Source organism: Numenius arquata, chromosome 14, assembly GCF_964106895.1.
Source record: "Numenius arquata chromosome 14, bNumArq3.hap1.1, whole genome shotgun sequence".
NCBI classification, from domain to species: domain Eukaryota; kingdom Metazoa; phylum Chordata; class Aves; order Charadriiformes; family Scolopacidae; genus Numenius; species Numenius arquata.
Window position 1 is genome coordinate 18,548,391 of NC_133589.1, and position 60,948 is coordinate 18,609,338.

At 49.7% G+C, this 60,948-nt stretch overlaps 3 protein-coding genes across 3 annotated transcripts; all 3 read left to right on the top strand.

The window, feature by feature from the left end:
- Positions 1-3,431: 3,431 nt before the first annotated feature.
- ATP6V0C (ATPase H+ transporting V0 subunit c) lies at positions 3,432-15,181 on the top strand. The gene is made up of 3 exons (XM_074158498.1): positions 3,432-3,798; positions 13,025-13,208; positions 14,350-15,181. Exons 1-3 carry the CDS (start codon positions 3,723-3,725, stop codon positions 14,552-14,554), a joined length of 465 nt encoding a protein of 154 aa, XP_074014599.1. The 5' UTR covers positions 3,432-3,722; the 3' UTR covers positions 14,555-15,181.
- Positions 15,182-22,005: 6,824 nt separating this feature from the next.
- AMDHD2 (amidohydrolase domain containing 2) lies at positions 22,006-28,517 on the top strand. Its single transcript, XM_074158583.1, has 11 exons — positions 22,006-22,088; positions 22,697-22,833; positions 23,499-23,638; positions 24,008-24,062; positions 24,471-24,683; positions 25,784-25,872; positions 26,212-26,356; positions 26,616-26,723; positions 27,442-27,510; positions 27,952-28,053; positions 28,429-28,517. Exons 1-11 carry the CDS (start codon positions 22,006-22,008, stop codon positions 28,515-28,517), a joined length of 1,230 nt encoding a protein of 409 aa, XP_074014684.1.
- A 2,093-nt stretch (positions 28,518-30,610) lies between these two features.
- C14H8orf33 (chromosome 14 C8orf33 homolog) lies at positions 30,611-38,185 on the top strand. The gene is made up of 7 exons (XM_074158765.1): positions 30,611-30,955; positions 31,773-31,860; positions 33,356-33,493; positions 33,663-34,369; positions 35,865-35,955; positions 36,059-36,205; positions 36,342-38,185. Exons 1-7 carry the CDS (start codon positions 30,611-30,613, stop codon positions 36,536-36,538), a joined length of 1,713 nt encoding a protein of 570 aa, XP_074014866.1. The 3' UTR covers positions 36,539-38,185.
- The last annotated feature ends 22,763 nt before the right edge of the window (positions 38,186-60,948 follow it).

A 60,948-nucleotide genomic window follows, 5' to 3' on the forward strand; every position in this document is an offset into this window, starting at 1 on the left:
CAGGAGAGCCTCGGGGAGACCCTTCTCAGTGGGGCTAGTGGCATCCCAGGGGGGCTGAATGGGGTGCAGCATCCATGGGGGCAGAGCTGGCCCCGCTCCAAGGAGACCCCCGCCAAGCGCTGCCCATCGGTCTGGGCTCTGCATGGGCCGGGAGACCCAGCTGCAGCAGCAGAGCGGTAGTGATGGTGGAAAACCATGTTTTTAAATAGCAATAGTGAAGAAAGGGTTTAATAGCGATAAATTACTCTTGGGTACCCCCTCCCGCTCACCTGGCACCCGGGCATGACAGGGAGCTCGACAAGGTTGCACGTGTTGTCACCAGCATCCACATAGTCCTTCCGCTACTCTGGCCCACGTGGGCTTCATGCATCCTCATGTCCTCACACTCCACCCATCACAGCCACACCTGGAGCCACAGCCTCCCAGGAGGATGATCATCCGTTGGCGTCCCTCCATCAGCTGTGGTCAGTCCAGGGCCGTGTAGGGCAAGAGGAGGAGGACTGGACAGTCCCAGGCGGATGGAAGGAGATGGATGCTCCCATCTCCAGCACCCAAACCTTCCCCACACACATACCCCAGAGAGAGGAGAGTGTTTTGTACTGGGATGTGTGGCAAGAACCACGCCAGCCCCACCACAGCCTCTCCTTACCTCTGCCTGGCTGGCTCCAGCAGCAGGAAGACAAGTGGGGGATAGGGAGGCTAAAGAAATAAGGGGAAAAATGTAAAATGAAATATTTTGGAACAAAGCATTATCAAAAGCATTTAAAAAAATCCTTTATATGAATCAGCAATTTCTGGTGAAAACCAAATCAATTTATGGGACCTTTAGTGCTACAGAATGGAGACCCAGAGACATTGAGTGTGTCCCAAACGAGGAGCATGGGAGGATGAGGAGGAGGAGAAGAAGGAAAAGGGAAGGACAAGAGGGCTTGGCTAAAGGAGCTTGTGCCCCAGGATTTTGGCTGCAACCACAGCACAGGGACAAGGAGGCTCCTGGCATCTTGCAGCTCCAAAGGGTGGAAGGAGGGAAGCTGGGTCCTGGGGGGTCCCACTGAGCTGGGGCTCAGCCCTTCTGGAGACACAGTGTCCCCAAAGTGCCGCCGCCGCTGCAACTCGTGAGCTCACTGCTACAAGGAGGCTCTTTGTTCAGCGGTGATGGCCATTGGCTGGGCAGACGGGAGCACTGGTGTGGGGATGGTGCTGGAGGATCTGTGGGCAGCGCTGGCCGGCGAGGGGCAGCGGGGCCAGGGAGCCGCTGACACGGAGCTGGGTACCAGGAGGAGAAGACAGTGTTATGGCACCTGGGGTAACCAGAGCTGCTGCACCAGGTGGCCGGAGGCTGCCCGGTGGGACCTGGGAGCAGCACGGGGACACCTCAGTGGCACGAGGGGAAGACCATTGTCTGAGGACACCTAAAATCCGCCTGCTGCCTGGGTCCCTCACCAGCCCAAACTTGGTGAACAAACTGCCAAGGCCGCCAGTTAATCAGGGGTGCTGGAAACGCTCATTAGTAATAACAGCCACCAGCTAATAGCAACAGTGGACTGTGCTGACAGCTACACATCCCAGCGTGCAACGCTGCAGGAAAAGCAGTGCAGTGGTGGTGGTGATGGTAGAGATGATGGTGGTGGTGGTGGAGATGGTGGTATTGATGGTGGAGATGGTGGTGATGGTGGTGGCGGCGACGGTGATGGTGGTGGCGGCGACAGTGATGGTGGTGATGGTGGTGGTGGAACACATGTGGGACCCACAGACCCCGTTCCCACCTCTGCCAGGGCTCAGGATGGGGTCCCCCTCTGGGGCTCGGACCCCCGGCAGTGCCCCACAGCCCCCTCCTCCCCTCCCGTCGGCTCTGTGCTTTCCAGCCAGTTCTGGCCACAGGCCCTGTAAAGACCTGGTGACAGAGCCTGCCACAAGCACATCTCCTCCACCGAGCCGACATGTCCTGGAGCCAGTCCCCACTGTGGGCTCTCTGGTCACTCCTGCAGGACAGGGCTGTTGGTGTCCAACCAGTAGGCAGGGAATTTGCTGAGCAGGTTTTGAATCCTGTTCTCACCTTCCCTGTGAGCTTTGACAAGGCTGAGGGATCCAGAAAAGTGGCGACAATGGGAAAAGGCAGGTGGCCCTCAATTAATTAGGAGATCTGGTATTTCAGGACATCAGAAGATCAGCAGGATTTGTGGCAGCAGCAAGAAGGGGCACAGGCAACTATTAATGAACACCCCAAACCCAGCATTAACGTGTTTTTTTTCTAGAGTGCCCTGGGCAGTAGATACGGCATCAGTCACCCTGTTGGGATGGGCTGTAGGAGCATCTCTCCGGGATTTTTTGGGAGGGGGTTAGTGCAGGGGGGGTCGCCTGCACCCTGCCTGCAGCAGGTGGTGGGTGGCAGCGCCCATGGTGGGGTGATACCATGGTTCAAACCCTGCCCAGCCATCTCCTCCAGACCCAGGGAGCCATCTCACACAGGAGCAGGGGACACAGCAGGGAGAGGAGCAGGGGAGATGGAGGATGCCAGTGGGACGCTGCTGGGGCCAAACCCCAGGAGGAGGTGGAGTGGGACCCTGGCAAGGCAAGCTATGTCCCCTGTGGGGACCCCACCGCAGGTCAGCCCAGCACAGGGGACAGGGCCCTGCACAGGGACAGGGTACACAGGCGCAACAGGACAGGGCACAGGGGATGTGGCACATGGCACACACCATGGTGGACCTGGCACCAAGGACATGGCGTGTGGGAGAGGGACCACAGGACAGGGCACATGGGATGCTCCATGGGACATATGGTGCTGTGGACATGGCACATGAGACAGGGGATGTGCCATGGGTGACATAGCACCAGGGACATGGGAAGTGGGACAGGGGACACAGGAGACGGCACATGGGAGGTGCCATAGGGGACAAGGGACTTGGGAGAGAGAACACGCCAAGGGGGACACGCCAGCGGGGACACAGCAGCTGGGCAAGGGGACACACGGCGAGGGGAGATGTCCCCGGAGGCAGGGGACACGGCGCGGGGGGTGACGGCGCAGAGGCGGCCCCAGCCCGGACCCACCGCCCTGTGGGCGTGGCCGCGCCATGGCCACGCCCTCTATGCTAATGAGCGCTGAATCACTCTCAGCGGGACGCGGCCTCCGGGCCGGACTGAACCACCCGGGCTGAGGGGAGGGGGGGATGCGCGGAGCGGAGCGTGGGGGGTGGCCCCCGCATCCGAGCGCCCCACTCACGACACGGGGCGCGGAGGGAAGAACCGGTTTTGCTCGTCGTCGAGGATAGGACCCGCCTGGGAGCGGGGAACTGGGCTGGGGGGGTGAAGGAAGGGGGGGCGAGGGCCGGGAGCCCCTCAGCTGCGGGTACGTGGTGGCGGCCGGGGGTGGGGCGGGGCGGCCGGGGGCGGCGGTCACGTGACGGGCGGGCCGCCGCCATTTTGTCCTGCGGAGGCAGTATTTAGGGCGCAGCGCCCGGGCCACCGCGCACTCCCGCCGGGACGGAGCTCTGCGTCGCTGTTTCCCCGCTCCCGCCCGGCCCCTTCCTTCTTTCCCTCCCTCCCTCCCTCCCGCAGCCGGCCTCCGCCCTATCTCCCCCTTCCCTCCTCGACTCCGCCATTTTGTGGCCGAGCACTGCCTGACAAGGACCGGCGTCGCGGCGGAGCCTCCCGCCTCTCCCCGCCGCACTCTCGTGCTCCCGCTCCCAGCGGCGCCTCGGCCCGGCCCGGCCCGCGCAGCCATGTCATCCAGCTCTACCCCCGAGTACGCTTCCTTCTTCGCCGTGATGGGCGCCTCGGCCGCCATGGTCTTCAGCGGTGAGCACCCGGGCGTGTCGGGGCCCGGAGGCGGGAGAGGGGAGCACGGTCCGGTTCGCTGCTGCAGCACGTGGGGTGGGGGGTACCCCTTTCCCCGTCCTCCCCATCCCTTGGCAGGGCGCGATCCCCGGTGGTGGGCCCGGCGGGACGGGGCGTCCTCCGGGGCTGGCTGCGGGGGCGGCCACGGGGATGCCGCCTTCCCCCCCCCCCCCCCCGGGCCCCTTTTTCGCCCCCGGGCCCCCTCCCCCAGCTCCATCCGGGCTACCGGGGCGCAGCGGAGGGGGTCTGCGCGGGTGACGTCACCGCGGCGCGTGCCGCCGCCGGCGGAGCCCCCGCTGCCACGTGACTGCGGCGGCGCCGCCGCCCGGTTCCCCCCTCCCTTCCCCGGGGGCGGACCCCGGTCAGCCGCGTCCGGGCCTGCCGGGACCGGGGGGGGGGGCTCTCAGCAGCCCGGGGAGGGCGGCAGACTCAGCTCCGCCGGCCTGTGCCTCGGGGGGCTGCCGGGCCGCGCCGCCCTCGGGGCTCGGCGGTGCCGGTGGCACCCCTGCCCCGGCCCTCCCGAGTCTGCGGGCAGCGCTTCTCCCCCTGAGTAGGGGCAAAGTCGTTGCTTAAAACGTTCCTCGGATAACGCAAGACCGGTTTTTAATGGGATTGAAACCCGAACATGCGGGTGGTGCGGAGCCAGCCGGCAGGGCACTAATGGCGTTAGAGGGAACCGCGGGCTCCCGGCCTTCCCTTGAAACGGGAGGTGCAGGAAACACTGGAAAAGGGAAGCTCCATCCACCTGCATCGGGAGGCACTGGGGCTCAGTGTGCACTAAACTGGGTCATTCTGCCCTGTCTCTCTCCCTGCTGACAGACACTCACGTAGAGACCTGTAAGTGCTGTTTTGCACTAGAAGGACCATCATACAATGCTGTGTCTCTCTCGGGGCCTGAGTAAACCTTCTGCAGAAACCGACTACTGTTCCTGACCATCATTTGCTATTTCCCGATAGGCGCAGACCCACTGTTCTCTTTGGGATGTGACATGGGGAAGGCTCCAGCTGGGTTTTTTCCAAATGCAAGTGTTACCAGTAACTAGGAACTAGGAATTGGTCTGGTTTTGTCTTCTGGAGACAACCAATGTCCCCAAATGCATGAGCACCCTGATGTGTCTTCATCTGCCAACTGATTTGCCTCCCAGTTGAGGAGTAAAACCAGTCGAGCATAGAATTGGCTGTAGCTCGAGTTGTGTATACCTGTTTTGCGCCTGAATCTCATTATATTAAAGTAGCCTCTGAGATGGTAGCTAGATCTGTAAGGCAAACTTGTGGAAGCTGCTCTTAATTGATTAGTGTGGTAGATTAAACTGTGTAAATAGGCAGTGGATTAAATCCAGTGTTGAAGAGGAAGCTGTCTGGCCATGCTGGTGTTGGCACCATGGACTGTTTTCACACCAGCCATGTCCATGGCTTTAATCTTTGCAAAAAAAAAAAAAAACCAAACCACAAAATACCCGAGTGGCTGAGTTTAGTCTTGCTCAGTTTGTACCCAGTGGTGGGACACAGGTGTTCTGTGCTGAGGGCAATTAGTGGCCTGCCACCTCAGAGTTAAAGCATTGTACTTGCACTTGACAGGTAAGGACTTTCCTGGAAGCAGTATGGCTGGAATGCTGTAGGAGCCAGCCTTGGCTCTGCTGGCCCGCCAGCCTCTTGGCCAATGAAGATGATGGAGGAATAGACACCTAGGTCTTGTTGGAAAAAGCAGTCAGCAGATCACTACCTGTTGCAAAACAGTGGTGATTAAGGTCCTAAATACTGAGCTTTGCTCCTGAGGAGTCACTGGATTCCTCTTGCAAAACTAAACTCGGAAGCAAAAGACTGTGGCTGTATAGCCTTTAGACAGGTTTTGTGATTTGCAAGCTTCCTTCAGTGGAAACATCAGTGAGGGATGCAAACTTGAGTCAGCATTTTAATAGTTTAATAGAATTCAAAGTGTTGCTTGGCATGTCTAAACTAGAAGTGAAGCATTTCCTAGAAGCTGTGGGTTTGATAATGTGGTACTGTCGGATTGCAAGTTAAAGGGTGAGTGCTGAGGCTGTATTGATGAAGGTTTGGTGACTGTCACATGGCTGCTGGTACACGATGGGTCCTTGGTGCAGTGTCTGTCAGACAGTCAAAATACCAGCAGGTCTGAGCCATGAAACTGTCTCTTGCTGGGGCCTAAGCACGTGATGGGTTCAGTCGCTGGAACAACAGGTTATAGATACTGCTGAAGCAAAATTTTCTTGGTTGTGAACATTACTGAACTGCTTGTGTAGTGAAGCAACTTGGATTTTTAAGGCAATATGGCAGAGGCATCAATATAGGATAAACTAAAACTTGCAGTGTCATGTAGCTTTCCTAACAGGGATGTGACATTACAGCATGTTCTGATGTTAATTGAACATTAGTTGTTAAAAATCCCACCCTGATTTAGAAGTAAGGAGCTAAATCTTTCTGGAAAAACATGTAAAACTATGTAAAATTGTCCTAGATCCAGTGTTAATTAGTGCAGTGATCATGTCTGACTCATGCTATCTAAAGATCACATTCTTGTGGAGCCTGTAGTTCTGAGACCTGTTTCTAGTAAACATGTTCGAGTTCTGTACTGTCCAGGCTAGCTTGATGTGAAAACAAGTGACTTCGTGCAGTACTGTTTCGTGTTTGAACATTAACTGCTGATGGTAAATAGATGGCAGAACTTGTTCTGGTCGGCTCATACGGATGGTGGCTGGGAAGACTCATGCTGCCTGCTGTGACCTTTGCTGTCTTCAAGCTGGCTGGTTCTTTTGCTGATTACAACTTGTTCTGGTTGCTGGAGTTCCTTTATTTCTGATTTGTAAAACATGTGGCTGGCTCAGTGTCAGGTGCTGTTGAGTGATCAAATTCTTGAGGCTTTTTCATGAGACTTCAGCATATCAGAATGGAAAAGCATGGTATTGGGCAAAGCTGGCTGATTCTGTGCTTGCTGATGCTCTGTGTAGAAAAATGTGAAGTCCCAGGCGCACCCCACTTCAGCCTCTGTAATGTGGTGAGGAGTTGTACCTAGACCTGCAAAGATCTTAGACTTTTACTTAGACCTCTGGATGCAAAGTCTTCAGTGCCTTTGATACTGCTTCACTCCCAAGCTTATGGAGGACTGCTAATGGAGAGAGCTCTGGCCAGCAGTGTTAAGGTTCTGTGTCTGCTCATTGTTGCTGCAGGGCTAATGATAGGGCTGTGGATATTGTAGCGGTTGGTTAGCTGTTAAGGGGCCTCCATGGTGAAATTGCTGACTCGGGACATCTAGCTTGATGAAGCTGGTAGCCCTGTGCAATCTGATTCTAGATGGCATTGTGACTATAAACAGCTTGAAGGCAAATTACACCTGTGCTTCCTGAAATACTGTCTCTGGAGAGGCAGGGAGGTGGTAGAGAGGAGAGTTGCTTGCTTCTTTTCTCAGTAAGGAGCTGTAGCCCTCATCCTAAGAGGAGCTCGCAGAGTACTTCAAAGGCATCATGGTATGGGCAGGAAAACTCAGTGGGTCAGGTGTTTGAGCTACCAAACTGTCTACCAGCAGAGAGACCAGTGAAAGCATTCATCCTAACAGCAGGTAAATCAGTGGACTATTAAGTGTTGTAAGAAAAGTGAACCAGACAGGCAGTATTTCTACAGTTCAGTTAAAGGTAGAAACCTCAGCAAGGGCATCATTTCCACTCAGGATTTTCTGAAAAATCAGACTGGGCATCAGGATTTACCAGTGACTCTACAAAACTTGGCTCAAGCAGATGTGCTGCTGCGTGTACCATGGCTTCCAAGTTTACCTGATGAGACTCCTGTGGCACCTTGAAGTCACTGTGGACTACAAGGTCTGCAGGTACTTCCTGTCTGATGGGAACATCCAGAGCAGCAGTGGAGATGAATGAATGCTGCCTTGAGACCTCTTAGTCTGCTTCCTTTTCTCCTTTCCTAAAACCAGCCTCTTCTATTGGTCCAGAACCTGACTGATTTCAAGCAGCAGTTGTGAGCTGAAGAACTCCAGCCCAGTCAGGCTGTTGGATGATGCTGGGAACAATGGTTTCACAAAAGTGTATGCTTCCACCTGCTCGCTGTCCTTGCCAAACAGTGAGGCATAACTCAACCTGCTTCCTTCAGATTGGGAATCTTGTGAGCACGAGGCTTCAGGTCAGGCTGGTCTGGCCACAGGAGTGTCTCCTGGGTGCAGGCAAGTGGCCTTGGCTTTCCCACAACTCAAGTGAGGCAGCTCAGCTGGGGCTGGGTGGCTGTTAGACTGACTAGATAAAGAGGCCTCCTGCTAACTGGTGTAACACACTGCTCTGCCAGTTGATACTTGGAGTACAGTGGTCCATCCAGGCTGTGAAATGGGTCATCTTTAAGGTTGCAGCAGAACTTGGGTGATGATAAAGATGAATAACAAGTGACTGGACCTTGCTGCTTGCAGAAGAGCAATCCTGTACTCCTTGGTGTAATGTGTCAGCCTTACCATACCCCCCAAAAAAAAAAAAAAGGATTGGGTGCATGTCAGACAATCCAGAGTACTAGTTGCGACAGCCCCAGCTGCTTGGACAGCTGACTGGTAAGTCCTTTTAAGTTCTCAGATTTACTGAACAAGAGCAAGGGGCCTGCTGGTTGGTTCTGATAATGCTGTAAACTGATGGTGCTGGGCTTGTTTGAAATCCCCACACCCTCTCATAACATTAGGGAAGAACAAAAAACATGCTGTCCCTAATCCTGTAACAGGTGACTCACTAAAGATTTTCAAAGTCTGCAGCTTCCTGTAGGGCAGCTTATCTGTTTACCCCTCCAGTTATCACTGGGAGCTGGCTGGAGCCAGTCTTCGGTCAGTGAGATCTGAATTTGCATGGGCTCCAGATACGGTTCCACTAAGGGGGCTGTCTCTTCTGTGGGGATGCAACTGGGTGTAGCAACAGGGTTTTTCCAGGGCAGCCATGAAGCATCTGTTACTGTAACCTGAGGTGGAGTGTGTCTGTTAAATGTGGTGGTGTGGGAGGAGCCTGGGAATACCAGTGGGAAGAAGCCTGTTCCTTTGAGAGTGCTGGGGTTTCTGGCATGGCAAAGCAAGGATATTGCCTCTGACAGTTCTCCAGCTGTTTAAGAACAACCTGCTCAAGGATAAACAGGTGTTGAGGTGAATTGATGCCTGCTGCCTGGTTCAAGGGAAGCCTCCCTACTGCAGAGAGCAACCTGTTTGATAATGGGTTAATTATAAGAGGCTCCAGATGTAAGTACTTGTCCAGAATGGTCTTTCAGACTTTTGATGATAGTAATGCATGGTAGCTTAACTGAAAGTTTGACTTGTGTTTCTAGCTCCTTTCCTAATGCAGAGAAATCCTACCTATTAGTGCTCTGGAAATCTTTCACACATTGCAGTGCAAAAACCTGGTTCTCCATGGTGGGATACGAGAGGAATCACTGGCTGTGAAAGGACCAAATGCTGCTGGAGAGTGTGTGGCTGGTTCTGAAGCTCTGTGTTGTTGGGCTGAGCATGTCTGACTGTATCGCAGCTGCTGAAACTGCATCTCTGCAAATGGTTCCCTGGCTGGAAGGCCCCTGATAACGCTCTCACTGCCCGTAGGTGCATGTCTGTCTGCAGAGCTTTGCAGAACCGCAGCAAGGCCTTTGGTAATAGCCTCCTGCATTGAGGGAGTGTCGTGTGAGGTGACTTGCTGCTAACTTAGCTGCAAGATTAACGTTCGCGGTGTGTGACCTCGCTGAGTGTGGTAACTATAGCTACAGAAGATTGGTCCTAATGCTTGGACTGGTGCTGGATCTGAACCTCAGGTTGCTGGACCACTGACAGCGAATATCGGAGGTAAAGCTCTACTGCAAGTCCTGGCAGTGGCATGACTACAACCAGTCTTCAGGCTTTATTGAAGCTATTGCCTGATGGCAAGCTACTTTCTAGTTCATGCACCATCTTGGAGCTGCACAGCTCACTACTGCTTGTGACTAATAGGCAGTAATGGCCCTGGCAAGGTGCTGGCAGCGTATCCACAGCCCTGCGGTGGTGCGTTTCGCCCCCAGGAGCAATAGGAAATCAACTCTGGCCTGGGAGTTCAAGGAGTTACTCTTCAGAAGTATTTCAAAATCAAGTTAACCTTTGAAACAGGCTTACTGGGAGTAGGTGGTCTTAAAAGATGTGTGAAGCAATTTCTCTGTATTATAACACCATTGAACTTATAAATGGCACAGTTCCTGGTGATAGGCTGGAATGGCTTCCTCCTGTGCTGAAGCTGGATGGCAAATTGCTGCTTCTCCGGCTGCCAGGTAAATGTTTTAGTAGCTCTGTGTTTGTATGCTTTAAAGGTAGTGTTGCAGCTTAATTGGTCTGCATGTTAGAGGTGATGTGAAGCAAATACATGGAGTCTTGGTGTGTAACAATGATACAGCTCTTGTTCCATTTTCACTGCCTTCCATGTAGATATCTTCAAACTGAAGGCACTAAGAAGATTTTGGAAAACATGTCCTTCCAATTTGCTGGAGTATTTAAATGTAGCATATGAAGCACATGTGCTTCAGACATTCCCAGCTGCTGAGAGGTATAAGTCAAGATGACCTATGTGCCAAATAGCCCATAAGAGAATAGCTGAGCTATCAGAAGGCTCTGTCATGGTGGGAAGGGGATATCATCTTTGGCCCCGGGCTGTAATACTGGGGTATGGCAAAAAGTGCAAGGAGAACGCCTCAGGCTAGTGAAGAGCAGTAAGAGCAGCTGCCTTGTTGGATATGGGAGATGCAGCTGCAGGGAATCCAGTGGTCTGTTGATCAGGATGTGGATGTGCCAATCTCTGAAGCTGTATTTGTAGCACCTGTGACTGTCCACCTAGTGGGAGTGTAACAGATCTTCAGTGCCATCTGAAACTGTTGTGTGAAACAGTGTATGTGGACTTTATTTGTTAGTGGGTCTAGACCAAGTTCAAGGCATAAGCTCTTGCCTATTACCTAAAATTGGGATTTAACAACTGGGAATTGACAACTACATGCTGATCAGCCCCTCTCCAAAAGCTTAAACTGGCTGGCTTTCTGTAAATGGGATTACAAAATCAGCTTCTGTAATCCATCACTGCATTAATTGCAACACCTTTAACTTCAGACTTGGAGGAAGTAATGACTGATCTAATTTTAAACAGTGAACTTCCCTTACGAGTCTCTCTTTCTAGAGAGGCTTAGAAAGGATTCCAGATCAGAGAAGTGGTTTCTGCTAAATGCTATAGCCAGTCTAGAAGTCTAGACAGGCTTAATCTTGATTCCACTTACTAGTCCTTCGAAGATGCTTCATCCAACAGAAGAGGTTCCTATTGAAGTTAGTGATTTCTTTCTAGACTTTTGGGGTCTAGACCCTTAAACAGCACCAGCACTGATGCTGCTGGCTCAGTCTGTGCACTAATTTCCAGGCTCAGCTTACATTTGCAGGTAAAACCTGTTGTATTTTCTTGGCCCAGGCCTCATCCTAAGATGGATTCTAGTTCTGAATCGTGCTGAGCAGCCCTTCGTGCCTGGCACAGTGACAGTTCAAGAGCTGTGCTAGTGCAGAACCAATTTGTAGTTGATAATCAGGCTTTCACTTTTCAAGTTTTTGCAACTAAAACTTCCTTGTGATAGTGAGTCTGTGATAGCACCACTGCATTACCTTTATTAATCTCCTGAAGTTTTTCATTGCAAAGCCAGGAGGATTACTGCCCAGTTCTTAACTGCTCAAAGATAGGCTTTATGTGAATGTTGGGTGAGAAGCAGGAAAGCTCATATCTTAAACTCTTTGGATACCTCCCAGCAGCTCTTGGATGCTGGTGCAAGGCAGCTACAGATCCTTGCGGAAGAAGCAGCTCTCCCTTGTAGAAACATTAGTTTTTAAGTTGGTGGCACAAACTCAAATAGTGAGTCTCTGAACAGTACAGAGCTTTGAAACCCTGTGGTTTTAATACTCTCCAGTAGCCTTTTACAGCAGACAAGAGCATTTTCATGTCAAATAGGACTGTTAGCTTTGAACATCAGGCTGATGATGTCTGAAAAGGAGAGTATCTACCCTTCCACATACCTTGCAGTGCTGCATCGAGGACTTAGTCCTGGATGGCTGCTGACCTGCATATTGGCTCTTAGGTGATGGTGAGTGCAGTCCAGAGTTAAGGAGTTTCTTACAGTACTCCAGAGCAAGATTGGAAGGAAAGGGGTCTTTCCAAGTACTTCAGAATCAAAGAATGAGGTATTCGTGGAAGCTTTTGTGAGACTTATACAAAGTTTTCAAGCAGAAGTTACTTTTTGGAGTACTGCTTTGGGACTCTTGTAGCAGTTCTCAGTTGGCGATGATAACCCCATGTTCTTCTTTGGAAGCTAGGCTTTGGATTCCTGTGTTGGTCTCATGATGCTCAAGTGTTGGCACAGGTGATCAGTGAACCTTAGGGGTAAGATGGTTTGGGGTCCTCTGTGGCCCACAAGCTGTAGTCTACTTTGTGGTTCCAGTGGTTGGATTAGCAAGTGCTTGGACCCAAGTCCTTCACAGGTGAAGCTATTGATAGATGAAGAGGGTGTCCTTTCTCCAAGAAATGAAGAGTGGCAATAATATGAGTTTGTTGCTATCTCGCTGTTTTTTCTGATGAAGCTGAAATAGCATGTTTAACCCTAGGACAAAGCATAGACAGACTCTGTGGAAGAAGAGGCCCCATGAAGGTGATTTGTTAAATGTTGGGTGCATTTGAGGACTCAGCCCGAGTGGCTCAAAGTTCAGTGGCTGTAAGAGCTGGCTTTCAGCTGGGTTACATCCTGCTGCAGGAGCAGGATATGCTTTGCTGTTTCCTCTGCAGTTCAGCTGAGTGGAGCCTCTGTGAGGGCACAGACTCTGAAGTAACAAGTTAAGATTTGGGACCTTGGGCTTTGGTTCCTAAAGAGGAGATGAATGTCTGCTGGGGAGTACACCCTGCTGTGAAGTAAGCTTAGGGAGGATATTCTGGTATCAGTTCTGTTTGAACAGCACCTTTTTATTGATGTAGCTTTGGTCCACGACTCTGGATAGGTCACTTCCTCATCCCTTAGGGGAATATTCCTGGCTGACAAGCCAAGTAGTCAAGTGACCATGTTTTGCACAATTCTTCCTTGTGCTGACTCAGCTGTTCTAATAGTACAGCCTAGTGAATGAGATGGTATTTGGGGATGTTTAACTTCTTTTTTTTTTTTTTTTTTTCTCTTCCAGCCTTGGGAGCTGCATATGGAACAGCAAAGAGTGGCACGGGTATTGCAGCCATGTCTGTCATGAGGCCTGAGCTCATCATGAAGTCAATCATCCCTGTTGTCATGGCGGGTATTATAGCTATCTATGGCCTCGTGGTGGCAGTCCTCATTGCCAATGCCCTCTCACCTTCCATCACGCTATTCAAGTAAGTTGCTGCATCTGTCAGTTTTGTTGAAGTTTGTCCTGAAGTTTAGAGCTACTGAATGGGTGGGTTTTCCTCAAGACCCCCAGGACTGTCAAACAGGTCAGACATGCCACTTCCAGAGATAAAGCCATCGTCTTGGCTTGAGAGAAACCGTGTACAGGCAGTAGTGGGGCAGGAGGCTCAGCTTGTTCCATGGTGCCAAATTCTAGACCTGGAATATACAGGTCTTTTGTCTAATCAGACTGTCTAAATAGTTCTCCTGTTGCCTGGGAGACACAAGTGAATAATTAATATTGCTTGCTGCTTTATGTGCTGGTAAGTCAATCCTCACGCTATACGTCAGGCCTCTACATCAGCTACGGTCTGAAACTTAATCTAATCTTGGCTTTTGAGAACAGTTGGAACTGGCTTGAGACCTCTCAGAAGAAAACAATGCTTCTGAGGTCTGACAGTAAATGTGTGTCACTCCACAAGCTGTAGTGGATGAGCAGTGTGGTTGGCTTAATGCGCCATGATCTAAGAAACAGCAGGTACTGCTGCTCATTTGCAGTTACCAGGTGGCCAGATACTGACAGGGATGGCTCCTCAGGTTCCCCTGCCTGGAAAACCAGACTGTTCTGTCCAACCCTTGCAGTGCAGGAGACCTAATAGTCACTGGGATGTGCTGTGGCTGTATAGTAAAGTTGCTAAAGGTGGGAGACAAAAGCTGCTGTTAACAGGCTACATGGGACTGCAGCACAGGCATTATGGCAAGTGCTAGTCCAGTGGGCTGGAGTACACACAGGTCTGGCAGCATGCGGAGCCGGCAGCTGACTGGAGTGGCTACAGACAAGCTGGGTGGCCATGTGAACTCACAGGGCCAGTAGCTTAGCTAAGTCTATGAGCTGTACCTGAATATCAGCTAAAGATCTTGCATAGCTGCCTGGTTTTTTTTAAGTATCATGACCAGGAGTCTCAGGAAGCATCTGCTTTGAGACATACTGTGCTTGTGTAGAGCATAGAAGCTCTTTCTGCAGGAAGGGGAGGTTCCCTTTAAATGTAAATTTGTATTTCCGTTGAGGAGAGGAAAAAAAAGCCTGAAGCTGAAGGGTTGGGTGTCCTGTTGCTTCCCACTGAAGCTCGTTTTGTCTCTGTCCTGCAGGAGCTTCCTTCAGCTGGGTGCTGGCCTGAGCGTGGGCCTCAGTGGTCTGGCTGCAGGCTTTGCCATTGGCATCGTGGGGGACGCAGGCGTACGGGGAACGGCGCAGCAGCCCAGGCTATTTGTGGGCATGATCCTGATCTTGATCTTCGCTGAAGTCTTGGGTCTCTATGGCCTCATTGTTGCCCTTATCCTCTCAACAAAGTAAACGTTGCGGTATGATGTAAAGAGATGTAACAAATCCACATTTAAAAAAAAAAAAGCTCCAGAACGAAAATGGTCTCTCCAATGTGTACAGTTGTCCCAATTTGGTAGTTGATCTCTTGTAAATGCGCAATGTATGTTAGTGACTTGTCTGTCATGTGTGTACTTCAATACTAAATTGGATGGGCTGCTCCAAGCCTGCTGCATGGCTTGGGGTGGCCTGTGTGCAATTTTCCACCCATTGCTGTTAGTACTTTATGTATAAATATGAACTAGAAATGTAATTTTTTTCTCTTCACTGGATGTTTATTTATAAAAGACTTGACATGTTCATACATCTATGGAGCAAGGATTTTCAATTTCCCATGCTATATATATTAATCTTATATATAGGTAGATTACACTGTGGGGTCAATTGTAAGTGCAGAGAATTCCTTGGATGTAACTGATTCTAAAGATTGCTGTAGTGTCCTGGTATTGGAGTATGAGAATTTTGTGTTTTATTACAGCAATTGTCCGAAACACTCCTGTGTTTCAGTAGTAACTGCGTATGCTCCGGCATCAGAGTCGTGCACCCAGTGTTGGGTTACAAACTTATACCATGTTTCCGAATAAAACTTCCTCACTACATTGCTGTAATGAGTCCTCTGCCTCTGATTTCATGCTGTTGCAGTGCTGTGCTGGCCTGGATCCCGCAGCACGTCTTTGCTTGGGCACATGGCAATGCCCATAAAAGGCTGTGCAGGTCCGGGAGTGGGGATGCAGGCTGCAGTGAGGGACAAGGAGCTCCTGAAGAGCCTTTGGGCAGCCTGTCCTTGTGGCTCTGCAGACACTGGGCCGGTTGGAAAGCTGCAGGGATAGCAGCAATTGCTTCTTAAGTACCTGAAAAATGGTCTCATCAACAAAATGTTTTCACTCAAGAACTTATTTTTAACTTGTAAATCAGGAGCTTGTAAATTTGAGCTGAGAAGTTCTGCTTGTACAGCCAGTAAATGCTGTAGCAGCCTTCTCTTGTCCTGAGGATTTATGATTCTTGCAAAAGCAACACTGAAACTCACATGAGAGATGTTGGACCCTTACAAATGTAGAGCTTGTGCCAAATTGCCTTTGGGAAGAATGTTATCTTCATTCTAGTTCCATAGTTTGGAGAACAGGTCAAGCTTTACCTTGCCTAAGCCAAAATATTAATATTACACAGATACCTAGTACTAGTAATGCCTGTGTGATCAAACTGAGCTGAAGAATCTGGAGTGATCTGTCGAAACCTCTTCTGTCAGCCTGGTTGGGAATGGTGATGCGGGTGGTGTCATGTACTTCACCCGTGTACCTTGTCTGTGACACTGCAGTGTCCACAATCTGGTGTAAGCACCATGAAGAGCCATGGCTGGGGCAGGAGGACTTCAGTGGAGCATAGGCCTGGTGGTACTTCCTGGACCTGGGTAACTGGTCTCTGAACTGCAGCTAGGAGCCAATCATTCTGCTAGTATGGATTTTAACAAACTTTTGTGAAGTTGTAGTTTTAACAGTTACTGATTGTCAGTAACTACTAACAAATTAATTGGTTTACTATTTACTATGAAGCTTATTTGTCTGCATTTGTTTAATGGACAGGGTTAAGAGAAAATTTCCTGGTCTAAATTGTGTTGATTGTTATTTGCTTCAGCAAAAGCAGTGGACTCTATAAACTTCTGAATTAGACTTTACCCAGGGTCATAAACGTTGATGGAAGCTACAGCATAATTCTCTGAGTGCTGATTGCAGCAAGTGCTTTCCGAGGGCTTCCTACAGAGCCTGCAGCTGGGAGGGGGTGGATCACGCATTCAGGCTCCCTGGAAAGTGTGACGTGTATGTCTTGCAGTCCTGGTGAGAGGAATTGTATTTTGCTTGTGTAGCAGGACAGGAGAAAGTCCTGGCTGGGGCTGCAAATATGTTTAACATCTGGTTTTACCTTCTTTAAGGGGATCCTTCTGCCAGCCTTGCTTTTTGCCCATTTACAAGAGTATAAGCAAATTGCATTTAAAAGAGCAACTAAATGCTGGTGGTAGCTCTTGTCTCTAAGAAAAATAAGTAATTTAAAGGCACCAATCCATAGGAACTCTTTAAGATTCCACTGTAGCTTGGTGACACCTTGCAGAAGGTAGTTCCTAGGCTCAGGATGGCGATGGACACTTGCATAACCAAACGCAGGCAAGACCCCATCAGTGCATTTTGGTTCATGCTTTGGAACAATCAAGCCTATATCTAGACCTATACAAGTCAGGAGAACAGAGCACAAAACAAAAGCTGGAGTTTGCATGCGCAGGAGGAGCATTGCTTTGCGCCCCACGTACCTGCAAATAGGCCCAGAGTAAAATTAACAGTCTGAGCATGTTGCTTCAGCCAAGTGTTTTCTGACAGTGATGCTCTAGATCCTCATTGATGACTCCCAGGTGAAAGCTCGCATTTCAAGTCCTTCACTGATGCTATTGCATCAGCAAATTTCTGAAGTGATTCAGGGCATTAGGAAAATGACGGACCTTTTGGTCCCTTTCCTTTGTTTAGTGACAGCAGTGTGCAGGATGGGAGTGCAGTCCTGTCCGGCAGGGACTGGCTTTGTATTTGGTTTGGAAGAGGGGAATGGGCAGCCTCAGAGCGTGGAACAACAGACTCATAGAGTGCCTGATAGAAAGAGGTGGCGTCTGCTGGCACAGAAGCCGTGCTGTGTAAGGTGGCGGATCGCACTGCAGTGAGTCAGCCCTGCAGAGCGCAGGGAGGCTCTGCCGCAGCAGCGGGTAATCAGCAGTGGGTTCAGGCTGGATGAGGCTAAGGGATGCAGGCTGCCAGACCCTGCCTGTGCAGACAATGCCTTCAGAGAGCTTCCTGACCTTCCTCTTTTTAACTCTTTCATACTAGCTGTTTTGGTTTTTTTTTTTCAAAGGCTGCAGATTTTTTGGGTTTTTTTTTTTTTTTTCTGTTACCGCTCTGTTGCAGGAGCATTTTTAAGTAGCGGGATTTTATCTGTGATTGCTCAGGGATTGTCTTTCCTTGAGAGATCTGGTTTACAGAGAAGCAGAGTAAGCTGGGAAAGTACGCTTTGGGGAAATAAAAACCTCATTAAGAGAAACTGATCCCAGAAACTAAGCCACTTTTTTCAACTATAGGCTAACAGCAGTTCTAATGATACCAACTCTCAGTAAACTTTGTTTCCTTCCCAGTCTAACCGTGGGGATCTTGATTTTATGGCTTTTTGCCATTTCCATCCAAACTTACTGTATAAAACCATCACCGTTCCTCAGGTGAGACTTAACCTGTCTCTGACACACAGGACTTGCCACCTCTGTTCTTTTAGCATAACTCTTTCTGCTCTACAGGTATTAACCATCTTTTTCTCTTGACGTAAATAAATTAAACCCAGAGTAAGTCTTCCTAGTGTCGCTTATGTCACAGTGGGAATTTTCTGTTTCAGGGTCAAGGGATTGTGTCCCAAAAAGCTTCTCCATTTGTGTTCTGTTACTAATGACTGCTGTTCCTTTTCTCTGCAAGCCACGCTTCATTTAGCTCCCAAGACAATCACAGCTTTGCAGCTTGTATCACCGAGTTTCTGTCCTGCTGGTTCCTGTATCACAGCACTGAAACAAGCCCTCCCCAGCCTCGCTGTGTGGAACCCCGAAGGTTTCCATGGGGCCAAACAGCAGGGTCCTGAGCACTCCTACAAGGTATTTACGGACCCCTGAGAGTTCTCTCTGGCCTGTGAGAGCAGGAGCTTGGCAGCAGGAGGGCAGGGCAGTTCCTGGAGAATCAGTGGCTCGTGTTTGCCATCTTCCTTTTGCTGACAGGATGAGTGCACTCACCACAGGCTCAAGTCCTGGCTCTTCCAGATTTACCAAGGGGATACTGGTGGCTGTTTCAGTCCTGGACCCTTTTTTGGCACTTTGAACTGTCCTGTCCTTGCTACTACATCTGTGCTTTCCTCCTCAGCCTTTGCAAGGTGGTAAAGGGGTGACCTCGAGTGGCAGAGAAGGGTAACAACCCCCTGCACCTAATGGCTTTGTCTACTTAAGGTAGGCTGAGGACAAATCATAGGAAATCTTGTATATTCCCAAGATTGGTAGTGTGTTCTCAGCTCATAGGTGTAAACAGCCACCCTGGCTCTTGTGTGCATTAGGACAGTTTCTCTTTGTGAATGCATGTGAAAAATGAGAAGCCCAGGCTGCATCTCCACAAGCAGTTCATCTGGCAGCACTGCTGGCCTCTGGACCTTCTTTCACATCTGTAGCACCCGCTCCCCTGTCTCCCCCAAGTGCTGGTACAACTTACGCTGCCAGGCAGTGAATCTAATTCGGGAATCGAGCCAGGTTAACAATAACTCAACCTGAAGAAAAAAAATGTTTGCTAAAGAAAATGCAAGGGAAACTACAGCTTGTGATTCCCTCAGCTTGTTACTGGGCCAGCAGAGAGAAGGAACATGCAATTATTAGAGAAGGAGTGTGCAATTATTGGTGATGCACGACAGAGTTAATTTAATACTGAGAAATAAAAGGAGAACATCTAAAGGGATAAGACTTAAGCAGGACAGATATATGACATAAAGTTGGGCGCAGTGACATACCTACAACATCCATGAGGCAAATTTCCATACCTTTCATCTTGGCACAGGCTGTTCTGTTCTCCCCAGCAGCGCAGAGGGAGGCCTGGGCCATTTTCCAGTGTTCTGATTCAGTGGTTCACTTTGGGGCTGCAGCCTAGAAAAACAGCTCTCTTTGTCGCCGAAGGGTTGGTGAAGCTGTGTCAATGGGGTGGCCCCAGCAGGGTCTTTTCTGGCAGATGTTACTATCTGTAAGCAGTCAGTACTTGCATTTACCTCAATGGCTCTTCCACTGCCAAAAAAAGTTACTGTCACAAGTCTGTCAACTTGTACATTCATATGAAAGTGCCCTGTTTTGGCCACAGGCGGTTTGGGTGCTGTATATGCCTTTTGACAGCTGAATTCAAAGTAGCAGTTTGAAATAAACCTCAAATAAGCAGGCTTGAGAGCCGCTTTTAGGATTCATTTTCTAATCTCCCAGTTTTGGAGTCTCTCAACCTCACCTGTACTGAAGCCACAAACCTCTCCCACCAATGTTCTGCTGGGTGCCCCTGACGTGCATAACCTCAGCCACGATGAGGAAAACCTGCCTGAAGCCATTCTTAGCCTCAAATTCCCAAAATGGTGCTGCACACAGTCTTCCTGGCCTCAGCTAGCATCATTGTTAGTGCTCCATTTCAGGGGCCTTTACTGGCATCCTGCTGACAGTAAGAGGCAGCTTGTAGTGTGGACAAGCACTGACATCATGGAATGATAAGTACACCATAAAACCTCATTAAAATTCAGTTCCTGGGCGGACGGGGACGTTATGTTCATGCACAATTACATTCCCCATCATTTATCTTTTCTTGGTGTGATTCATCAGCAAGGCTCACACCAGCACCCTGCCTAGACATAGTCCTTGGTGAGACGCTTGACTCTCTCCCCGATACTGAGGGACACTGAACAGGCTAAACGTGTGTGAGTGGTAAGTGGAGGCAGCTGCAGGACACAGCAGTCCTCTGGAGCAAAGAGGACGGAAGGGAAACGGAAGCATCTGCCAGCAGATGTTTAGGAATAAATGCTTAGACTGTTGGGGATGCTAGCTTTAGTTTTAACAAGCCTTTAACGTTTTGGAGATTGGACATCATTGCCCTACTGGCCACGGAGGCTGCAGACAATAAGGACCCCCTGGTGGCACAGTCTGCTGGAGAGAAAAGGCAGGGGCCTGGCTGTAGGGCACAGAACAAGCTTTCTGTCTTCTCTCTCAGGCTGCTGCTGACTTGTCCAATGACCTGAGGAGCCTGCCTACAGCAATGCTATGACCTTAGAAAGTAACATTTAAAAGAAGTAACGACTTACCTGTCCAGGTTGCAGTTAACTCTTTCCCTGTAGCTGAGACTGAGAAAGGAACAGTAAAGGGGTGTGTGTGTGTGTGTGTCCAGAAACCTTACTTTGCTTGAGCCAATAAACAGTTCCAGTTTGATTTTGTTGGTGAAATTATTACAGTGCCCAGCTAGATTTCCAGGCAGGTACATGCTGTGCGACACTTGTCTACCAGCTCTCAGGGGCAAGGCTCAGCTGGTCCTTTGTGACAGGTCCATCCAGCACACCTGGGTCTGTCCAAGGTTGCCATTCAAGAAGTAAATAATCATGAGTCAGATGAAGCAAGGCCTGTGCTGTTGTTTCCTTGCAGAGTGGATGTAGCCCGCTTGCCACTCATGGTACGGCATGTGCTGTCCCACGGCGAGCAGAGCAGTTCCTCCAGGTAGAATCACTCCCCAGAGGGCATCGAGTCCACTGCAGCCGATCAAGCCAAAGTTACTTATTCACAAAGAAGTTCTTAAGTGATGATGCTGGTGCGCTGGGACAGTCCAGTTTGGAGTCAGTGGACACATTGAAAAAAGATTCTGCCCCAAACATTTCTTGTCACAGCATAAAACAAGAGGTGAAATACCAGCATACACTGCTGCCAGCCCCCTTAGAGGCTCCAATAGGGAAAATTACTCATTTCTGCTTAGTGTGATTAAACCAGACCCAGAGGGTAAAAGCCCTGAGACATTTGCTGCGAGGAGAGAGGGTGGCAGAGCTGGGGTCTCACTTGGCCCGTTGGCAGCAAGCGAGACCTCAAGCCTGCAGAGAAAAGGTGGCCTGCCACCCTCCCTGGCTTCCCCGGCCAGAGCTGTCACCTCTCTGCAGCATCATCCCCACAGCCACCTCTGACACCATGCCAGTAACAATGCCAGCAGCCTGTGTGGACCGGGAGGAGACCGAGGCCCGAGAGGCAGCCAGGGCCAAGAACAGCAGCGGAAGGGAGGGCCTTCACCGCCGGCTCTCAAAGCAAGGCCGGGACCTGCCCGCCCCCCTCAGCCCAGAGGCCGGCCCGCCTCAAGATGGCGGCGCCCTCCCCATGATGGCGGCTCGGCGAGGGACGGTCACGTGAAGCGGGACGCGAAGGGAATCCCGGCGCGTCAGCTGAGCAGGATCACGTGACGGGGGAAAAAGCGGCGCTGCGCGGTAAGGCCGGCGCCCCCTCCTCTCCACGCCACGCCCCCTTCCACGCCCCCCGCGCCCCAGGCCACGCCCCTGCGCCCCCCGGCCACGCCTTCGGGTGTCCCGGTCCCCGCCGCCGCTTCGCGGTGGGGGGGGGGGGGGCTGCGCCGGGCCCGGCCCTCACCGGGGTCCGCGGCGGGGGCCTTTTCCTCACAGCGCCGGCCCGCAGCCCCGGGGAGGGGCGGGGCCGACCCACCGCCTGCCCCCGGGGCGGTGCTCCGGCCCCTCCGCCTCTCACGGCTCCCCGATCCCGCGGCAGCCGCCGCTCGCACCGGATCCTCGGCCTTGTCCCGCTCTGCCACCCCCGGTTCCCGGTCAGCGGGGAGTCCCCCGCTCCCGCCGCCTGCCGCAGCCCCGCCATGCCGTCCAACAAATCCGTCTCGGACGCGCCCATCGTCCAGTTCACCAACTGCCGCATCCTGAGGAGCCACCGGCTCCAGAGGTGAGGGCTGCGGGGGGTGCCGGGGCTGCTGCGGGGTGCTGGGCGTGCCGGGGAGTCCTGGGGGTTGCTCGGGGGTCCAGGGGTGCTGAGGGGTGCCCGGGGCTACCGGGGGTGCTGGGTCTGACGGCCGGGCTGCAGAGCTGACCCGGGACCTGAAGCACCCTGGGGAGTGTCCCCAGGTCCCCCAGCGAATCACCCGCCATCCCCCGCGCACCCACCGTCCCTTGTCCCTGCCACCCGATTTCTGATGGAGACGAGGTGTGCCCGGTGCGCGGCCCCGCTCTGCTCCCCTCTTCTTCCTTTGGCCTCCTCTGCCAGCCCCTGGGCCCCTTGGCCACTGCCAGCACATTTGAGGGGCAGCCCCTGAAAATCCCAATCCCATGAGTTTTGTAAAGCCAGAGGCTGGGCACAGAGGGGGCTGCCGGTGGTCCCGCTGCCGCACAAGCAGCTTTGTCCTCACAGAGGACATCGGAGAGCCCATGGCAGGGGCTGACAGTGGGGTCTGCTCTGCCTGAGGCCACCCCTGTCTCGAGGACCATGGCCACCTCTCCTGTCTGCTGCACTGCAGATGGCACAGGAGCTTGGGGTGTGTGTGGTTGTCCCTTCAGGGAGGACCTGTGGGTGCGAGAGGGGAAGATCCTCAACCCAGAGAAACTCTTCTTCGATGAGAAGGGCTCCGCCGACATCCAGGTGGACTGTAAGGACAGCATCGTTGCTCCAGGCTTCATCGACGTCCAGATCAACGGTACGGTGAAGCCATGTGTGCTCGCAGAGGGGTGGGGGGTCCCAGGTTTGTCCATCCCGGCCCTTCAAACCCTGCTGCACATGTACTGCCCATGACCAAGTGCCTTTCAGCTGCCTGAGGGAGATGTGACTCACCGAACTAACGATAAAGAACAATTTTGCCCATGATTGCTGCTGTCAAGTAATTGGTCCCCTTTGGCTGGGTGGAGTTTTCGGCTCTTAATCTCATTTTTATCAACATTTTATCCTGCCACTTTGCTGGCAGGATGCCCACCCTACCTTTTCCAGGATGCGAGGAGGACAGAGTGGGACTTTCTTTCCAAGGGAACGAACATTACCTGCTCTTTCCTGAAGATCAAGAGGGGCTTGTTCTGTGGTAGCTTATGTTGGAAGTCTGATCCTCTCTTTAATGGGGAATCCTCAGATTTTGCCCTGCATCAAAATAAAAAGTTGGTGCTTGAAAAACGCTGGGATGCTGTGTGGAAAAGCACTTCAGCGGGACTGCGTTGGTTGGATTTGTACTCACGGAGCCTTGCGAGTGTAGGACAGAAGTGCTGGCAGAGCCCTTTGCGTCTGGCCAGTGCCGGACACATGGAGTGGCTCACTCCGGTCACTCTTTTTGGGTGGGGAAGCTGCAGTTTCATCTCTGTTTTGTTGATGGTGCAGGAGGCTTTGGGGTGGACTTCTCCCTGGCTACAGATGACTTCAAATCGGGGATTGACCTGGTTAGTCAGAAAATCCTCTCCCATGGAGTGACCTCCTTCTGTCCCACCCTGGTGACCTCTCCTCCATCTGTGTACCACCAGGTAAGTGACTTTCTCCCTCTCATCCACAGGGTGACAAAGGGCTGAGGTTGGTACCAAGATATGAGAGGGCCATGACTGGGCCTGCAGAGACTAGGGTAGCTGCCTTGGTGGAAAAGCTGTGGGTGTGAGGAGATGGACTCTACCCCTGGATTTCTTGCCCTTAACCTTTAGACCGCTGAGACAGCGATGTCTCCCAGGTCAGCTCTGCACAGCAGGCTTGCAGCTGGCTTTTTCTCTGCGAGCTGTGTTTGGCTGATGGTCCCAAGTGGTCCAGCTACAAAGCTCTCTGTGGCCACAACCTTTGGGTTTGTTTTGGCAGGCTGGGGTGCCGTGTCTGGGGTCCCATGTCTGACAAACCCCTTTCTCTAGGTTCTGCCCCAGATCAGTATAAGAAATGGTGGAGCCCACGGAGCAGGTATCCTGGGTGAGTGGTTTTGTCCTCTCTGGTGCTGCTCTCGGCAGGCGATTATCTTGTTTGTGGTTAAGGAGCCACTGTAGGGACAGCACAAATGGGGGTGGAGCTGTCTTGACGGGAGGGATGCGCAGGAGGGCACAGACCCGCTTTCTCCCTCAGCCTGTCCGTGGCCTTTGCCATGGTCTCTGTCATCCCACACGCACCTCTCCAGTCCTTTTGCCCCCCCCAGGGTAACGGCAGTGGGGGCAGTTGACCTGGCCAGTCGCCAGCACTGCATCTTGCGCTGCAGTTACCCAAACCATGCATTTTGCTGCAGGAGAATGGCAAGAGCTTGACTGGAACAGGGTAGACACAGCGGGTTTCTCGGTCCTTGGTGGGGAGAAGAAGGGTCATGCCTTTGTGTTCCTGTTCGGGCAGGGGCCCATCTGGAAGGACCATTCATCAGCAAGGAGAAGAAAGGGGCACACCCAGAGCACTGCCTCTGCACCTTCGAGGCAGGTGCCTTCCAGGACCTGCTTGCCACCTACGGGTCCCTGGACTGTGTCCGGATAGTCACCCTGGCCCCAGAGATGAAGAGGAGCAGCGAGGTGATCCGGGAACTCACCAAACGGGGCATCTGTGTCTCACTTGGTAAGGGCCAGGCGCAGGAGTCCCCCTGTGCCACGTGGGCCAGGCAGCCCCTCTCTCGGGGCTGTAGCATCTCTAACAGTTTCTCTGTGCCACTGGGTGGGGTGGGATTCTCTTGGAGGTCTGGCCTAGATGGAGGTGACAGACCTGTCACAAACAGGGAATTCACTTGATGCTGAAAATCTGTTGCCCTTTGTACGGTGAGAGCCAAACTTGATATTGATTGAGGAGCCCCTGCAGTGGAACACAAGGTAGAATTTGGTGCTGTTCAAACACAGGAAAGAATAGTAATCTTGTTTGAATAAAGATGTAATTGAGGGTTGACGACGTGGAAAGGTTCAAATTCTGAAGTTCAACTGCTTTAGGCCTTATTTGACAGGTGAAACCATTTTCCAAAGGTTACTGTTGAGTTTTGATAACTCCCATTTTTCAACCGGAAGCACTGTAGGAAATCTCTCCTGGTCTTGCTGGCCACTGACTTAAAACTGGCTGCATTTTTCTTGTCCTCCATTTCACAAACTCTTCTTTGCCTCAGATCATTGAAGAAATCCTTTTTTTAAACAAAAAAGAGGGGGAGTTATTCAGGGTGAAATTAAACCTTAAGTGAGAAGGGTGTTCATACAGCAGAGCATCTCTCATCTCGCAGCCACGTAAAGAAAAGAACTACAGAAAGGTAAAGGTTGCCCACAGAGCATTAGAGCTGCTGTCTGAATTGGGGAAACCAGAATTTTCCTTCTGGGTAGTTTTATCCCCATACTCTTTATTGGCAATGTCCCACTGTCTCTACTCCCTTGACACCTCTCTATAAAGCCTTTCAGGCTGAGGGCAGCAGAAAGGCATGTCTTTGGACCTTAACCCAGCCTGAAGGGAGCAAGGCAGCATTTGTGATGGTTGTGTTGTGAACAGTGAACGTGTTCAGGTGAAACACCCCCTGCCAGAGTCCCCCACGGTCATGACCAGGCTCCTCTGTGCCGAGGATGACATCTCAGACCTCAGCCCGGAGTGGGGTGTTAGAGTCGAGTCCTAGGGACAGTGTCTTCACTCCCGTGGGGAAATAAATGGAGAGTTGGGCAGAAAAATCATGCACTGGTCTTTGTTCCCAGGTCACTCGGTGGCTAATCTGTCCCAGGCTGAGGAGGCTGTGCAGCATGGCGCAACCTTCATCACTCACCTCTTCAATGCCATGTTGCCGGTGAGTAGCTGAGGCCGCTTGCTCTGCACTGGTATTGCTCTTGGTGCTTTTTCTCCAGCTCCCCACAGATGCATGTTCTCCCCAGCTTGTTTCATACCAGGCCTTGCAATGAGGTTTCAGCACTGAACCTCTGGCTTCACCTTTCTACTGCCTGATCTAAAAGACTTGAGGCTGTAGCAGACTCTTGAAATTCAAGGAAATGCCCAGATTTGTCTGGATGGAGCACCCAGCTGCCAGGGACTGTTTGATAGAGATGGCAGCTGCGTCCTCTGGTGGGAAAGGTCTCAGCCCACCAGTCCTGGTGATGCTCCACAGCTTGTCCTCTCTCCCCTTGGGTAGTTTCACCATCGTGACCCTGGGATCGTGGGGCTACTGACGAGTGACAAGATTCCTGCTGGGAGGAGGGTCTTCTACGGCATGATCTCTGATGGCATCCACACCAACCCTGCTGCCCTGCGCATTGCCCACCGAGCCCACCCTAAAGGTGAGCCACGCCAGGCCCACACCGTGTCACCAGCCATCCTGAGCACTGTGCCATCTCCCACAGAAGCGCTATGACGTGCTGCCTTGGCTGCCTGAAAGAGGTCACAGCCATGTCTGCTGACCCACCAGCCCTCTTGCTTTGGTCAGATGTGGCTAGAGACATCTTGGCCCCTCTCTGGGAGGGCCAGTGTGGCGCAGTGCTCAGGGCTGCAGCGAGATCAGCTGGAAAGCTCACACAGTCCTTTCCTTGCATTCCTCAGGCCTGGTGCTGGTGACGGATGCGATCGCCGGCATGGGGCTGGCACCAGGCCGGCACACGCTGGGGCAGCAGGTGGTGGAGATCGATGGGCTGAACACCTACATTGCAGGTAAGTGCCCCTTGCTAAAGAGCTAGGGACACTGCTGCCACTCGTGCCCGTTCTGGAGACCTCAGCACACCTTGCTGTGCCAGTCAGTTGTGCCACCAGTTGGTTTTGGTGCCTGATCAGTTAATGGCTCTGTGGTGACTTGGCCCTGGGGAGAATGAGGCACCTCATGAAGAGGGAGATTGCCCCATCTTGGTGGAGTGAGGAGGAATATGTTCATTTTTAGTTGTCCACACCTTTGAACACCTTGTTGCCCAGTGTCACGGATGCCAGAGGTTTCAGCAGGGTCAGAAAGGACAGAGAAATCCCACAGATATTTCTTGTCCCTTCTCTTTACTTAGCACTACCACTTCTTGCTAAGTTCCCTGAGCTGCAAGCAGTTGGAGACTGGGAAGGTATTTCTGAGAAAGATTGCTCCATTCTCAGGTCCTTTCCTGTCTCTGGCAGCAGGTCGCTGCTGTGTAAGCTGGTTTCACCCAGTCCAGCTGGTCTTATGGTGGAGCTGTGGGGTGACATCTCAGTCATCTCCCTGCACTGCCTGCACAGGCTCTCTCTTGCCTTGGTCTGTCATTTGGCAGCAATGGCTGCAGGCCCTTCAACTTGCTTCTCGTGCAGCCCAGGATTTCTGACCCTTCTGGTCATGTCAGTACTTTCCCACCACCTCACTTCTCCTTGCTATGAGTTGTGGGACCTGCTCGGTGCCATCCTGTTTTTCTTCCAGGCACAAAGACCCTGAGTGGCAGCGTAGCAACCATGGACACATGTGTGCGACACTTCCAAGAAGCCACAGGTAAGTGAGCCTTGTCCACAAGCTGTTGTTCCCTATGTTGACACGGGAAGAGGTCTTACTCTTGGCAGCTGTATCCATTCCACCAGGGAACATTCCCTCTCGCCCAAGACACGATGGGAAGGGCTGGGATCAGCAGCACTGGCCTCAGATGAACACCTTTTTGAAGGGAGTTTTCATTTTAACCCATAGCACTAATGCAAGGTGAACTCTCCCGCTCCGTTCTCACAAAGGTGAATGATTTTCCCCTCCCCAGGTGTTCAGGCCTCTTCTTCCCACTGTCTCCTGTAGGGATGTTTCCCCTCCCCAGCTCCATCCAGCTGTGGTGAGGGTGTTTCAGCATGGGTCCCTGCCAGGCTCACAGTTGCCTTAGCCAGGGGGTTTTGGGCGCTCTGGCAAGGGGGCTGTTTGCTGCCCTAATGTCTCCCCCCTTCTCTGTCCAAGGGTGCTCAGTAGAGACCGCATTGGAGGCAGCGTCTCTACATCCTGCCCAGCTCCTGGGGATCGAACACAAAAAGGGGACGCTAAATTACGACTCCGATGCAGGTACTGGTATGGGGACAGCAGGTACTGGTATGGGGACAACAGTGTGAGGGTTCCCAGGTGTTGGAGCAAAGCAGGGGCTGCTGCAAACGCACCTTCATCCCCTGCTTCAGTAGGAGCTGCAGGGAGACTCGCTCTGCCTGGGATTTGCTCTGGGCTTTTGCTCCAGTGTTTTTTCCTTTGGATGCTGGTGGTGTTTTGTGAGCCCTTTGGAGAGACCCCCACATCTCAGCCAGGCATGGAGCAGAGCCCCATAGCAAGGATGGCACTGCACTGCCGTTCTCCTGGCGTTCCTGGGGTGGGGAGAAGCTCTTCCCAGCCAGCTCCAACTGCTCCATTTCTCTGACAGCTGCTTCCTTTCTCTCTTGTCTGATGCAGATTTCCTGATGCTGAATGATGGTCTGTATGTGCAAGCCACCTACATCGCAGGCGAGGAAGTCTGGAGACAGGATGCATTCGGCATGTGACGCTGGGCTGTCCTGGTGCCCTCCGAGGCTCCCTGGCGCAGTGGTTAGCAGCTTTGGTAGCCACTCCCCTTCTCTTTTATTTTTTAATTCCTTCCTGCAACTCCCTTAAAGGAGCCTCATACCAAAGAGCTGCGTTTTCCAGCGCAACTGCTGCTTCCAGTTACAGCCACGCCTGCAACAAATTTGTTGGTGCTCAATTGGTGGAGTGGGGAAAGCAGGCAGATCTGTGTTGGATCATCAGTCCCAGAAACAACCTGAAGGATCACACAGCTCTCCTGCATGGAGTCCCCAGACAGAGGTGCTCCTGTTGCCATCTCACAGCGGTGTGAAGCTGTCCCAGCCTTTGCACTGTTTTATACAGCACACACTAACCTGCCCCATGCCCGAGGCAGGCTCAAGCCATTTCCATTCCTCTGCCTGCTCTTCGCCTCACTCCCGGGCAGCCGTGGCTGGTTAAACATCGGCTTCCACCAGCTCAGCTTGCAGCTCTTCACCTTAAAAGGTTCCTGTTGTGTCAGCAGCAGTGGAGGATCACGTTCTGATTTCCCGGCAGTCCCTCCGTCATGTGTCCTCGGAGCAAGGCTGTCACCACTCGCCGACTCGGTGCCATTGTGGGGCTGTGAAGCCATGTGGGCTGAATCCTCAGGGCAGAGATCAAACCCAGGAAAAACGAGGCATTGCTGGTCCTTTGTGCCTTTTCCCTGCATGGGCGTTGAGTCCACAGCACATGGTTTCGGCCGGACAGCCTCCTGCCACAGAAAGCAATGTTCCTCTTAACTGCTGTGTGCCCAGCTGCACCTCGTAGAGCATCGTCTGATAGGTTTGTGCGTTCCTCAGGCCACACTCAGAAGCTTTTGCTTTCTGGGATGCACCCAGACTGGTGGTGACGGGCTCACAAGCCCTCGGTCCAGCTCAGGGATGGAGGGAGAGGGGAACTGCAGTGAGATTCTGGCCATTCAGGGCAGTTGCTGATAGCTCATTATTCATGTGCTCATTATTATCTTCTCCAATACTTGACTGTCAGCTCTTTTCCTGACACTTGGACACTTCTATGCGAAGACTGATGCTGATTTCAAACCTGCCGCGGTCAGAAAAGCCTTGCCGTTAAGTCTCAACCTCCGATAAGCCTCAAACCAATTTGATGGGGTCTGTAGTGAGGGGAGGGCTTAGACAAGGGGTAAGTCTTAGCAAGGGCGGAGGTTGTAAGGCAAGACAAAAATCTGGTTGAGATTGGCAGAAGTGTACCAATTTTTCCCATACTTTTTTATAACCTTTAACAGCAACATTTAGAAGTGCTTTCCTAGTGCTTCAGAGCCCTGCTGGAATAACTGGCAGCCTTGGAGAATTTCTAACATCAACTGCCAATGTCAGCAGAAACTGTAACCTCCACGATTTGAAGTGTTTGAAAGAGACATCAAATACTGCGCTGTGAGACATGACGTGCCACAGCATTACAAATCTCAACGGGGGCACTTTTGACTGCTGTTGGGGAAAAAAAAAAATCCAAGGGGAAAAAAATGCATATGAAACAAGGTGTCTAACTTTTTTATTATTATTATTTAAAAAAAATAAATAATCAAAAGGAAATCTGAAATAGAGATGGAATTAGGAAATACCTGTGTGTGTGCGTATGACCCTCACTGCCCACCGGGAAGCCACCGTGCCCTGCCCAGGGCGTTGTGCGGTGGCACCCGCGCCCCGGCCCGGGATGGGGGACGCCGGTGTCCCCGGCGGGGACAGGGCAGCTCTGGGCGCTCCCGAAGGCGCCGCCGAGTTTGGTGCTAGGGAGGGCGGACGGCTCGAGTGCCGGTGTCCCGCCGGCGGGGACGCGGCCCGGCAGCTCCCCGGGGGCTCGGTGCGGGCAGCCGGCGGGGGGACAAACGCCCCGCCAAGGTGGGAGCCTGGCTCCCCTGATAACCCGGCTTCGGAGGCAGCTTTGTGCTTTCACCCGGCGCTCCCGGCGAGGGCAGGCCCCGGAGGGCCGGGGCGGACGGCGCTGGTGCCGCTGGCCTCCCCGGGCCTTCCCCTGCCGTTGCCCCGGGCCTTCCCCTGCCGTTGCCCCGGGCCGAGCGGAGGGGCCGCTCCGGCGGCCCATGGCGGCCAGTGACGAGCCCCTCGCCGCCGGTGCTCCCCGGCAGGTCCGCGCCGGGCCGAGGCAGGCCCCGCTGTTCCCTCAGCAGCGGGCGGAACGGAGGCGCGGGGCCCAGGCGGCGGGCGGAGGGGCGGCGGGCGGACTGGGCGGGGAAGGCCTTCCTCCGGCGCACGGCGGCCGGGCCCTTCCCGCCTGTACTCCGCGGCTCGGCCCTCGCCTCCGGCCCGGTCCCGGCGGCCGAGGGGCGGCGGAGCTGCTGCCCGGGGGGGGGGGCCGCACGCTGTTCCGCGACCGGGGGCCCGATTTCTTCCCCGTGGCGGCGCGGAGCCTGCCCGGCATGGAGCGGGTAAGAGCTCGGCTCGGCCCCTCACTGGGACTCCCTTCTCCCCCGGCCCGGTGCCCTCCGCCGGGCCAGGCTCTCCTCTGGGCCCCAGCGGTGCCCCGCTCTCCGGGGGTTTTCGGTGAAGGGCCTCCCCGGCTCTCCTGCCTGCCTTTCCCCACTCCTCCTCCTCACCTCCTCACTCTGCTAAAGCAGGATTTTTCTCACTTCCAAACGTGTTATAACGACTGAGTTGTTTGCAGGCAGACTCCTAAGCCTTGCTTTCCAGCTGCTTAGCAGCAGGTAGGCTGGGAAAGACACAGCAGAGGTAGTCTTAAGGACTTATATTTAGCGTAAAGATAAATTCTGTGTATTGCCAGAGCTGTGCTGGAGGGAACTTTCCTGCTGTGGAGACGTGCCACAGAATAAGCTTCAGGAAAGATGATAAATCTTCCTTTTGGGGCCTTTAAAATGGGAGGAGGAGAAAAAAACTGAAAACCCAATCTGTGGGAAGTCCTGGCTTGCTGGGAGAGTGTGGCTTAGCGCTGGTAAGAGTTTATTGTCTCTAATTTTTGTAATGAAAAGGGCTCATTTGGTGCACTCCACATAGGGAATATTGCAGGGCCTGTGTCCCACCCTGTGCTATGTCAGTTTATGGTATAAATGGAGCTTTTACACAACGTGATTCAAGCATAAAGCCAGAAAAGGGGTTTATAACCCACCAGTCTGATCTCCCATGTAAGATGGGAGAGGACTTCAGAAAACTCAGGTTTGGAATCAGTTTTGCAGGTGAGAGATTTGTGCTTCTTTTAAACATTGTGCCTTCCCCCATCCCGTGTCCAAGGCTCCCCCAGACACATTCCAGGATGAGCTGGAGTGGTGCATTTTGCAGCTGGAGGCAAATCTTCACCTCAACCCAACCCCAAAACAAGGTACGTCGCCTCTTTCGCGGTCTGCAGCCATATTTCAACCTCAGATGTTACTTAGCAGACCTGGACATTTTTCTGTTTCTTCTCTCCCATCTGTTTCCTTTTCTTGTGTTATATGAGATTTCTTCTCAAAACAAAACAGCATAAAGAATTGAACTTTGAAGAACTATCTGTCTGGAAGCAGCTTTATCTTTCATTCCTGTTTTCTCTATTCTTTCTCAAGTTTTACCATCTAACAGCTTGTTTGGTTCTGCTACAGCTTTGCTTTTGCTTTCCAGCCTTAAGGAAATACTGTGTCAGTGTGTCTGACCCTTAAATGCCAGTACGTTTATTTTTGTGGAGCTTGTTCCTCGCTGTTGTTGTTCCAAGGAGAAATTATATGAAAGATAAAATTGTATACAGTACATTTCAGAAGCTCACAGTGTGATTTAGTCAGTCTAACTTGTCAATATATGAGGATGTATGTCCTGCTCCTTCTGATGGCTAGTACCTGGCTGCAGTGGTGCCAGGCATGAGATTCTCAGCTTAAAATAACTCCCAAGTGAGCGAGGGGAGAGGTTCCCCTGAAGCTTTTTTGAGCTCTTTGTTTGCGACAGCTCTTACTCGCGAGCAGGCCTTGAATGTGGCCAGCTAAACCCCTTGAAGTAGGGGGAATGTGTGCTCAGCACCCTGACACCCAGATGCTGTAAAGATACATCCCACTTTTTTGGGTGGGTGCAGCCCCACTGCAGCATTTCTGCCTCGCGCTTGCCGCTACTCTGTTCTTGGCATGGGACTCTGGCTGTTGGGTCTGCAAGATAGAGCTCATTTGGAGAGTCCCAGAGAGATGCACTGCAGCCAAGAGAGATGGGTGTCTGCCCATTCCAAAATACTCATCTAGTACATCAAGCTTTTTTTTGTGGCTTGAAATGTGTGAGACAAACGCTGGAAGACTGAATATCTGGAGTTCCCAAACTGAGGTCTTTGGGGTTCGCTGTCACAGAGGAACAACCATGCTTTTTAGAGAATTTGCTCTGACAGAAAGAACTGGGATTACTGCTGTGCTCAGGCTGGTTTGTAGGAGAGTCTGGCAAGAGTCCTGCTTTTCAGGGTGTGCACGCTACTCAGACTCATTCCAGTTTCCCAAAGAAGAGACACCAAGCTCCTGGATTTGCCTCTTGCTTTGGGAGAAGGATTTTAAGCCCTGTGTAGCTTCTATTACTACCATTAGTAGTGCAGTTATGCAGCATAAGATTCTTATCGTATATAATAAGCAATCAAAGTCTATTTATTATTTTTTTTCCTTTAAGAAACATTTTCAGAAGCTGAAAAGAAGTATTGCAGCTTCTAGAGGCATTTGGAATTTCCTTTCAATTGAATGCCAGTTATGGGTTAGTCAGAGGTGGTACGAACACAGAACACACTCAGAGGAGACCCAGTCATCAGCACCCCACCATGTAGTTTGTGAGCCCCACCATAACCTGTTTCTTGTCTCTCTTGGTCTTTTTCTTGAGTGCAGCAGAGGAGACACAGCACATTCTCAAGGTGCTGTGCTCCCGTGAGGCTCCTTTTGTGAAGAAGCAACAAGTGATGAACCACTTGTTTGGTGATTATCGTCTCCAGATGGCTGAGGATCAGAAGAGCATAGAGAAAGCAGGTGGGCTGGCACTGTCCCTTCAGGGGATGGTGATATTTGGTTCTTTTCTGAATATTTCTTACGTTGCGGCTTTTGATTGGATCACCTCTCTGTGGCAGTGCCCTACAGAAGTGGCATCCCCGTAGCAGGAAACGGACATATTGACAGAAACAGTATTTATCTTTTCTAGCCGTGAAAGTACAGCAAAGCGATGGGCAGGCTCCAGATGGTGTGGTATATGGGAAACAATCTGACCAAATCTCCGAGTCAAAGCTGAAGGGGTTCATGTCATCTGACAACAGCTTCCGCTTCGATTTTAAACTTTCTGAGGTTGACCCAGAAGCAACAGGCGCATCTTCAGAAGCAGTCCCTGGTGTCAGTGGTGCTGAGCAAATTCAGACCAACTCCACTGAGCATGAGAACTGGAACGGAGCCTTGAGTTTTGCTGCCTCTGGACAAGAACCCAACTTTGCGTTCAACTTTGCCATCCCAGATGAAGACAGTCCTCTTGTTCCATCTGTTCCCGCAAGCCAACATACAGAGCACACAGCAGATCATGAAGTGCTGGGTGATTCACTGCCGGCTGAACCAGCAGCTCTGCCACAGGTTTCAGCCTTGCAGAAACCTGACTTGACTCCAACTGCAGGTAGTGCACCCAAAGAGGACAGCAGCCATGTCACATTAACAATCCCCCAGCCAGAGACTGCTCCTGGAGATGACACGGTGACAGAGAAATCAACAGCAGATGGAGCTGCCCAGAAGAAGAAAAAGAAGAAGAAACAAAAAAAATCTGTCAGTAAAGAGGAGACAGCAGAAACTGACATCAACAGGAAGGCAAAGGCAGAAGCTCATGGATGTCAGAATAAAGATAATTACCACCAGGATGAGACCTCTCAGGTATTTAAATATTGATGGGATCCCGTAATTTATAAACCCTTGAGCAAAAGAGAAACTTCATCTCTTTGTGTAGTTTAATGGTTGGTATACTGGCTTGAGATGGAGGCTGAAAGACAAGGGTTTCTTACAGCAGCTGTTCTCTTTGTCCGCTAGGCAGTTGAGCAATCCAGCTAGTGGAGAGGAAGTTAATGGTCCTTCATTGTCTGCTTCAGACTCGTGCTGAAACATTTAACGTTTAGATTTGTGACGGCTAATCTCAGGAAGCTGGGTGCCACGTATTCTTAAAAAAATAAAAAATGCAGGTAACTCTCCTCAGTCAATGCCAAGCTGGTATCTGTGTGTGCTGAACCAGGCCCTGTACCCCTGGTTTCCACGTTACCAGGTGGGTGAACTGCTCACATAATGCCAATAGCAAAGCTGAGGTGCAGAGCTGCCACCTGGTGTAGCCACAGCCGTGGCAGGGTGTGGTGCAAAGATTAAGGTGCTTCCGAGAAGGTTCGCGCTGTAAGGCATGGCCCAGAAGTTGACTGAGTTGCAAGTTGTGTGTAAACACACCATTAAGGCACACCTTGAGGTTTTCTAATGTCCTGCTAAGGTCCAGGTCTTAATTTTTATTTTTCATTTCAGCACTGGTGTAGTTATTATTAACAAACAGCACCAGCTGAACAATACTGAAGTACAAAATTGCAAAAAATCTGCTTTCATTAGTACTGTACACGGCAGTCGCACTGAGTGTTCCGCTGCCTCTTGAAGCATTCCATCCAAAGTGCTGTTTCACCAACAACCCTACCAATAAACACTGCTGAGTAAGAGAAAGGCAGAAAGACTGAAGGTGATGTAATGCCCTTCCAGTCCATTGGAAGAAGAGTGTTGTAAGGAAGAGGAGGAGACAGCACAAGGGCTTTTGTGTTTACATATCAGTTAAGAATTGCTTCAGCCCTGGGTGCAGCCCTGTTTCCCTCTCCCTTCCAATGCGCAGTTGCTCAATGGGACTTGGCTTCTTCCATCTTCACAGGCTTCAGCTTCCATCTCATCACACGTTTCTGGCTGAGCAAGCAGGAGTCGAGACACCAAGACTCAGCTTCTGATTTTGTCTGTTGTTTGCTTTTTGATTTTGGACAGGTTTGGGGGTAGGGTTTTTTCTTGTTAATGTTTATTCCTCCCGTCCGTGAGTTGATTTGACAGCTTTTTTTTTTTTCAGAGGAAAGGCCCTGGAGAGCTTTCCAGAAAACAGTGTCATCTGAATGGCTGCCAAATGTTAAATGCATCAAATAGAGGCAGTGAGGTGCAGCTAAACATTTGTCCAGTGCTTTAAGGTTATCCAGTGAAAAACACTATAAGGAAAATGTCAAGAAGTCTATAAACTGATCACTAGAACATGAAATTTGGAATAGTCCTGACTTTATGCAGATACCTTTTTTTCCTATGTAATAACTGCTGCTCTGATTTTCAAATGACTTCTTCCCTCCTGCTCGCTCTGCTCTATGTTGCATAGCAGCCAGATGAACAGCTGTGGAAAGAGGTGGACTGGTGTGTGGAACAGCTGGAACTTGGCCTGAAGACACAGAAATCCACTCCAAAGCAGGGTGAGCCTTCAAGTAACCCCTGTGGGAAGGGTTGGCAGCATGCAGGGGCAGACCCAGTGGGGAGTCTTAAACCGTACGTTGTTTCTCCTTTGCACTGCTCCAGCTGAGGAGGCTCGCCGTGCGATCAAGACACTGTGCAGTGACAAGGCTCCACTGGTGAAGAAACGTCAGCTCATGAGAGCCATGTTTGGGGACTACAGGAAGAAGATGGAGGAGGAGTGGCGCAAAGAGCTGAAGCTCATGGAAATAGGTAGGAGAACTTTGCATGGTGAGGAAAGAGAAGAAGAAAGGGCTTAGCTCCTGCTCTCCATATTGCTCTGCAGAGTGGGACCTCACTATATGAGGTGACTAAACATCTCTTACTGCTCTTTTCTCCCCTCTTTAAGCTGTGAAATCTGCCAAGGTGGTGGAATTGAAGGGAAACATCCGCAACAAGAACTTCCAGTTCATCCGGAAGAGCTCAGCAGCTTCCAGGAAAAGCCAAAGTTCAGGAGGATCTCCTTCAGAGTCACCCAGGACACTTAACACAGACTCATTCAAATTTGCAACTTCCCAAGAAGAGTTTTGCTTTAATTTCTTCTAGGAAAGTCTTTTAGACTAAAACTGTGGCTAAAAACTGTGCCAAATCTGCTGTAAACTTAAGAATGGTGAAAGGATGCTGTGTAGTAGAAAATGTTATGGAAGAATCTCCCTGTATTTCCTAAAGAAAGGATCCTCTTTCAGAGTGCCTTATCTAGAAGTTTAAAACAGATCTGCCCACTATGCATGTGACCCCAAGCCTCAGCCTCCACACTGCTCCTCTGTCCTCATGGTGTAGAAAGGCATCTTTCCAAAGATCAGCACAGAGTCTGGAAGTATCTATTTTTCTTCCTATAGAACTGACATTAACAAAAAATCTGTCTTTTATACTGGGAGATTTTCCTGTTCACTTATTGCTTTTAAATAGAGCAGACCTTTTATAGCAGATGAGGCAGTGATGCCTACAGAAGGGAATGGTTTGTGACGAAGATCCAGGTTCTATGAAGGTCCAGCAGTGTATCCATTAACTCTGATGGATAGTGGAATGCTTCCATTCCATGTGAGTCTGTGCGAATGCAGCGTCTGGTACCCAGAAAGGACTGGGCAGCGTATGTCACGTCTGCCATCTAGAGAGTGCGAGCTCAGGATCCTGGAGGAGAATGGGCGAGAGTCATCCTTGCTCATTCATCCCTTTAATTGGCAGGTGTAGACTTAGAAGAGAACTGTAAATGCTGATTTAATCTAGCCTAGGGATATAAGGACAGTTGTTTTCAGACAGGGAAACACTTTTGTTGCTAAAGCCAGGTTCTAGTCAGCTAGGAAGGATGTACAATCAGTTCTTAAAAAAAGAAGTTTACCTTATAAGTAGCCCCTTTACAACCACCAGTGACTCTGAGGATAAATTGGCTGCGTTCCAGACCTTGGATGGCAGTGAAATCAACTGAGAGCCCAAAGACTCTCTCGCATTTAATTTGTATTAAATTTTTCCTTTCTGAACAGTTAAATGTGTGTCTCCAGCAGTTTGATGCTGCATCAGTCACTGAGCCCATCTCCTGTGTTCATGCAGAAAATCTTCCCCACGAAGCCTAAAAAAGCTGAAGGAACACGAGTCCTTTAAAAGGAAACGTGATATCAGGTGTCCCTGGGGTGCAGCACTTTCCTTCCTTTTTATAGTCCAATCAGTCATCCTGTATGAGAAGTGAGAAATGGGAGTGTAGGCAGATTCCAGGGTGTACTGAGAGCAGCCGAGAGATGGTGGGAAACATTTGCTGGGAAAGACTTGAAAAAAACTTATGTTGGCTACAGAAAAATTTATTACTAAGCTCTGATGCAATCAGTTGCATCTGCAAGGATATTTTTTTTGTTGTTTTAAATGTTTTAAAGAATGCCTGTCTAGGCATAAGGAGAAAGTGAACTGGGTAACATACCTGCTGAGGAGAAATACGCAGACTAAATCTTCTAGAAATCAGTAGGTTAAAACTGGAAATGAATAGGTTAGCAGATCATTATTTTCCTTGCTGGGGAGCACTGCTGTTACTTTGACTGTGTGGAACAACACTATACAGTACTTTGGGGATTTCCAGGATTTTATACTAAACATACAAAAGCTATGTCATTGTCAAACTTTTAGTGTTTTCGTGCCGTTTACTAAGATTAAAGAGCATCCTCTACATGACCTTGGAAATACAGCTGCTTTCTTACCTACCTGGTTATGCAGTGTGTGTCTGGGAAATCGTTATTTTTTTTTCCTTCTCTTGTTTCAGGTAAAGCTGGAGTTGATAAAATGTTACAAAATCCTGTGCTGTGGCAGGCTACAGGAGTATTCTGGGAAGAATTCGTGCCTGATTGCCTCGTGCTTATACTGTTTGTTAGGCATTGACAATTAGAATGAAGATACCAGTGAGATGGACACTTGGTGTAACCTAATCCAGTTGGTTTATCTCCAAAGAGGGCGGAGAAAATTGCATTCTAATACGTGAACGGCTCCTGTGGTTTTTCAGAGACCTTCCCAGAATGCTGACCTGCAAAGCCAGCCGGTGCTCCTTCTGCTGGCTTCGGTATGGGAGGACTCAGAAGGCAAATGATCATCGATGTGACACTTCATAGCCCTGAGTGTCCCCTTGACCTGTGGACCTTAGTGCCAGACCCACAACCGGCTGGGTCAGTTCCACCAGTCGCTGGGTCGTCTTGGACAAGGCTTTTTGCCTTTCCGTGCCCACTCCCTGTTCTCACAGTCGAGGTGATGCCTCCTGCATTTTTGACAGACGTGCCCAAGTTATTTCATTAACAATTGCTTCCTGAAGAGGCAGCTCTATGGTATTTTGCATCTGAAATTATAGCAGTCTTCTCTCTTAAGCTTGACATTGTTTGAAGCATCTCTGCTCCGCTGTCATTTGTTCAGAAGGAAACAAGCAATGTTGCTACAAGTTCGGAAACGCTATCACTGCTCCGTCGGTCCCTTCCCCTTTATAGGAGCCACAGTGCAGGCTTAATGACTTTTTATTATTATCATTATTATTATATTTTTCTCCTTTTAGCATTTTTTCTTTAGGATTTCAGTGCTGTTTAGGGTTTCAGTGACATCTCTTATTACAGCAGTGTCAGATTTGGGTCAGGGCTTTGCTCTCCCAGTTACTGTAATACAAGTGGCTGGAGGGACGGTCTGTGCCCGAAGGCACTGATGGTGTACAGCGGTGGGGGAGAAAGGAGATGTTCTCATCTGCGTGGAGTTCTCTTGTTCCGGTGTTCTTGCATTAAGGAAACGTAGCTCAGTTTTGGTCAAAAACTGAGCTCAGAATGACCTGCCTGTCTCTGCGTCCTCCCCTCGCTTTGTGCCCTGCTCTGAGATGGGTGCAGAAGGGGTGACTGGATTTGCGGTGCCCTATCTCTTTGGTGACTGTCCACCAAACTGCTTCAAGATCTTCTGTGGTTGTGACCTCAGGAATGAGTTACAGACACAGCAAAAAGGGAGTGCGAAGTACAACAGTGCCTCTAGAGCAAAACTTGCCTAACAGCATTTGTCTTGAAAAAGTAAAAGCTGAGGATCAACTTCTAAAGTGCGTAACAGGATGAAGGAACACTGTAATCTTTCTCAGACCATTCGCTGTAGCAAAGCAGAGGAAAGGTCTCACTTTTGGGAACAAAGTGAAGAATTTTGGAGTTGTTTCTGTGGCAGGGTGAACCCAAGAATGTTTCCACACAGACGCAGCAGAAATCTGGATGTGATCTCTGCTCCTAAAAAGGCACAACACCCTCATCTGTAAAAAGATCCCCCTAGCAAAGGTTAGGAAACACAATCCTGTTCCAGACAGACCCTGCCTTGGGGGGGAGAGCAGGCGATGGCCAGCCTTCCCCCTCGCGGACTGGCCCAGTCCCGGTGGCTGCTTGTCCCTGCTTGCGTTTTGGCCGTTAACCTGCATGCTCAGCATTAATTGGTAAGTTCTTCCACTCCCTTCCCTTGGGCTCCGCGAGTGGAAATGCATTTATTGGTCCCTGGGCTGCCCATCTTCTGCTTTCAGTAGTTAGGGGGCAGAGTCACCGAGGAACAGCCTACAAAGGGTCTCCAAGGGATCCCCGCACAGTTCAGCTGCAGTTATCTCCTGAGCCCCAGCAGCCGCTCCTATGGGGTCGCCCTCTCCCAAGACCAGCAAAGACAGAAGGAAGACAACAAATTGCTCCAACTGAATCTGGAACTCGAGTGACGAACGTTCCCTTCGGCCAGTTAAATTTTTTTTGAAGAGTGCTGAAGGCAGACTGCAGAGTCGGCACCTAATGACCCCTGAAGGATAAAACACTTGTTATCTTCCTTTGGGGTGAAAAACCCTGATTCTAACTTACTTTTTCTTTGAATTAGAGAGAAGAAAAGCTTACCACATCAAGCAAGACAACAATTCGAACGCTGTAACAGAAGGGAAGTTATTTCAAGAATAATAAGTGTTGAACCTGCAGTTCCTTAACAAAAGAAAAGAGGAGAAATACTGCTAATTTAAGATCGTATAGAGCTGTGACAGATGATCTTGTATCTTTCTGCTGAAGTTATTTTACACAAAGGACAAAGTTGTTTTATTTTCTTTGATTAAAATTTTTTTGCTGGTCACTGTTTGTGCTGCTTTCCTGTTTAGACCTGCAGAAGGGTCTGTAAGCCGCACTGCCTTAGCAATCTGAACTGTGACACCAGCTTTGGTTACTGGCACAGTCCTTCCCGTGGACGCCAGCAGCAGGGAAGCACTGACCACCTCCTGTATTTGGCCCATCTGTCTTCTTCCCTTTGAGTACATCAATAGGCACCACAAGCTCTTTGCTATCTCACCACCAAGATGGAAGAAGTCTGGGTTGTGTACCTCTGCCTGGTCTTGCTTATCATCGTGCTTCTACTAATGAGGCAAAACCCGCATGTGGAAGAGGCCAAGAAGGAGAGGGAAAGCAAAAGCTCCCCACCATCCTCTTCCTTTATTCCCAGTAATGTTGGCAAACAACTGGAGCACTCCCAGGAAGAGCTGGAGAGCTACCTGGACAGGCTAACCCACGTCTTGTTTGACACAGAAGCCAGGAAAAGGGATGGCCACCATGATCAGAAGTCCCACCATCACCATCACAGAAGCACTGCTGTTATGTCTGAACCCAAGGAGCATTCGGGAAAGGAGGCAGCACACTCCCAGCATCTGCCGAGCTACACAAGGGTCCAGGTATGAGGCTTATAAAGACTTTCAGACCCAACCAGACTTAGAGCTCCTGGGCTGAGGCAGTGTATCCTGTGGAAATCCATAGTCTATGAACTTGGATGGGGAAAAAGGTGGGGGGAAGTCTTGCTATTTTGAAGTATAATACGTTCCTTTTTTTTGCACTGTATATTTCAACATTAAGCAATCATTCAGAGACAGCTCTATGTGACACGGCTTGTATGTACATTACATGTGTATGATCTCAGTGTTGGCATTAGCATCTGTGCATGTGTGTGTATCTATATGTAAATTATTCCTCCCTATAGAAATAGATACCATTTCTTACTTCAAGAAATTACTGTGCAGCTCTTCAGCTGTTACAAATTTCCCAGTTTCCCCACATACAGCAGGGTTTTTCTGGTTTGCTCAGCTAAAGATCTGACCTAGCAGGGAAGAGGAGCTCTGCAGACACTTATCTAGTGGTGAACGCATGGTGTCGAGCCATGGGAAATGCTTGTGTAATTTTTCTGCTGTGCACAATGATCATGCCTGGTGTACTCTGTAAACATGAAAGTTGTTACTGGCAACCTGCAAAATTCTCTTTGCCTTGGCCAAGGCCCTTTTTTAGAGGATGGAACAAGATGCGTGCCTTTATATTTTTATCATTATCCTCATTGCAATACATCAGATTTTGCCCTTGGGATGACAGAGTTCCATGGGAGCTATGCGAGGCCGTGTTACTTTATGCTAGCAGCTGTTTATATTCTTCATTCTTGAGACACGTGTCTTGCTGTGCCAATGCCCCGCTCTGCCACTGAGCACGTTCTAGGTCCAGGTGGGAGCTCCAGTACGAAACCTTCACCTTAGAGGGGGGAGCCAGATCTTGATGTCAATAATTGCGCCCTGCCAAAGGATCAAGAGACAGATTTCTTTCCTTAGCGATGAAGGCACTGCTCTAAACAGGCTTTTTCAGTGAGCCAGGGCATTATAACTTCTTAAATCTTCAGGAGCTGCCTGAGCTATCTGGGGGGATCAGTAAATCCAGTTGGAGCTAGAGGGGCAAATATACAAAATGTCAGATTGTTATGCAGAATACATGGGCAGAAAGAGTAATTCAAGTTGTTCCTTACTTACTGGCATATTTCATTTACTGAAGAAGGTGCTATTTTATTAGATCTATCACAGATCAAAAAATAGCAATGATTTTTTGCTATGGAAATGGATCATGTTGCAAAATAACAGCTTTAGCTTATTTTTCTACTATGGTTAAAGATGACTGTGTTTGCAGAATACACATTGGGGAGAAAAGGTGCTGTGGTCACTATTTTCATACAGTTTAATATAATGCTAGTTACCTTCAGTGAACATTCACTTGCTTAGAAACAGGGAGTACACTTTTTTCACAGACTTGATGCAGCAGGTGGCCCTTCTTTGCACAGTTGAAAACTTTAATATAAGCTCCTTTTATGTATGGAAGGAACAGTAATCCTGCAGAAGCAGAGTAGCAGAAATAATCTCTTGTTGTTCCTCATTTTGTGTTTTGGGAGCAGTGAGAAAGAAGTCTCCACCTAAAGAAACCTGGAAAATCACTTCTCAGTAAGTTGTCCAGCTGCTGAAGTGATATCGGAAAGTTCAACTTTTCTTGGAAGAGCGCTAGTGCCAAAACTGCTGGAGGAGGGGTTATTTATTGCTCAGGCAAAGGCGAAGCATTGGGATAGTTTCAGGAGCTGTATTTGAGTGCAGTTACCTGGGTGCATGGCTTGATGGAGATGCATCTGCTCAGGATGTGACTCAGCTGCCGTCCACGAGCATGAGAACGTGCGGGTACGTACGAAGGCTTTTGGGTCTCTCCCAAAGGAAAACAAGGAAGGACGTTGGTGCTTTTGTTCAGGGAGGGGGTAGCCTTCTCTTCCTTCTAAGAATTTTGTCTCTCTCTCAGAGTGAATGTAGGTTGTTGGGACGTGCCAAGTTAGGATCTCTGGAACATGAAATGCTCAGCATTGTCCAGCAGAGGTAGGATGCCTTGCAGGGAAAACTTCCGTGAGTGTGCCAGTCTCCTCAGCCAGCCACGTCCAGCATCTCTGCTTGCTTTTCCTGCCCGGTTCTGAAAAATCCTGCACATCTGCTAGCTCTACTGTGCAGAGAGGAGCAATCTAAAACCTGTTATAGGTGGAGAGAGAGGAAATGTCACCAAGCTGGAGCCCTGGGCAAGGGCATTCAGGAGCAATATCTGTAGAAATTCAGAGTAATGTAACTAGTATTGGCCAGATGCAATACTAGTTGCAGATTTCTCAGGGGGCATTGGACTTATTAAATGGAGTTTGGCCATAGTTGGTCAGCTGTCAACGTAGACACCTTCAATTATCCCATTTTCTACTGAAGGAAGCTGTTTTGTCTTGCAAACAGATGTTCGGAAGGAGCTAGGGTTTTTTTTTTTCTTATTTATAGCACTTACCTAAGCCCTTGCCTAGTAGGGTAGAATCCATATTTTCTTATGAATTTCTATTAATTGCTACACATTAAATTACTAAATGATCTAAAAATCATTTCTAGATTTCCCCTCGTTTCCCACCGGCTCCCTCTTCTCATGGAAGCTGAGTAGTCCACTCCTTACAGCCAAAACAGGAGCAAATGAATGGATTCAGACGTGCAGGAGGGTAAGAGGGGTGACAGAGCAGTAAGCAGATTATTTGTGAAAAAAGTACTGGGAGGGTTTCTTGCTTCATTAAACTCAATCACAGCAGGGTTGTTTTCAGAAGCAACGAGAAATGAATGGTGGCAGGTGGCAGATGGCAGAGAGGCGTGAGCCTCCTACAGGCTGGAAAAATAGATTGCCATCCAGTCTGCAGCACGTACCACGGGCGGTAGAGCACATGTGCCTGTAAGGGCAAGGCAGAAGTTAGAAGTCTTTAGCATGGGCATGGATTTAGAGAACCCACAGTGCCAGCTTCAAGCCAGGCAGTGGGGGAAAAGCCAGTGCAAGGACCCAGCTGATGGCGAGTGGAGAGCTGGTTCCAAGGGTGCTTGGCTGAGTCTGGTGCATGCCCCGTGACAGCAAGAACTCAAGTTCAGAAGGAGCGTGTCGGAGATGTCTGTCGTCAGTGGCTGCGTGAGATACCATCTGGGTAAATTCATGGTAACTTGCCCAACTCTGACGAACCCATGTTTGACACGGGTCAGGAGGTTCAGCAAAACCTGGAATGCTGGAACTGCTTCCCGTAGTCAGTGATCTCCAGTGCTGTCCTTAACCTGAACATCTTTGAGTCGTACCCATGGAAATTCTTGTGATGATGTGTCAGTGCTAATACAGCCGTGATTCACATGGGCATGGCGTGAATAGGCAGAACTGCAAGGAAAAATAGTTATTATTCATCCCCACAAGGTTGACTTCTGTTGAGTGGTACCTCCTCGCTCCTCCAGATCTGGCAAGAGCAGCAAGCTTTTGTTCTGCAAATTCCTGGTGGATTTTGGGTGTTTTTATTTATGCTGCAAGAGGCTCAACCCTTTTGGTCTGTCGACCTAAGTTGGCTAACTCATGACTAAATGTCTTTGCGCATCTCATGCTGGTGCGATAAACACCTTAAATGACGTTACCTAAGATAATAGTGGGAGGGCGTGTTTCTGTAATCCTCTCAAGACCTGCCATCTTGCTGAGCTTTAGGTCTGTGTCGCAGCTCTCATTTTTCAAGCATAGAGGTTTGTATGCAGAGAGGTTATCTGTCCTTAGACCTGTGGAGCTTATGGGCCTGAAAGCTTCTTGGTGTGTTGGTTTGTGGGGTTTTTTCCCAGCTATGTCATTTATTCTCAGAAAAGGTAATCTGTCTGGCCACAGTGGTGATTCAGGGTGCCCCTCATACAGTCCCTTGTAGAACCAGAGAGTGGATGAGGTTAGAAGGGATGTCTGGAGATTGGCTAGTCCAGCCCCTATGCTCAAGGCACGGTCCGCTAGAGCAGATTACCCTGGGCTGTGTCCAGTCAGATTTGTAATATCTTTATCTAGATACTTGGATGTCCTCTAACAGTAAAATTTGAGCATTTGTGCAGGAAAAACAAAACACTGTTTCTTCTGAAGTCTCAGCTTCTATCCAGGTCCTCCATCTCTGTATTCAATCTAGACATTTCCCAATCTCTTCGCTCGCTGGCACACACTGTAACCCCAGAGAAGTCATTTAGGTAGATATTAGGGTGTGTATCTGAAAACTGAAGTTTCAGGTTTGTGCTTCATCCCTGGCTTTTAATCAGGCATATTCCAAACAGCACATGGAAACATGGTGAACTTCTAAGTTTTCCTTTTAATGTGAGGAGACAGTTCTGCCCCACTTTTCCTTGCTGTTAAGGAAGCCTAGGATGTTCCAGCAAGATGGTCAGAGATTCAATAGGTTTCAAGCCTATCATCAGTAACAAGCATTTATTTACAGGTACAGAATTTCCTTCTCCTTGAATCACTTTCCTTACTGCAGCAGCTGATGACAGTTAAGTAACAGCTATATTTGTAGCCTAGGAGATTAGGATTTTTTGACTTGGAAGATTCAACTTCCACTTGGCTGAACAGTTAATTGTGGCATATTCTTCCTGTTGATCCACAAGCTCCGTAAGAACCCAGCATGTCCCAGCAGTTTGTACTGTGAGCCAGCACTCAGCGATGCAGATATGTGTGTCGATCCACCCCATACGTTAGGAGAGAAGGACTGATACGCACTCAAGAGAAGCAAGAGGAGAAGAACATGTATTTAATTATTTGTGCTTTGTTAGATGGCATATAGGAGTTTTTTGTGGACTTGCTGTCCAGGAGATGATACAAGAGTATTCAGAGAGTGAGTCAATATTGTCATCCTGTACACATTCCCATGTTTAAGCCTGTTGAATTGATTTCCTATTTCAGTAGTCAATGTAAGATTCAGGTTAAAGGAGCTAAATGGAAAGGTCTAAGGTGACAATTTAGTATGAATATTGGAATGGCAAAGGATGGATATTTACAGTTCTCCATGGACCTTTGCTCTCAAAAGACTGTCCAGACTCATTGTTTGCAGGAGCTCTGCCCCTGGATTTTGCTTATTCAGGGACATTCTGCAAATAAATGTCAGCCTTCAGGTTATTCGTAATCTGACTGTATTGCATATGTTATCCATTTGCTATCACTATCGCGCTTTGTGATGAGACATTTTTAATCATGTGGCACTTGCTTGTAGAGCTGGATGAGTCGAGATGAAGAAAGGGGACATATCAACTCAAGAAGAGATTTCGTTCTTTAGGGAAAAGAGTAGAAAGTGTTGATGTTCTTTTGGGGAAAACTAATGAAGAAGAGTTCATTGGAAGAGTCTTGCCAGCTTCCAGTGTTTCCCTTCCCAGCTGTTTGAATTAGGCAGTGTTGGTGAGAGCAGGCACCGCATCTGCAACTGAGCTGATGCTGAGCTTCAGTCTAACGTTTTGCCACCTGCTAATTGCAGCCATTGTCACTACCTGTTCACTCTCCCATGGCTGTGGTTAGGAAGGTCATAGCATGTGTCATATCTGCCATGCCAAATCTGGGAGTCATTTCAGTGCTTCTGTCTTTGACTCTGGTTGTTAAACACCACTTTGTTTGCAGTGGGCTTTACAGACCTCCAAAAGACACAGTGAAGGTAGGAGCAGACAAGAAAATGACCGTAAACGAGCAAGCAACCCCTTAATATCAGCAAAACCAGCAGTTTTCATCCTCACTGCTAGCCATGCCTACCAGTGCTGCCTCGCTGGTTCTCACCTCAGCATAGGAGTTTGTCCTCCAAGCTCTGCTCTACAGTGGTAGTGTCCCAGCCTTTGATAAATGGGAATCTGTTTAACTGAGGGGAATTTTTGATCAGTATGTTCTCTGCACTCTGCTCAAAGTGTTACTGGATCTGGTGCTGTATCCCTGCCAGCCTCTTAAGGTGAGCAGAAGTGACCCCAGGGGTATTCACACTATCTAACTGCAGACATTTAACTTAGGTGCCCTGAGAGAGGGGAGTGATTTGGAGCTTTGAAGGTAGGAGCAAAAATAAAATGCCTAAAATAACCTCAATTAATGGTGTGATTAACCATAAACCACCTGCCTTCCATTAGCTTGCCCCGAGCCTGCACCACTCCGACAAGCCATGACATTGGCACTGAAAAAGAGGAGAGTTGGGAGTGCAGACTTGGAGGTCAACAAAGTCTTCAACGGGGCCATGCCTGTGAGTGCTCTTACAAGGCTGAGCCTAAACCTGTAACTTTTCTAACAAGAGACATATGTGGGAGGAGAATTCCCGTGCCCAAACTTAGGCCCCTAAAATTTAGTTGTCTAAACCCTGAGCTATTAACCATGGTTCCATCTGTAGTCAAGGGAGACAAACAGGCATCCTCAGCAGCTGACTCATTTTGTGCATTACCAGCTCTGGTTAGATGGATTGCCCAGTGGGCAATGAGTCCTGTCCCTCTTCATGGTACAGCTCAGTGTGGTTTAGAGAGAGGTGGTGGTGGGAACAGACAGTGCAGCTCTCTTGGAATGGTGCTCTGCTCGCACCAGTTAGCGCAGCATTTTCCTTAGCAGTTATTTTAAATTGCTAGATTTTAGATCTCTCCACAATTCGTCGGTTGCCATTTTAGAATTCTTTTTGCCCCTTTCCCAGGCTCCACAGACTCTCATGAAAGGGGCGAAATGCCCAACATACCTGCAGAATTGGTATGACCCACAGGCTAATGAAGGAGTAGGAGTCTTCTCATTACGTTCAGGGTGTTGGGGACAGACTCATGTTCTAGAAAGAATTTATGCCATTTGATCCCAGTTAAACAAATTAATAAAGACTTTAACAAATGTATACATTACCCTTAAAACATCTGTTACTTGGGGTAGTTCTTGTGATTATTCTGTGGCTTAAAGGCAGTAGAGTAGTTGATCTTCAATCTCTTACATTGAGTTTTTGCTGTAAACTGACAGTTGTCCAAAGACAAACCTCCTGAAGGTAAGAGTTACAAGAGTTAATGTCCTTGTCACTGATTCCAGAAGGAAATACTGGAGTTCTGTTGTTTCTTCTTTGTATGTGAACACATATTTACATTATCACAAGGTGATGAACTATTGCAGCTTCATGAGTTCCTCTTTATCAGTGAGCTTTCCACAATGGCAACCCAGAGTCTCTTAGCTGAAATTACCCTGATGTGAACTGTACATTAAGCTGTATTAACACATTTGCCTCAGGCTGTAAAGGGAGATCCTTAGTTCTGAAGGAACCTTTATCCAAGCCAATCATGCCTGAAAACACTCTTAGGCAGGTGCCTGAATATTTCAGGAAATGGTACATAGGCGGTAGGTAGTCATCAAGTGGATGCCTTAAATATCAGCTTCTCAGCAATGATTGAAACACTTGCATCTGATTTTCCAGTGGCTTCTGTGACATCTTTTTTTATCCAGTCCACTTGTTAGTAAACATGTATTTTTATCTCAGTTTGGTACCTGCCAGAGTCCTGGCACAAGCTGTGGAGTGAGCTGTTGCCGTCCGTGCTGTGCCTCTTTTGTAGCACACGTGTAGGATTTAACTCTCTGACGCTGTTGATCTTTGTGCTTTTAAGAAAACATCATATTTAATTTAGTTTCAGAAAGCATGAATCTAAATTTCAAATGTGTCCTGAGGAAATTCATATGAAGAGAATATGGTAAAAGCTGAAGGACAGAGAAGGTGAGATGGTGACAATGCACTGGCTTGCTCTCCCTGCAAAAATGTGGGTTACCCAACAAAATTGCCAAGTATCAGATTTACAGCAGAACAGCACTCACACAGCACATAGTTTAACTGTGAATTTCTGCCAAAGAATGGCCTGGAAACAAAATGTACTGATTGTTTTCTAAAGGATTAAATGCAGTCATAGAAGTTGGGGCCACAACAGTCTCTGAAACACTTTTGCCCCTGAATCCCTGAAACCAAAAGGACCCCTGATTGTCCTGCATGTCCTTAGTTTAAAAAAATGTAAGACACAAAAAGCTTGTTACCTTGTCTATGTCACATTTGGATTTGGACTGAAAAAGACTTTTCCGTGCCCCTTTAGAAACTGGGGTAGTTGAGAAGCAGACTGTTTCATAGGCTGAATGGACATGGCAGGTATGTGAATCTTTAGCCTTTGGAGTCCTGCCCAAAAGGGAAGAGTTTCCCGAGTTCTAGCAAACATGTAAGGTAAACTCATAGATACACCAAGAGAGCCATTTTTTTCATCATGCCTCACTTCTGACAAACCAGGTTTCAAGATCTTCTGGACACCAGAAGGGAATCCAGCATGGTTGCTAGCTATCCAAATGATACCAGCATTTAGAGTGACAGATTTATCGCTGATCATATATCTGTCTTCAGGTCTGAGACAGCTGAAGGGCTTTGTGAAAAATGCTGGTGCATTACAGAGGTGCTCTGAAAGAGCACACAGGCCCTACAGCATGATGTGGAGCCAAGCTGGGTTAAACCCTTTGAGGAACCACTATAAGCCTAAAGGTAACATCCTAGACATGATAATGACGTCCTTCTTCCAGTGGGCCAAAGATACCACTTTCTTGAGACTGATGAGATGGACTGACATTTCAGGTCTTGGGAGCTGATGGTAATATTTAATATAGAGCTCTTTTTAGATTCCTGGTCCTTGGTGAGTAGAGGGACAGTATTATCATCAGGGCTTAGAAGTTCTGGGTTCTGCTCCCCACTTCTTCACTTCAGCTTGGGTAAGTCTTATTGTGGGCTTTATCTTGCAGAGCACTTGGAGGTAGCCCTCCAGACCAGGTTCACAAAGACAATAGCATGTTCTCTTTTCAGATAAACGCTGAAGGGCCATTTGGTCACTAGCAAGCACATGCACACAGCTTGCTCATGAGCCATCTACAAGGCTTTGAATGCATGGGAGGTAGGTTGGGCAATACGTTGTGCTCCTGAGAGACACAACCTTAGCCTGCCTTCTGAAAAGGACACCAATTTTCAGATACGTAAGACAGCCTTAAGGAAAGGGTAGTATGGGGCTGCAATAGGAGAAAGAATAAAGACTCATCTACACCTTTTAGCTCTTCAAAGATCAGATAAGGAAGGTGAATCTTAATGAAACCTTGTATGCAAAGGTGAGAGTTGCCAATTAATACGCTGAGGTTGCGGAGGGAGTCTAAGGTGACTAGGACAGAAAGGAAATGGCACGAGTTCTTCCGAAGAAAATACAGAGTATGCCTATGGCACATTGAGTTTGACAAAGGTGCTGTAGGCATCCAAGAGATGATGCCTTGGCAGAGACACCAAGATAAAACATTAATTTAAAGGTAATAGGTGGAAGTCAAAAGACTCTTGATTTAGCTCAGAACAGATGAGAAGCAATTCAAGAGTAGAGGAGATTGCTGGCATCGGGCCTTCCAGCAGAAACAGAAATAATTGATGGCAATATGAGTATAGAGAGGGCTAGAGGACTGTGAGGAATAGAATCGGGTATTAAACTGGAAAAGCAGATGAATATGAAATGTGAACAGGAGTGTGCCTGAGGAAGAATGAAAGGGGAGGTATTTTGGGACAGTAGGTCAGATAGGACCAGAATCTATGGACCAGAGTTTAGGGACTGGTGGGACTATCAATATGGTTTCATCAGGGATGGAAGAGAGGAGTGGTAAGATGAACATGAGAAGTTATGGGACAACAGGCATGGAAGAAGGAGGTCAAGAGTAGCTAATTGAACTTCCCCGAGCCGAACACTCTGTTGAGGTTGAAGGTTATCTACGTAAAGGACAACTTAGGGAGCTGTTAAGTCCAGAGAACTTGCAGGATGGAGAGAGCAGGACAAGCCCAGAGTGGTGACAGAGGAATGGTGAGAAAGGACCAGGGAGAAATTCAGTGAGGGAAATCACAAAAGTGCTGAAAGATACTGTAGGTTTTAACAAAACTCCCAAGCAGAGCTGCAGGAGCTATCACGTGGATGCGTGTAGCGCACTACAAGTGTGGAGATCTGGCTGTTGGCTTAAATCACACTCCAGGTGTTCTAAGTCACTTTTGGGTATGCCTTGGCTGAGCTGACTGGCAGAGCGTTAAGATGCAGTAGGTTGATCTCTTGTAGTAAGTGAGGAAGGATGTATCCTGAGGAAGGATGGAGCAAAAACCACCACTCACGCTTGGCTGTGTCCAGTGGCAGTGACCCAGCCATGGCTGCCAGTTCCTGGCAGACACCCTTTCGGATTTAGAAAACACAAGTTCATGAGAGCTGGGGAGTTATAGCTACAAAACACCTGGTTTGTGATACCCTACTGAATGCAAGGGATGTGTTAAACCTGTGAGGATTTGCCTGGCAGCAGGTACCGCTGTGGTTCTCCTGCAAATTGCACCTGGGGGAGATGGCTGGTTTGAGTTCAACACCACCAGTTTGTAAGACCCTCTGGTCCACTCTTCCTGACTGCTCTTGTTCAACTTCTGGCCTCAGGCAGTGGGGCTTCCCTGCTGATTGGTGCTCCTGGAAAACCCACAGCTCTTGTTTGGAAAAACCTTGGAAAACCTACCTGTTGTTTGAAACCTGCCTTTGTCCCAGCGTCACCCTCGTGTGCTGCTGCCACCTGCCCTCTCCAAATGGCCTCTGAGGTGCACAGTCTCCGAGCAGGAGCCGGGGCTCTGGGGCTCTTGCTGCCGAAGGCGGGTGCTGCGGGACCGTGTTGAGTTACAGTCAGGCCCCCGCGGGAATGCGGGACCGTGCCAGGGTGACCTGTTCAGATATCCCGACCCAGAGCAGGAGCTGTTGGCAGTCTTTAAACCAGAGAGGTCAAGTTAATGTCAGGACACACCTTTGCCAGAAGGAAGGCTGTTGAAAGTGCGGTCTGGGAAGCTATTTGGATATGTTTTTCTCATCTGTTCTGTGTTTTTCCATTCCTTTGTTTGGTTGTTCCCTCTCACTGATCAGCACTAACCTGCTGGAAGAACATCAGGTTTTGAATGCTGTAGGGCAGTATTGAAGCCCAGAAGAGCCAACCCTTCCATTCCTCAGATGGTCCCTTTGGGTTGTTTAAAGCCCTTGGATGGGTGACGAAGTTCAAAGACACCTCTGGAGGGCAGGCAGTGCTCAGCAAAGAGCCCATGTAGCAGGTCTGCAGTAAGTCCTGCTTTCAGGGAAGTCTGTGGGTCGAACAGGAGTTTCCTCAGCTCAAAGGTTAGGTCTGTTCAGCTGCTCAGGCTTGCCATTCAAGTAAGAAACACCAGTCCTTGCTCCAGCTCACGTAGAAGGAAACCTGGTCAGCCAACAGCTGTGCCTGGAGACAAAAGAAGCAGATTAACAGGAGCTCCTCTGAGTTCAGAGAGGTTCACTTCGTGGGTGTACGAGGAGTGACCCCAAAAGGTGCCTGCTCACAGAAAGGCCGTGTCTATGAGCTGACCCAAAATGCAAACCATCTCTTAGCAGCTGCAGCACCCAGGCAGCGGGTTTTGCAGCCCACCCAGTATAATCCATAGGCCAGAAAAACAACCTTAACATGAAATACCAGCCACATCAGAAGTCACTTGTGTCCCTGGTTTCTGGTCTGTAGCTCTGGCATGTGGTTTTGTTGACGGACCGCAGGACACGGCACAGTCAGTGCTGCTTGCAGTCACCGGGAATGAGCAGAACCAAGGGAGGTGCCTGGTTCAGCCCCAGACCCGCAAACTGACTCCCAACCTCTTGCTCCCACACAGAGCTCCTGCTTAAATCATACTCATTTACAGGTTTACGGCACAAGCAGGATGGATACAGAAGATGCAAGACAGGGTGGAGGGCTCAGAAGAGATTTGGGGAGTGACTAAAATATAGTTTCTGCACTGTTTTCAGTTTCTTTCTACCCAAGGCATGAGTCTTTCTGAGCAGGGAAAGGAGAGCAGACACTGCAAACTCGTGGGAGAGGAGCCACAGTGAGCAGAGGGCACAAAAGATAATGACAGCGTGTACTTAACGTGTGTACAGGACCAGATGTGATAGCTTGCACTTGTATTAAATCAAATTAGAGTTGTGATATTTTCTCCTCATGACTAAAAAGAAAAAGAGTTCTTTATTCTGATTTTTTAAAGCTGCAATTTAATTTTTTTCTGTCTAAATTTTAATTTTTTCTTAATATTTAAAATCAGATGCCACTTTATTGACTCTGTGCTATGATTTCCTTTCTTACCCCAAATGGCAAAGCACCAAACACTGCAGCACCTGTGGGATCATACACTGATCAGTGTTTCCGCTGAGAAACTCTGAACCCCTGCAGCAAGTGATAACATCATTTCACCCCATTTCCTTTCCTAATTCATCTTTTTCTATGTACGCTATGGTTGCTGAGTTGAATAGATTAAGAAATGCTGCCTGATGTATTGAGGTATTTGTGTTCATCACTCAGCTGGAATTAGGAAAGCCTCATCTGTCATTACAGGTGCTAGCGAGTGGATTCCCAGGTCTGTTCTTTTGGTGCAGGAGGATGAGATCCAGCTCCTGAAGAGCTGAACGTGTCTGCAGGCAGCTCTGGGTTTGCAGTACCAATGACTGTGTATCATTAGGGTATAAACCTTTGTATACACAGATCTCTAATATTTTCTTATTCTAAATGTATCACTCGTAATGTGTTTGCAGGTTTGGGGGCAGCTTTGCTCTTCGTCATTTCTCTGTGTGCATGTCAGTCACGTTAGTGGTGCTTTGCAGAAAGATGAACAGTGGCTGTTCTTGCTCTTTATCCCAAACTTTGGAGCAAAGAGTGCCAATTTGCAGTTATCTGAATTTGCTATTTTAAGAAAAAAAAACAACGCTGAGAAGGACTTAGCTCTTAGGATGGGATGGGAAGCACTCTGCTGGGTGGAGTGGCTGAAGACATCGGGTGCTGGTGCTGACAGCAGGAGGGAGGCAGTTCTGTCCTCACAATGTCCGTGGTGTTAAGCAGAGCGACGACCAGAAAAGCCCCAGCAATTCCTATTCATCTCTCAGAGCAAAAGGGCAGGTCAAGGAGCACCCACCTGAAGTTGTTACTCTTTTTTTTGTTTATTTTGTTTTGTTTCTGAACAGGAGAAAAACACTCCTCCTGGAAGCACTGAGAATATTGTGGAAGAGATTGGTGAGTTGGGCCAAACTGTGAGATTATGGCTAGAGAATTCCCTTTCTCCTGTGCAGGCATTTGCTTTTGCCACTTCACCCAAGAGTGATGGGGAGAAGACTCCTGGCTTTGCCATCTTATGCATGAATAAGTGTACACCCAGCCAAATATTCAGGCTCCTTCTTAGTTGGCGCCCAGAGTCCAGCTGTGAGCGGTGGGTATCATCTGCCAGTCAAGTGGGCGTTTCCCTGCAGCTAATTTTTCAAGGAAAGCAAACCTACAGGGAAATCAAGCCAACAGCTGTCCTCAGGCACGGGTTTCATGCAGGTATATGCCCAGAGACCGTTCTCCTGAACAGCATGGCTATGCCTGCAGGGCCCTGAAAGCGGGGTTGGTAAGCAGAAGATGCTCCCACTGGCCTAGCAGATAACCCTGGGGAAGCGTGGCTCTGCGGCACCCACCCTGCGCTGGAGGGTGGTCTCTGGCCGTGCCTCAGGTCACATACAAAAGGAAGAGAGTGTGGTCCTCGCCATGAGCCACCACCACCAGAGACTCCTATGGCAGCAGATGGGAGCAAGGATGTGGATACCCTGGGTCTCGCCTTCCCCTCGTCTCCTCCTGGCCAGCCCGCTCCTGCTCCATGGGCTGTGGCTCGGTAGTGCCCCAACGCCCTGCGCTGGGCAGCCCAGCGCTGGGACCCTTCCCCAGGCTCTTCCCTCTCCGCCTGACTTGCAAATATGTCGTTGACTTCAAAATCAAATTTTATTTTCTCTCCTTACAAACTGACCCTTCCTTCACGTGAAGGTGGTGAGCCCAGAAGTTGGGTCGTTAGTGGACAGAGCTGGTTAAACAAACCAGGGTTTGCCAGGAGGAGAGTGGAGGGACCCCTGCCCATCCCGGCCTTTCCACAGCCAATGGGTCTCAAAACTGCCCTCCACCAAGTGTCATTGGCAATTACTCTTGATGGCAGCTTTTGGAAACTTTTATCACTTCTATCCATGATTCTAACAAGCATTTTTGATCAAAAAAGAAATCATTAAGTCCATCCTTTGTTTTACAATAAATCTTCTGTTGCCAAAATTTGTTTTGCCCAGCTCTAAAGCCTTTGTGTGTGTGTGGAAGGGAAGGAAGCCCTCCTAATTTTAGTTTCCTCTGGTTTATCACATGCAGGTAAAGCTGCTTTACCCACTTCCTTATTCTGCAGATTTATGTTTGGAAACCACAGCTTATTTATATACCTCCTTATTATGCTAAATGCAGACACATATTTAGCATAACAAGTGTGTATACCGGTTTACAATGGACAGCGTGACACAAAAAATACAAGGTCAGCCTTCTAGCAGCACCAGCTGGCGAGGAAGAGACTGAACAGCACCGAGCTGACGGCGATTCTCCGAATGGGGAGTGAATTTTGGTTTGGCCATTAGGTTTTGCGCTCTTCTGAGCTGTCTGAACCTGTGTGAGAAACGCAGCAGGTGATGTGGGAAAGCAGGACGTGTGGCTTCAGGTAGTGAAAGAGAATGCGGTTCCTTCACATGGTGTACGGCCGGCGTTGTTGGCCAGCGTGGAAAAGAGGGAGGCCAGAAGGATGAAGTCATTTGGAGACCATTGCTTCTGTGTGCACACAAGGGTTGCGGTTGTGCTGGTAGCCAGTGACTGGCTGTGTGGGGCCAGGTGTGACCTACAGTTGAGAGGTCCCTCCTGAGTCTTGGAGAACGCAGAAGCAATGGCCTCCTGCACGGTGCAGCAGTTATGGACTTCAGGACATCAGTGTGCTGGGTTTCCAAACATGCCACCCAAAAAAGGCACCAAATTTAAAAAGTTTAATTGAGCTTGAGAGGATAAAGGCATTTTCAGCTGAGGAAAGAAAGGGGGTTGCAGTAGAGGTTTTCTGGACCAGTGTAAAAGATCCAGCCCTGGGAATGCCATTCCTCACCTCCCACGGTGCTTCCCCTCCACCGGCAGCTATTAGCAGGCAGAATCCTGCAGGGCTTGCTGACAACTGCAAGGAGCTTATCAACAGAGGTGTATCTTTCTTTGTCCTGCTTCCAGAGCAAGCGGTTCAGGAGACAGTAGACACAGATCTGTATGTGAGAAGAAGACAGCGCCCGCCTGCTTCCAGGAGAGGTTACCGGTAAAGACAGTTCTCCATGGGCATCTTGGTTTGGCTGTAGCTCTCTTTGACTCCTCCTTCCTTTCTTTTCCTGCTCTTCCGGACTCTGTTTCTGCTAAGCTCAGCCGTGTCCTTACCAGATTGGGGTGAGAGGACAACTCTTGACAGCTCCTCATGGTGGCCCTGGGACAGGAGTGGACTGGGGATGGGTAAAGTGGTGAAGATGGGGGATGTGGAGGAACACAAGATGATTCTGGACTACTTTCCCTTGTTAATGTGGGACAGGAGCTCTGGCCATGTGGGAGGAGAAGAGCTGAGGAAGAGGTGGCATCATTTTCTTTCTTGGCATTGTCCAGTGAAGAGAGTGTCTCATGAGAGCCTGAATTAGCTGATATGTCAGCAAAGGCCCTGATTGGCTTCCCTTGTTCACCTGGCGTGTGTGAGAGTCCGGGGGACGGGACAGTGTCTTGTCTTGGGAACCTCCATGGAAATGGAGAGGCCTTTCCCAGTGCATTGTCTCTGGGTGACAGCTGAGCCCCCGGTGGACTCTGACCAGCACCCTGATGGGCTGCAGCAGCCGTGCCAAGTGAGACCCTGGAGGCAACACTGCAGCTTGGTCTTGCCATGCCTGAGCTGTTCTCAGTCACCATGCAGGGATGCTAGGGGCTACACCTTTGGGGCAAAGAGGAGAGGTTTTATTTCTGTTGCTGAGCCCCTTCACGGCAGGCTCAGAGACCTCAAAATGAGCCATGATGGACCGGAGCTGAACAGTCATCTTACAGCAGGCTCAGCCCAGCTCCAAAGTGACACCTAAGTGACAGCAAAGGGAGAAATGGCACCTATGGAAGTGGCAGTGTGGGCTCCTACTGCCAGGCAGCTGGCTCTCTTTTCACATTGTTCAGCCATTAAAAAGCACCTGCTTGGGATTTTATTTCTTTTCCATTTCAGTGGTCAATGCTTACCCAGTCTGAGAGTGGTCCTATAGCCCAGAGCCTGGGGAAGCTTGGTTTCACACATTGTGGAAGGGCTCTTTGTCTGGCATAATGCACAGTGTATAGAGGAATGTATATGCATATATAGATTTTACCTAGAACATCCTCTGCCCGTTTCCACCTTCTTCAGCACACATTAAACGTTTGTGCTGATTTCGTCAGATTAAGCACAGTTGAAGCTAGTTTATTTATAGAATCATAGAATCATAGCATGGTTAGAGTTGGAAGGGACCTTAAAGATCATTCAGTTCCAACCCCCCTGCCCTGGGCAGGGACACCTCCACTAGAGCAGGTTGCTCAAAGCCCCATCCAGCCTGGCCTTAAACACTTCCAGGGATGGGGCAGCCACAACTTCCCTGGGCAACCTGTTCCAGTGCCTCACCACCCTCACAGTGAAGAATTTCCTCCTAATATCTAATCTAAATCTCCCCTCTTCCAATTTAAAACCATTACCCCTTGTCCTGTCACTACACTTCCTGACAAAAGAGTTCCTCTCCGGCTCTCCTGTAGGCTCCCTTCAGATATTGGAAGGCTGCTATGAGGTCTCCCCAGAGCCTTCTCTTCTCCAGGCTGAACAACCCCAGCTCTCTCAGCCTGTCTTCATAGGGGAGGTGCTCCAGCCCTCTGATCATGGCCCTATGCATACTTGTTGTATACATTATTGTATACATATTATGCATACTTATTGTTAGGTATCCGCTGTAGGGATATATGTGATGCGTTAGTTGTATACAATATATTAGGTCATATAGAGCATATATAGTATGTGTGGTATGTATATGTAATGACACAATTTAACCTTGCTTTGGCTCTGCAAGGTAGGTCATGCCAAATGTTCTGTCATGGCAATTTAGAGCTGACCAAGGGCCCCTAAGCATCAGGTTGTGTTGACAGCTGAAATAACGTTCCTCAGACACCCAAAGCATCTGCCAGTTTATAATTAGAGCCCTTTCCTCAGCAGCTGCACCAGCGTGGAGTCAGTCCAGAGAAGGTGGATGAGGAGCGGGGAGGGGGAATCTTCATGCATCATAGCTGTGGGACCCTGGTTAATCATGTCAGCCACCATCTGCCACATCAGGGGAAAGGTGGCTTGGTGGAACCTGCTTCACCAGAGCATTGCTGCTGACAAAGCCATGTCCTGGTCACCGGGCTGGGTCTCATCTGGGAGAGAGGACCTGGCTCAGCCACTTCATGTGGAGATGCTCAGCCGGTGTCCAGGACCAGGCAGATGTTCAGGCAGCTTCCCCTTTTTGCCTTGAGTACACAGTAGAGAAGGGAAGTAGATTCAGGGGGTCCATCTCCCAGGAGCTGATGAGCAGGGAAGAAGATATCCTTTTCTGTCAGGGTTGCATGTAGCTGAAAACGAGAACTTCTCGTGCTTCCTGGTGTCAAGGGTTACGTGCATGGTTTGACACTCTTTGAAGTAGATGCAAATGTTCAAGCACTCCCTGGACAAACAGTCTCTGCTTTTCATAGCTGGGATGCTCCTCAGGAGTGGGCACCGGGCCCCTGCATGCTGGAAGGGCCTTTGACAACCTGATCTGCTGCAGCTTCTGGTTTGCTCATCTGTACTCTGTCACAGCTCATTCCAGTGTAAAGTCCAGCTTGGGGCACTGAAGTCATTTGGGCCTTGCACCAGCGCAGAGAAGATGAGTGTTTGGGCTGAAGCCACAAGTGTGCAAAGAACTCTGCAACAGGGTTGACCAAAAGCTGCTCTGCTCTCCCCAGTGACTGTGGTTTGAGCTGCTGCGTCCTCAGCTTGTGAGCAGCATCAGCAGGTCCTTGATCAGCAAGCATTGGGCTGAGGACCACTGCTCTACCTCTGTGAAAGTGTCCTTACCTTCAAGGGCCATGCCACTATTTAGTTTCTCCTCTGGCTTCAAGACGCGGGTGTTCCCCCCCCCGTTGACTGACTGCCTGTTTTGGTTTTGTTCTTTTCTTGCAGGCCTGACACAGCCATTCAGCCTGAGACCGATACTACTTAGAGCAGTAGCTGGTAAGTGTCCCCACCACCACTCACTGCCCATTTTATAGCTCCATCAGGCTAAACGGATTAGGTGGCCACAGCTTGTGACACCCATCTGTGGGCTGTCCTGTCTGTCCACCGTGTCCATGGATTGAGAAACTGCTGAGATTGCTCTGCAGCACAAGGGCTGGGCTGGTGTCCTGAATCTCAGGTTGTGCTTTGTGTTTCACCAGAAGTCCTGGTGGGCTTAGAGTCTCATTGCTTGCCTCTTCCTGCCCAGTTTGTCCCTGCCTGGGTGCTGCCAGAAAGGAGGACTGAGGTTGAACTCATCTGCCTGCACTGCCCCACCACCACAGGGTTCCTGCCTCAGCTGTCTGTTTATGTGGTTCCCATTTCCATTCACCAGTTTGAGACTCTCTTGGCGCTGCCAAGACACAGCCTGGACCTCTGTAAGAAATGCGGAGCTGGCAGAGGCTTTGCTGGTCTCGGGGCTTTCTGGAGCCGCTTGAACCAGCACTTGAGAAATGGTCTTTGCCACCATTATTGTCATCTGCCTTGAAGTGAAGCTGGCCCTGAGCAGACACTTGCCTTCCTACCAGGGCATGGCCTGTCAGTGCTTAGTCCTGCTGCTCCTCCTCCCAGAGTCTCTGTCTACATCCCACTCCTGTGATCTTCAGCCGGGTCTCATTCCCTTTTCCTTTCTGTTCCCCAACAGCTCCAGCTTCCACAACGTGTGGCAGCAGCTTGCACAACTAGTGGCATCGCAGCCTTCCCAGAGGAGACCTGGAGTGAACCAAGGGGTTTGGTGGGGTGGGATGGGATCGGGGCATCTTTAGGGGGGTACTTGGGTGAGGGGAGAAGGAACACTTGATGTTGCAGTTCTGTTGCAGCTAAGGCAAAAAGCTTTCTCTGTGTTGGGGCCAGGTCAGGTACATTTGCTGTTTCTTGAGAATAAACACCCCGTTTTGTTTGTACAGCTGCAGTCTTCATCTGACCAGACATTCACTGGCTGAAGACAGACTACTCCACAGCAAGCCCTTCCCTGCTCCTCTCAGCAGCCATAGACTCCCACCCAGCTGGTGGCCCTGGTCAGCCCCAGGCGGCACTGAGAGAAAAGGCAATGCCTCAAAAGAGAAGGCAGCATCTCAAGAAACACCAAATGGTCTGGCCTGGCCAGCCTCTTTAAGCAGATCAGCACAGTAGTTGCCTGTCTCAGGCCAAGCAGAATCCAAGCTCCCCCACAACCTGGGGACTGCTGGCAGTTACAGCTGGCAGCTGCCGGGCTTCACCCTTCTGGCTAAGGGGAGATGGGGTTTGTACAAACACTGGGGGGGTGGGGGGCTGGACGTGCAAACGGTACAAACCAAGGGGCTGGACGTGCTTTCCACTATTGGGGTCCAACCAAAAGCTGTCACCTGCAGGTTCAGTTCAGATCTGTGACCTGAGAGCGAGGCCAGGGAGCGCTGGGGCTGAGCGCTGCTGCGTGTCCTTCTTTAGAGCTTTTTTTTCCCTGTTGAATGGCTTTCCAAAGCCCCCTCCCACATGGCAGCACTTGGATGTCAGAGGAGTCGGATGTGACTGGTGATGCTAGGAGGCAGGGGCCGAGGCTCAGTGGGGAAGAAGTGCCAAAACAGCCAGTAGAAATGCTCTGGACTGCTGATCCATCCCACCCTGCCTGCTAAACCCCATCCAGTGGCTCTTTCAGTCCCTTTTTTTGTAATATA

What these genes read in the sequence shown, in the direction of transcription:
- C14H8orf33 (XM_074158765.1), top strand. Translation starts at nt 30,611, where the DNA reads ATGGCGGCCAGTGACGAGCCCCTCGCCGCCGGTGCTCCCCGGCAGGTC. An exon ending in GCCTGCCCGGCATGGAGCGG is followed by an intron (nt 30,956 to 31,772) that starts GTAAGAGCTCGG and finishes CCCGTGTCCAAG; the next exon opens with GCTCCCCCAGACACATTCCA. An exon ending in CAACCCAACCCCAAAACAAG is followed by an intron (nt 31,861 to 33,355) that starts GTACGTCGCCTC and finishes TCTTGAGTGCAG; the next exon opens with CAGAGGAGACACAGCACATT.
- AMDHD2 (XM_074158583.1), top strand. Translation starts at nt 22,006, where the DNA reads ATGCCGTCCAACAAATCCGTCTCGGACGCGCCCATCGTCCAGTTCACC. An exon ending in CCACGGAGCAGGTATCCTGG is followed by an intron (nt 24,063 to 24,470) that starts GTGAGTGGTTTT and finishes CTGTTCGGGCAG; the next exon opens with GGGCCCATCTGGAAGGACCA. An exon ending in GGGCATCTGTGTCTCACTTG is followed by an intron (nt 24,684 to 25,783) that starts GTAAGGGCCAGG and finishes CTTTGTTCCCAG; the next exon opens with GTCACTCGGTGGCTAATCTG.
- ATP6V0C (XM_074158498.1), top strand. Translation starts at nt 3,723, where the DNA reads ATGTCATCCAGCTCTACCCCCGAGTACGCTTCCTTCTTCGCCGTGATG. An exon ending in GGCCGCCATGGTCTTCAGCG is followed by an intron (nt 3,799 to 13,024) that starts GTGAGCACCCGG and finishes TTTCTCTTCCAG; the next exon opens with CCTTGGGAGCTGCATATGGA. An exon ending in CCTTCCATCACGCTATTCAA is followed by an intron (nt 13,209 to 14,349) that starts GTAAGTTGCTGC and finishes TCTGTCCTGCAG; the next exon opens with GAGCTTCCTTCAGCTGGGTG.